This window comes from Diadema antillarum, unplaced genomic scaffold (genome assembly GCF_040938485.1).
Source record: "Diadema antillarum isolate AM-2024a unplaced genomic scaffold, OU_Dant_1.0 seq00001023_RagTag, whole genome shotgun sequence".
NCBI lineage: Eukaryota > Metazoa > Echinodermata > Echinoidea > Diadematoida > Diadematidae > Diadema > Diadema antillarum.
Window position 1 is genome coordinate 8,886 of NW_027271858.1, and position 72,089 is coordinate 80,974.

A 72,089-nucleotide genomic window follows, 5' to 3' on the forward strand; every position below is an offset into this window, starting at 1 on the left:
TAGAACGTGCATCTCTTATGAAAGTGAATACTGGTCTCGCATGGCAAACGCTTACACAAGCACCGAACTTGAAATGAAGAAAATGATAATCCCTGCTGGCTAGTGTTAGTCAATAGGGAAAAAGCACATAATCGCTAACACAGACGGCGGAGCTCGGTTCAGCAGACAACATTCATCACCGAGCCCAGCACCAGCAACTGGAAATAAAGCAAGTGGCCCTTGATTCGACATCTTACGTTGTGGAATCAAAATAGCGTGCATAATCTGAACGCTTGTGCTGGGACCATCGTTCGACAGCCTGTGGTTATTGTTTGGCACCGGGTGACCGTAGTTCGACATTCGTGAGGTACGGCCCTGTGCGCTCGCCCTGCCTATGTGATATTAGTGCGCGTGCCACGTGTGGGCATTTAACTGTATACATAGTACATCACACGATATCTTTACTTTACTTACTTTACTTTAATCCATCGATGCTAGTAGGTCTGGGCCTGTTCATCGATCGATTGGTGGTCATTTGAATCAATCGAGATTTCAATTATGAGTGGTTCTATGGCAAGGTGTGTGTGTGTGGAGAGAGAGGATTCAAGACATCTGTTAGTATCCTTCAGGGTCATATACAGATGGTAATTCTTTCCAGTAGTTGTCTAGTCTGTTTTTGAAGGAGTTCACAGATGGGGCACTGACTACATCTTCTGGTAGCTTATTCCACGAATCCACCACTCTATTTGAAAAGAAGAATTTTCTAACATCAAGGTGCGCGAATGTCTTCTTTGGTTTCAGAGTGTGACCACGTGTTCTGTCTTCATTGATAAGGTGTAGCAGGTCAGTGTCAGTGTTCTAAGCCATGGAGATACTTGTAAACATCAATCATATCACCTCTCCTTCTGCGATGGATAAGTGTTGGTAATTTGAGGCGTCTTAACCGGCTTTTGTAGGGTATGATCTTCAAACTTGGTACCATCTTTGTGGCCGTACGTGGGACATTTTCAAGTCTCCTCTGTTCACTAATCCTGTACGGTGACCATGCTTCTTGACAATACTCTAAGACAGGCGTCACAAGTCCTACAGAAGTTTGAAGGTGTCCTAATCAATGTTTATGAAAGCTCTTCGTATTACCCCTAGTAGTTTATTGGACTTGGACACAGCCTGGGAGATGTGATCTTTGAAGGAGAGCTTAGAATCTACAAGCACTCCGAGGTCTCTTTCCACTTCAGATTCTTTCAGGGTTACAGTTTCATTGCCACTTTTCATGCAATATTCATGACTTGACTAGGAGGGTGACCTGCCTATCTTCACCACCATACACTTGTCAGGATGGAATCTAAGCTGCCATTCCTCTGCCCATTTCTTCATCTTATTCAGATCAAGTTGCAATTTCTGAGAATCTTCGAAGGTGTTGCTTCTAGCATAATGTTTAGTGTCATCTGCAAAAAGCTTGATTCCAGACTCAATAGTATTGGGAAGGTTATTAATATGGATCAGGAACAACAGCGGCCCGAGTACGCACTAGTCCATGTGTACTCCACACGCTGTGCGAGAGATTTAACGCATACACAACACGTTGACAAACCATGGTGATACCGCAAATTCTGGCATGGATGGAATGCAAAATATGAATATCGCATACATGCTTGAGTTTTTGAAATCTCATAAACGGCTGCCATCATGCCTATAGGTATACACGCTGTACAGATTCATCGCAAATAAACGGACTACCAGATAGTAACTTCAAAACTTGGAATGAAACGAGTCTATATCTCTGCAACTTTAATTACCCATTGAACTGCTTTTGCGAGTTGAACAGGGAGGGTTGGGACAATGATTTTGGGGGTCCGGCGAGGTGGCCCACTGTTGTGCTCTTCGGAACACATGTGGAGGTAGTTGCATAGTTTGAATTTCGCACTTGATATGCGGCATTTTTAATTCATGAATTTCAGTGAATTTTTATTTGTAAGAGTGGTCTATTCATGGAACCCTGTCGAATCAAGGGCCACTTGCTTTATGTCATAATTTTTTAGGTCAACTCCCAACACCAACCCACTAGTCTACAGGAAGTTCTTTTGACTTTAGCATGCTTAGTCATCTCCAAAAGTCCATCAATATTCCCAGTTTTCACCAAAAAAAAAGCAAAATTGGCATCAACTTTTCTAACGCAAACAGGAATAACAAAATATGTAATGTTAAGTCCAGTGTTGAGAATCAGGTCCAGGGTCACCAAAAAAAGCGCTAAAATCGAAAAATATGCTGTTACAAGATTTCTTGCTTGTCGCAAACTCAGAGTGTGATGGTGTCTGCATAAATGCAAAAGAAAACAAAATCTCTGTATATTATGCTGATGATGCAGAGACTAAATGTAGTCTCTAGTTAAATGCAACAGTGCCAAGTTTACTTGCCAGAATTCAGCCATCAAAGGGTGCTGCAATGTCCCTGATGCAAGCTTGCACAAACAAGGTATGCTGCAGTGCATTTTTCAGCAGCCCTGAATAAGTGCATTGACATAATTGAACACGGCTGAATTTTGTCCGGGCCCGACAGATTCTGGTCACTTACCATTTTAAGTGATATATCGGGGGGGGGGGGGGGGGGGGGGGGGGGGCCTCATGAGGCGGGGCAGTGCTCTTGCAGGAGGCAGTCCTCGTGAGCAGGTTTACTGGACTCACATTTTGCACAGCAGTTTGCCTGTTTTATATCATGTACACAGATTGAATTAAGCAGCATGCAGCACTTTGCTCAAGGTATAATGCACAAGTGGAGATCTCAAGCATGAATAATTCATGTTGCACAGAACCCACTGAGAATGTCTGCCGCTCCACCACTCACTCCTGATTACTCAGAGAATGACATTTTTTACTATCACTGTGCAGTCGCAGCACGAAGAGAGTTAATGATATCTTGGACTCTCTCAAGCTCTCCTCTCTGTTGTGCGCTTACCAGGTCTTGCCTCATTGCTGATTGGCTGAGCCATTGCACTGCGTTGGTCATGTGTCTCTCTCATCTTCCTGACAGCACAGCATGCGTGCGTGGTCACTACTGCAGGCTAGCTTGCTCTTGTGACTCATTTATACCTTCACGGCCTCACTATGCACTTCTGAAATATTGGGTAGATGTAGGTTGGTTGTTATGGAAATCTAACATTGTGAACATTGATCTACACATATATGCATTTTAGACATCCTAGCACATGTTGCCAAAATTTATTTTATTTGATACAATGTATTGTAAAACCAGAAAACTTCACATGCATGTGATATGAATTTTGAAAATTTTGCAAGAGCCAAGCTTTACACACAAGAATGTTTACAAGTCTACACTATGTATAATGAATGCCAATGGCAATTTAAGAAAATTTCATGCAGTGGAAAAGGCCATCAGCTCCAATTCACAAAAATTCCATGTCGCAAATATTTCTGTTTTTGCAGTATGAACAAAACAGTAAGTCTTAGTAATATTATCTGTTGTGCAATGACTGTACTATTTCTTGTAGACCTTTGAGGGGTGAAAGACAATGGACATATCTCATCTTGGGTTTCCTGCATGGAACATGTCCAAGACATGTCTTCAGGTGTATGGGACTAAAAGAAAAAACAACACTCGATCATCAAGAGGAACTAGAAGGCCAGGTAAGAGCATCAAATACATGAAAGTTCCTGTTGGCCATGCATTTATTCTTGTCCGGGTAAAATTTTAAAAGTAACATTCCAGCAATATTTTTCTTGTTTTCGACAAGTAAGAAATAATAAAATAAATTTGCTTGTGACTGTGTGATGCATGTCCATTTTATGAGAAACTATTCATGTGCTAACATGAATCAGGTGACTTTTGGAAAACCCATTTGAGAACTTTTTGTGTGTATGTTTAATTGTTAGGTCATACAATTACATGTAATACAATTCATAACCAATGAACAAAGTTCAGGATCTCCCTTTGGGATCTTGAGTTATGGTGCCTTTGTGGGTTTTTTTCTTGAAAACGTGATATTTTCAACAGCATGATTTTTTTTTAAAATACATACATGTGTACAAGAATTTTGAATGCTAGTGAAAATTTAATGTCACAAAAAGGCCATCAGCATCAATTTACAAAAATGTGCTGTGGAAATACCTTACTTTACAATACTGGTTACACTTACTGGTCCAATACTGGTCTAACAATGACAGGTCAAATTAGTAGAAAAAATGGGTTATTGTGCATCCCTGCTATACACATATTGCACCTTCAATGACAAATTTAGTTATAACTTCTTTAGTACCTATAACAACACTGCAAGTATTGCTTATGTAGTTATGTAGCAAGTCTAATTTTTCGCAAATCATTGGTTAAATTCGCGATTGTGGAGCGCCATACGGAACAGAAAAATGTATGCGTGCACATGACATTTATGTCAGGATCTGAGTTACAATATTTTTGCATGTTTCATAGGTTTGCGAATAGCACTGTACTGGTGAAAGTAGCCAAAATAACCTTTCAAAATATTCATAGTGTGTAGTAGCATGGAGTAAAATGTCAGTTTTACCTGGTCATGTACATGTACAATTGTACAAGAGGGCTCTTTCTTTCAGGGATTCCATACAATAAGATTATGACTAAAGCTTTTGCTGCTTGGTGTTTTTGTTTATTTGATTGATTTTAGTTCTGTCCACCAGCCAAAAGAGCCTATTTGAAAGCCCAAGAAAGTTCGCCAATGGAGGAGATGCCATTCATGGCCATCACACAGCAACCAGCCATACAAGAAAAGACTGTTAGAAATCTTTCACCGTGCCATCAACATGACCAGCAAGTCCAGAAAACATCATCATCTTGGTTGTCATGGCAAGGTGGAAAGTTGAATGAGTGGAAGGAGGCACTGGAATCATGTGACAGTGTACAAGGAAGGGAGGAATCTTGTGAGGAGACGCAATCTACAAACATCCAAAGGCTAGAAGATGATGGTGTAGTAGGAAGTTCCTGTGTAGAGTTTGGAGGAGACAGGCGTTCACCAGACTGGCAGACATCAGAGAATCTCCACAAACAACTCATGGTATGAAACACTCGTATTCTGAATACCAAACCTTTATTCACATGTCAGGCTTTCTGATTAGCGTGGGAATAGGAATCTCCCCTTTCCTCTCTTCTGCCCATTCCCTCTAAAAGTAATGTTTTTTTGTGTTATCTGCTGCGGGTTGAAATTATAACACAATAGAAAACAGAAGATACCTCAAAGAACAAGGTATAGACACACTTGTTTAGGTTGCAACACTTGTTTTAATGTAACCTGATAAACTTCAATAAAATGAGATAAACGACACATATGAACACGTCAACTATATGAAGAAAGAACACCAACTGAAGCTGTGATGGAAGAAGGCCAAAACTTAAAATCATTAAAAAAAAAAAAATGGCCAAGATTCCTGGTGCACCAAATTTTGACAAACGGCATCGCCATAGCCAGTGGGAATGTAGTGTGAACCAAGCATTTGTGGTTACATGGGGCATGACTTGTACCCTTTTATCCCCTCAGTCCCTATTCAATTACTCTTAGTAATTGTATGTCTTCCATGAGCATCATGGCAAAGGAAATCGTGCACTGAGTACAAGTATTCAGTTTTGTGGTCCCAATCCAAATTGGTAAAAAGTAATGAATTTTAATAGATTGAATATAATAACCTACTTTTGGCACTAGTGTCATGTCACAACAGCCAACCAACTTTGTTTGGAAACATGCAGTTGCATTAGACTGAAGATGCTCACACACCTCTGAGGCAAAGACACGAGTGAGTTTCTTGAAGAATATTTTGACATTTCACCTCATTTTGTGTGAATGATTCATACCAAGATAACAATATTTCTTGAAATTCTTAAACAATGAATCCATCCCCGCTAGAAACAAAAAACCATAGTCATTGTTCTTGTTGTCACTTCAAAACGTTGTATGCACATATACTAGGTGTTTCAAAAAACATTTCCCAATTTTGATCATAAATATTTCAAAAACCATTCATTCGATAAAACTGTCATTAATATGAGTAATAGCTGGATAGTGTACAATTTGGTTGCAGGTAATTTGCACGTGAAAGCATAAATCAGTTTCATTAAATCTAAGATTGATTTTGAAGTAAGGTTTCAGATTTTGGTCAGATTTTAACCCTCTGTACAAAAATTGAACTTCACACAGGAACCAATGATGTGTATGTGAGTGTGTGCTGACAATGGCCCTGAACAATGGATATGCCTGAACCACATGTTGACTAGGTGTTAGTCTCGCGCTCCCTGGCACATGAATGCTTAATCAATAATTCATGTGGATTGCCCTGGGCACTGCTAGTCTGAATTCATGCACGGTAAAGTGCTTGCAAACACCACATTTCATTCCAGCTGGCAATCATTTTCAAATTTTGCTTCTGACATATCACTAAATTTGGGATATAAATAAGCATGAATGATCTGAAGTTCCTCATTTTAATACAACTGTCTACTAATTAAATAGTCTGACAAATTTTTCGCTTTTTCGATAAAAAGAGATATTTTTTGGTAAAGAGTTCAGCAGCATTTATCATTGGGGCGATTTGTTTCAGAGTAGATTTATTTAAGGCTCCGTATACACAAGTGTATTATACTCTAATTGATTTTCTTTACTTCCTGTTACCACGTTTACGATAGAACAGAAGGTATTCATCGTAATTTTGTTTTTCAGAAGTAGGGAGAGCACTGACGCGACTCAACGACAGTATCGACAGGCGTTTGACTTTACACAGATACTGCCAGAGGCTGAATAAAGACTAGCTGTGATAGTGGAATTTCTCATGAATGAATAATGAAGCATTCAAACCCTGGCCATTGTTCAGGATCATTGTCAGAGTGTTAACCACACACTCACATACACACCCATTGACCCCTGTGCAAAGGGAAATTTTGTACAGAGGGTTGAAAATAGAGCAAAGTCTGGAACCTAACTTTGAAATTAATCATGGATTTCATGAAACTTATTTATGCTTTCATATTTAAACTACCTTCAACCAAATTGTACACTATTCAGCTATCACTCATATCAATGACAGTGTTATCTGATATATAGTTTTTGAATTATTAAGAATCAAAAGTGGGAAATGTTTTTTGAAACACCTAGTACTTTGTGTTCAGCACAGACTCTGCAGAACGGGAAAGAGGAAACATGGATAGCGTGAATTTGGTTTTCAATGTTTTATTTGTCATGTGTTTTTGAAAGCAGCATGTCAAGAAATGGAGCCTTGTTGTATCCGATCAGGTAAATGTTTTTCTTTCTCATGATGTGCTTAAAGTGTCCTCATTATACACGTGTAACTGGATTCTTGGTATATCAAGCCCATTGTAACCTATTCGTTCTGCCATAGGTTTACATGCAAAGGAAAATGGGACCGACTCGATCATCTCATTCAAAGCAGTTACTCATTATGACTGAACTTGTTATAACAGGGAATTCTGTATTGACAATTGGCTACACCATCTGAGGGGCTGGTGCTCTTCCAGCTATGGGAGTCTCTGCATGTCAGTCAGTACATGGGATTACTAGGCAAAGTGAGAAAATCCTCCTTTACCTCACCTTGGTTTCTTATGAATTTGGGGGCATCCTACATATATTCCTCCTGGCCCAGCAGCTAGTACAACAAGCATTCCTGGTTCACCCTAAAAGTTGTGGTAGCAACTTTAGGACCATCTGGCCAGTTTCACAGACCTGGTGGTAAATTGTTGTAGCTTTATGCGGTCACTCACTGCAGCTGCGTTAACTCAGTTTTTCGTATAGTTTCACCCCTAGGGGGACCACTCTCTAAACTCATCCCCATGTCCCTGCTGGTCAGATCCCTGTGTTTGATGTGGGCATCATGAGAATTCCCGCTTCAAGGGAAGCTCCTTTGAACCCCTCTCCCTCTCCCTCAGTGAATGGATGCTTAGTGATTGTGATGGGGGCCTACCTGCTTCCCATCACACCTCCAGCACTTGGCCACCCTTCAAATCTTGTCATCATATCAACTGCTTATATGCAACTGCTGGTTATCAAGAACATGGTCCAACATCATGTGCTACTTTTACAGATGAACAATTTCACAGTATAACTTGCATGTTCCCTTGCCATGTCTTTTATTAGTCACATTAATATCACAGAAACATGCAAGTTATGCTGAGTCGAGGGGAAGGTGCATTCCATTGTCTTTTGTTAAACATTTCAGTACTTTAGCAATGATTGACAGATGAGGTCATCTGAGGAATATTGGTTTGGAAGGATTTTTTGTGGGCATTCCCAAATAAGAAAAATAGAAGAAAAAGATATTAAAAATATACGTGTATGGAATGTTTCTAGATATTCGTTTCACCACAAACGTGATGTTGAGGGTATCATAAATCAACACAAATCAACATGCATTTGGATTTCAGGGGCCCAAAATGTTGTGGTATACCCACACCATTTTGAACATCAATAAAGCAGTCTGCTGAACAAGCCGAGGCAAATTTGACATAAGTGGACCCAAAAGTTTTCTTCAGTCTGACTGATCGGAGATAAACAAGATTGACTGTAAATTTTTTAGAGTGGGTCTCAATATGTGCAAATACTCCCATATCATGCCCTTCCATGTTTTCTCTGTTTCACCTGATGATCAGAAACAGGTGGAGAGTCCAGACCTGCAGCAGGTGAGGCAGGAGACACTCAGAGCCAAGGCTGAGAAGCTACAGGCACAGCTCCACTACATGAGGGTCAGTACAAAGTATACTTCATTTGGTGTGTTTAGGGAATTGCACCCATTTATTTCTGTGGAAAATTTGACCCATCATATTATGAAATCAGGAAAAGTGTCAGCAAAATTATTTGAATTCCAGAGTAAGCATCATTAGAGGGATGTCTTCCTCTCAGGCTTGAAATGAAATTCCACACTATCCTTACACTGACTTACAAATAAAGAAAAGTCTGCGAAACTGAAGGGTAGAATATTCATCAACAGCAGACTTAAAGTAAAGATTGTTACATTGCCTTGTGCTTTCACTGAATATTGATATTGCTCATGAATGCAAATTAACTGAGGTGATGATGTGAACTCTCATCATTACCATTGGTTTGTTCACAAAGATCTCACTACAAGATAATTTTTGACTGATAATTCATTCAGAAGCTTTGACTCCTTCCCCTAATAGTCATACAGTCAGGCCTCAATCATGCGGCCATCTCTTAACCAAACTTCTTTATCATCAGGATATGTTAGGACTCGAAGAAAGTGATTTCAAACTCAGTTAAAACTCCTTCCAAACTCTTCCGATTCACCCATAACATTTCCAACAGAAACATTTTATAGATTTTATGTTGAAGTGTTTCAATTTCCTTTGAAAATAAACTAGAATTTCAAGTTGGCTAAGTCAGATCATAATACTGTAGTATTCGCTTCCTATCTAACTACCACTTGGTCCACAGCGACATGTTTGTACAGTGCACTCCTGTTACAACGAACACGGTTGTAACGAAATTTCGTTAGAACGAAGTAAATCTTCTGGTCCCAAAATTATCACCATTAAAGTCTATGGTACAAAATTTGCTTATAACGAACACAGTTACAGCGAAATTTCCGTTATAACGAAGTCTTTTCCGAGCGCCACAGACAAAGAAAAACAAAAGAAATGTGCTCCATTATAACAAAATGCGAATTGCTTTCGAAAATACGTAGCGGAACAAGCATTTATAGCGTCTCTGCATGGGTGAACGCTTCACACCACTGTGTGTTCGCTCCTTGTGTCACACACAGTTTCTGAGGGGAACTTGCGTTTATTATTGTAATACAGTTATTCCATCACATTTCACATAGCTTTGCAGTGTATGATGAATATTCAGCAAACATAATATACGTGGTTCCTTGTTTTTGTTATATATTGTATTTGTTGGGTTATAACGAAATTTCGTTATAACGAAAGAAAACTGCCGGTCCCGAGCATTTTGTTATAACAGGAGTGCACTGTACATTGTTTCTCCCATATCTGGCCAAACCACGTATCTGAAAAGGCGCCACTCCAGACATAGCTGGATAACAGAGGTCTTACTGTGCCTGGCTTTTTGTAACACAATGTTCAACATGTGATGCAAGGGATACAAGTGTCCAATTTCACTTCATATCAGTAACAACAAAATAATATATTATGAATGAATAAGGATTTGTGTGTAGATCAGTTGGAGAGTTGCAAATAAATGGCAGCACCACATCAGCTGATTGTCTGTCTGAATATATGTAAATTTCTCCATAGCAACAAAATATAAAGTCTCTGTGATTCTGATCTTTGGCCTAATAAGATGTGTCTTCCTGATTACTCTTTACACTCTCCCTGATTTGGATACAGGAACCCTAATACGCTGTCATTGCAACTTATACCACTATGATATACATGTAGCGGAAGCATATCAATCTTTAAGATTTTTAAACATTCATTTGACATCACATTTTGATGAAACTGCTACCATTTAAATCACATTTTGATTTTTTGTTAGGGTGTATACCTTTTTGCATTTTCATCTTTCTTTTGTTTTGTAAATGAAATGCCCATGGTTCAATCTTGCATGCGTAAGCAGTTATGGTAGTTGGGTAGTTGGGCTTATGCATAGGTGACAGTGAGGCTCAACAGGGTCAAAAGAGAGTAAGTCTTTTCTTTTTTAATCTTTCCATACCTAGAAGTAATATAGTTGTGTTATATTTAATTTAGATAAAGGAAGTGGTAGACAATGTTAGTTGTTTATAACAGTGACAGTAGTAACCAGACTAGCCATTTGAAGGGGACGGCTATTCGGGGCAAGGGACCAAAGGAATGAAGTTGACATTTTCATCGCCTCTTCTCCCATGATGACATTTTCACCAAACTTGGCAGAAATCATTCTGTGTACAGTGGGCAGGGGTGCAGAGTTGCTCTAAAATTATTCATGTGCCTCCAGTCTCATGGGCCAAGGACTTTGTTTATAGTTTCCTCTATGCTCTGAATACAGGGATGTAAATAGAGATGAATTAGATGACATGACAAGGCGGTACAGTCAAGTACTATCCTTCATTTTGCCAGCCTTGTGTGTGCTCTGCTGAGATGACCCTTCATCCGTACTGCTTGTTTGGGACATTTTCCACCACCCCTTCCCCTTAGTTTTTATTATACACTGTACCCCCACCCACACATGGTGTGTATGTGGGTATAAGAATCACTCTGAGGTCGGGTGGCCGGTCGGGCGGGCGGTCAGTCTGTTGCAAAATTTTGTGGATCGAACTCCTCTCTCAGTTTTTGAGCATTTGTGACCCGCTGCAATAAAAGGATCCGAAAGTCGGGGTGGACAATTTTCTGAAAATGACCTGATATTATTCCTTACTCTTCCACTTTAATGACATAAATAACATGGCTCATAAAAGTACTCGGATGCGGAGATATCGATGATTTCATTGGCACATCTCGAGTGGTTTGGGAAATCAGTGTTTCAAGAAAACCGCCTTCAAAGTTTTCGTTCCGACGCTATCGTGATACAGGGGAAGCAAGACAGTTCTCACTGTTTGACAAAAGAAGGTACACTCCTAGCAACCTCCGCGATGTTCATTCAAGCTTAGCGCCAGCGATCTACGCATGACCAATCAGTAACCAGGATGCCACGCACTGACCAATGAGATCACTCCCTCCTTGCGAGGGGTGGAGTCTAGCTGTGGCGCTAAATCCAAATCTTCGGACACGTTTCTGTTCCGTTGAAAGTCAGAAAATCATGGCCCAGAACAGCACTATTTTCTTGCCTTTCCATTGATCATTTAGCTTCGAAATTTCGGCAGATGATAGAAGATACATTAGACTCCAAACCCTGTCAAAGACAGAAATCTGAACATTTTGACGGATTTTGATGATCTGACTTCAAACTCGATTTTCTAGACTCACCCGTCAGCGACTGCAGGATTCTTTTGTTGCAGCGGGTCACATTTGACCACAAATTTGGCATACGTGTGAGTCATGTGACTGCTATCAAAGGTAGATATGCAAGACACCTTTTTCGCTAGTATCACATAATGCATTGCCATGGCAATGGCATATTTTCATTTTAAAGATTGTGGATCGAACTACTCTCATTTTTTTAGCAAGTCACTCCAAATTGGCATGTGTGACCGCTATCAAAGGTAGATGAAAGGCACCTTTTTTGTTAGCATCGCATAATGCGTTGCCATGGCACCGGCATATTTTCATTAAAAATTGTGGATCAAATTACTTTGTCAGTTTTTGAGCAAATCACCCCAAATTTGGCATGTGTGACCGCTATCAAAGGAAGATGTGCAAGGCACCTTTTTCGTTAGTATTCCATAATGCGTTGCCATGGCAATGGCAAATTCTTAAAAAAATCTTACAAAATGTTGTGGATCGAACTACTCTCTCATCTTTTGAGCAATTGACCCCAAATTTTGCATATGTGACCGCTATCAAAGGTAGATGAAAGGCACCTTTTTTGTTAGCATCGCATAATGTGTTGCCATGGCACCGGCATATTTTCATAAAAATTTGTGGATCAAACTACTCTTTCATTTTTTGAGCAATTGACCCCAAATTTGGCATTTGTGACCGCTATCAAAGGTAGATATGCAAGACACCTTTTTTGTTCGTATTGCATGATGTATTGCCATGGCAACAGCAATTTTTTTTTAAATCTTACGAAATGTTGTGGATCGAACTAACTCTCAGTTTTAGAGCAATTTGATTGAAATTTGGGATATATGATCAAGGTAATGTGTAGGACGCCTTTTTTGTTCATGAATAAATCTGTTGCCATGGCACCAGCATTTTTTTATACCAATCTTACAAAAATATGTGGATCAACCTAGCTCCCTGAGTTTTTGAGTATTTGACTTGAATTTTGGCACAATATGTGACCACTACAGTATGTAGATGTGCAGAACACATCTTCTATCGATGTTCAACTGTGCATTTCCATGGTAACAGCATTTTTTCACTAAAAAGAATACAAAGATATTGTGGATTCTGCAAACTCCCTCAGTCTGAGCATTTGGCTTGAAATTTGGCACATGTGACTGCTATAGTACTTAGATGTGCGAACTTAATCTTCTGTCATTGTTGAACAATGTGTTGCCATGGTAACAACATTTCTTCACTAAAAAGCATACAGAAATATTGTGGACTCAGCTTGCACCCTCAGTCTTTAAGCTTTTAGCGCGCACACAGCTGAAGGTTTATCACGTAACAAAGGCTTCTACCAGTATATTGAGAAATCGGGCGATTTTTCAGCTTGTATACCCATGAATGGAAATTACTGATCTCTATGGAAGAGCCCAAAGAGCTTTTTCACAGTGGTGGAGAGGAGAAAAATCTCTTTGGGAAGAGCAAGATCATCGGTGGAAAGTAACTGCTTGGCGGAGGTCTGCGCTCTCAGAGTGCTTTTCTAGAGTCTTACTGATTCAGTGCTGAAGCGAAAAATTGCTGGTGTTGATACCTGCATATAATTTTGGAGTACCAACCGATGTATTCTTAGCTCTTTTAGCACTTGATGAAGAGGACTTATCTTCACGTAGGTCAGGGTTAAAATGTGCACCTCCCTGTTTGAAGTTGGGTTTTGCTTTGTCCGCAGTTTTATCTGATATAATGTGAGTAGCACTTATCACATTATTTGTATTACATTGACCAAGCATTTCTGGTGATTCACTCTCAGGGTTGACTGAACAATATAGCCTTGAGAAATTTAAAGTGCTAGAGAACTGCACTACACATGCAATCCTATACTGCCCAACCCACCTCAAAATGCTTTAGTATACCGGTACTTAATGTGCATCTGTACTTTCAGGAAGGCTACAGTGGCATTATGACCTGTCAAAGCATTAGCTCTGCTGTTACGTGTAGTGTGATGCTGAGATTTGATGCAGAGCAGTAATTTTGCTTGTTTGAGAACAAACAATAAAAAGCCACTTCCTCATTAAGGTCCAGCTGCAAAGACTGCTTCTTAGTGTCGTTTTGTTTTATTTTTTGTCTCACCCACATAGCGGAAGCAAGACATTGTCATCATTTTTCTGTCAGCATCATGGCATCTTCAACAATTTGGTATGCTCTCTCTAACTTTCCACAGCTTTGAGCTCTGACCACCAAACTCACACCACAGGTACATAACCTAATGATGCTGGTCAAGTTTATGTGAGTGAAGTCTGACAAGCTTAAAGGTCAACATGTCAATGAACTTTACCTTATGATTATTGTGGTGTACTTTCAATAACTTTCCACAGCTTTGAGCTGTGATCACCAACTTCACACCATAGATGCATCACCTAGAGATGCCGGTCAAGTTCAAAATGTTGAATTCCAACAAGGTCAAAATATCAATGAAGTTCCTGTGATTTAAGAACTGTAGTATTTGCTCTCAATAACTTTCCACAGCTTTGAGTTATGACCTCAAAACTCACACCACAGGTACAAGATCACCTAAAGATGGCAGTCAAGTTTGAATTTATATTGGTTATGTTGGATAAGGTCAATAGATCAATTGAAAAACACTAGAATCACAAATTGCAATATACTGACAGGTAAGACATCACTTTGCATATCAATATGCCTTGTTTATTAATTGTTCTGAGGAAAGTTCTAGTGTTTTAGAGTGGTTTTGAGCCACGAAAGTGAGGGGGATGGATTAATATGTGGCAGAGATAGGCTGAGGAGGAGCTTGGAAGGGTTTGCCAGAGGAAGGATGATACCAGTGTAACGTGCGATATTCTCTTTGATATACTGGCAAAATATTCTGCATTTTAACTTAAAAATCAATATTGCACAAAAATCAAAACATATGATCTCAGCAGTTGGTCAATTCAGTATGCACAAATCTCATGGCTGGATCACAGTGTACAAGATTGGCACACACAACAGCACTGCACAATTTGTTGCATAGGGAAAGAATAACGATTGTTTGTGGTTGTCCCAAGGAAAGCTTCAGTTTGCCCCAGATGAAGACATTATCCTTTTCCTCATTTTCTTCCAAATGACTGATCAGGGGCATGTTGCATAAAGAGCTACAATTGGTTGCAACTTGTGAAATCAAATAAAATTCCTCCATTTGTTGCATGAACAAGTTACACTTGATATCAAATATGACTTATGATTGACATCAAATGTAACTTCACAGATGATCCAAGAGCTTGTGTAAAAAGTTCTGTGAGATTATTCTGTCAACGTTACTGCCCTCTAGAGCCAGAAGGGTACAGGTCCTGCTGGCAGTACGGTAAACCAGTTCACAGTTCCAATCTGTGCATGTGCAGTTAAAGGTCATTGCAGACCCTCTGTTGAAATGGATTTGCAACTGAGGTATTCAATACCTAGATAGGGCTTTATGACAACTACATTATAAATGATCCAGGTGCAGATTGGTATTTACAGGTGAATGTGATTCTTTTCAGCAACATTGACAAAAGCCATTCATGCAGCACTGACATGTAAATTACCACTTCCTGCATGGCTGTTTTTAACTGCCCTTCTTGAAGACTATTCCATGATTTGCAAAGTGTGTGGTTGGAGAGGTCATTGCAAACTAGTGCTACATGTAACTGTGAACTGGCTTATTGCAAATCAAATCACTTACGAGTGCAGTAAAAATAGAAAAAATCAAAGATATTTTAAAGGAGATAAGTCATACAGTGGTATGGAACCCCCACTTCAGGAATCAACTGTACTGCTTGCCCTGCAGGTTACTGCACTCTGATTCTATGATAATGATAACATTATCATAGCTTTAACGGGCTTTAACTTAATACTACTGTATACGCTATAATTTTCGCGTACATAAATTTTCGCGAATTGCCGCTGTCACACATTTTCGCGAGTGGTTAAATTCGCGATTGGGGGACCAGAGAAAATATGAAGTGGCAAAGAAAGTGTGAATTTTCAACTTACTAGCAAATAAGAATGATACTAGTTATACACTGTGCACATGAAAAAAACTTACCAAACTCTGCGATCTAGTAAGTTAGAATTCACCATTTTTGAAGTGGTTAAGTCCATCGCGCTAGATTTCTGACGAGTGGTCCCCTTGCGATAATGGATTGGCTCTCTACAGTATTCGTAAGTAGACGTCGACGTGCGTAAACAAGCTTAGCCAGTATGGTCTGTTCGGTAAGCCGTGACATGGTATACTATAGTACTGAAAATGTTCGTATCATCAAGGCAAGGGATTCATTTTGGAAGGTAATATTTTCGCGTGTTGTTAATTTCGCGAATAGCTCCCGACTCGCGAAATTCACGAAAATAAAACCCCCGCGAAATATATAGCGTATACAGTATCATTATTTGCCACCATTATCTATTAAAGTAGGTGAATGATAAAATCATATTTGCTCTAGATATCAAAGGTACTCACCATCACAGAAAAAAGATGAGTCTAACTCTTTTTAATCATTCTGCTTGAGATAACCAGGTCTATCACTAACATTGACTATCAAGGGAAATGGTAATAGAAATATGCTTTACCTCATTACTAGCAAGATTATACCAAGGCTGATGTCGGATGTACCCTGAAAGGGCTGAGCATGCTAGAAATGTAAGTTTATATAATACTCATTAAATCTTGTAAGAATGATTACTGGGACCCGTAGCTATCAGCCAAGTATGAGTCCTACAGTTTGTGTTAGATTGTCCGTAAAAACCAATGAAATGGCCATGTAGGTAGTGAATCTTGTCACATTCACATTTTACACCATTGTTGTTCTTTCCATATAGATGTTGGGCCTTTTGGGTGGGCAACCTACACGGCTCTCGTGAAGATAGCCCTGCTTAACCCGTTCAGGACGAGTCCCGAGTATACTTGGGCAAGGCTCTATGGGAAAATGCGTGTTGTAGCGAATTCAGTCCATCCTCAATGGGTTAATGTTAGTCATATTTGTCATCACAACTGTCAAAGTTGTTGCTGCAGTAATTATAAAAGATCAACTTGGTCCAATAAGAAGAGCACAAGTGCGAACTCTTCTACACATATTCATAGAAATGCATACCACAGGTTGTGAAAATCATGACTGTACAGTGCCAATAACCCCCCCCAAAAAAAAACAAAAAAAACAAAAAAAACAAAAAAAACAAAACATTACTTCAGCTCTAGCTGACCATAGTAGTCTCACTTTACAATTTCTATGTCATGTTAGCACCCAAGGTTTTAGTGATTGAAAGTCAGGAAGGTGGATCAATTTATGGATGACAGTAAATTTGGAGAATTATGAGGTAGCATCTATAGGCTTCTTAACTGTCAATCATAGCACTAGAAAAACTCACTCGCCCACAAGTTCCTCACAGATGTCGCATATTTGTAATTACATCCCTCACAAATGATTCCTTGTCCAATGATTGGTCGAGAGCACTGAAAATGACAAAACATATTTCTACCATGAAAATCCTTGTTCCATAAGAGTCTTACTATATTCCCTAAGAAAATAGTAAATATAAAATAGAAAATAGTATAGAAAATAGTAAAAAAAGTAAAATAAACTACATCACACTGGTGATCTCGGTCATGATGTTTTTGCTTCGCAAGAGATTTCATGTACGAATGAATGGGTATCGTACCATCTTCGCTTTTGATATGGAGAAGACAAGGTCAATTTTCACATACAAATGAATGAGTATCTCACGCTGCAGACATGCTTATCCTCAATGCATGTAAAAAAAAAGTGTGTGGGAGAAAATAAATACTATGTCTATTAGAGAGACTCTTATAAAGCACTCATTCTACCTAAAAGGATACCCATGGCATTGTGGAACAGAATGTTACATTACAATGCAGAGTATCATATGTGACCCTGCATCACAAAACAAACAGAAAGTCGCCAGACATGAAATTTTAGTTAAGAGTATACTCTGAAAGAGCAGACTTTAAGCTTTAAAATGACGTATGACTCAAATCAAATGGACTCTCCTAACCTACAGAGATGCCAAGTTCCAAAAAACTTTTATGAGTGAGATTTTCATGACTCGGCGTTTCGGCGCTCACGCGCATGCGCATGCGAACGAGGAGGGTGTCACCCCTCCCATGGTAGGGAGCTTTTTTGAATGATTAGCTCTTAATGATGCGATCTGGTGCATACTTAAGTGACTATTTTTTACTAATTTTGACAGACAAAAGGGCAATATACCTTCAATTGCAACTATCACTTGAATCCTTTGAGCTATGCTCCTTATTTTTGACACAAATTGCAGACTTCACCCGATGCGTGAGAAAAATGGGTGCCCTGCGTGAGATCGTGAGACAGGCCCTAAATGCTTGAGTCTCACGCAGAATGCGTGAGACTTGGTAGCTCTGAACCTAACAAAACATTGGAAAGAAAACGCACACTCTCGAAAAGTGTGAAACTGAGAAAAGAGGCTCTTAAGTACAGTGTCTATTCAAGCGCTTTAATCTTTACCAAGCCGTGCTGGCTGTGTGATAAATGGGGCAAAAACAGGATGTAAACCACCAGAGTAACAACAATGAAGGGATTATCAAATTAAACTGAAATTGAGCATGCCTTCTTAAGGCCCCGTCACACTACAGCGTATATATCAGCGAATGCCTAGCGGATGGGCAAAATTTGGCAAAGTCCAGATACGCTCTAATCCGCTCGAATTCGCAAGCAAAATGTGGTTTTCAAACGTTCGCCTAACGAATGATGAGCATATGCTAACTGTGTAACGAGCGGATAAAGTAACGAATGAAAGCGAATGCGTACAGTCCGTCCAACGGATGCTGAGCGAACAAAGCGAATGAGCAGCGAATGCCCAACATATGCAGAGCGATACTGCGGCAATCACGTGACGGATCTCGGATGACGCACACTTTACCAAATCATTTTGAGCAGTGACAGTGTCAAGTAATGTTGTCTCTCTAAAAAAAGAAGAGTGAAAATGTTCACTCATGAAGGAGTAAATATAACAGAAAAGAATGATTTTCGAGTGACATTGGAGTGACTTTGGAGTGAAATGTTCATTTTCACTAATTTTGGAGTGACCTCAGGGATCACTCGAAGATTTTGGAGTGATCCCTGAGGTCACTCCAAAATCAGTGAAAAATGAACATTTTTACTCCAAAGTCACTCCAAAGTTACTTCAATTTCACTCGAAACTCACTCTTTTCTGTTATTCACTCCTTCAAGATTGAACATTTTCACTCTTCTTTTTTTAGATAGTTGTGACTGTGAAATGGCCCCAAAAAGAAGGAAGCACAAGTAACCACTAAGTACTCCTGATGTCACTCATTCAAGATTCCCCTAAAAGTGTACTTCCTTCTGATGATCACGTGATGATGATGTTGGCAGTCCAACATCCTCCATTGCGTCTGGTGCCTCCAACTGGAGTCGAACTTTCACAATTCCCAATTTCCATTCAGAGATTCCCATTTACTACAGGTTGACTTTTATAGCAGTGGTTTAGAATAATGTTCTCTTATTACTTAATGCCAGACTATGTATAATGAAATGTCATATGGGGGGGGGGGGGGGGGGGGGCTGTGGCATAGTGGATCCGACTCCCGAACCGAGGACCCGGGTTCGAATCCTGCCCAGTGCTTACATCCTTGGATAAGATTTTTTTTTACCCACGATGTCCTTCTCGACCCAGGTGTATAAATGGGTACCTGGCAACGCTGGGGTAATAATGATGGCAGGGCCCTCTGGTAGAGCAGTGGCAACACTGAAGAGGCTACCCTGGGCAAACATCTACGTTTGGTTAACGTGTGTTGCTGTGCAGATTTGCTGGGCGAATTTGGACGAATGGCGGACGATTGAGAAACGAATGCAGAGCGACCAAAACTTTCAATCAGCGGATGCTAAGCGAACACAGAGCGGATTGTCATTCCGTTCGTCATCCGCTCAAGATTTTGGACATGTCCAAAATCAAAATTTGGCTCCGGCGGATCTCTGCGAATCTCTCCGAACAGCTAGCGGATACAACGAACGTCAAGCGGGTCACGAACGACGAGCAACGGATGTGAGCGTATCTCCAAATTTTCGGATCAGCTGGGCATTCGTTGGCTCGATCCGCTCTAGTGTGACGGGGGCTTTAACACATTCTGTCCATAATTAATGCCAACTTTCAAAGCAGTAGCATCATCCTTTCAAAAGTTTTTAGGGTTGAAAGTGAAGAGTGTGTACAAGGTTTTTATGCCTCCGCCCACGAAGTGGTGCCAGAGGCATTATGTTTTCAGGTTGTCCGTCCGTCCGTCCGTCCGTCCGTCCGTCCGTCCTTCCGTCCGTCCATAATAAATTTTGTGGACAGGGTAACTATCAAAACCTTTTGAGGTATCCTAATGAAACTTGGCATGTATGTGTATTAGGGGGTGAAGTTGTGCCTATTAACTTTTAGGTGCACATGGTCAAGGTCAAAGGTCAAAAGGTCAAGGTCAAATACGTAAAATTTCACTATTTCCTCCATATCTATGCAATGCCTGAAGATATTTTCTTGAAACTTACTGTATACATGTATTACCCAATTAAGATTCCCATTCAAATTGCTTCAGTGGTCTCAGAGAAATGAAGAATTTTGTAGAGCATGTCAGGAATCTCTTCCCTCCAAGTTCTGTCTAGAGTGTTCACACACAAGAGCATCCAAGTGCTAAACTTGGAAGAATCAGAATCATGACATGCTTCACAAAAACCACATTTCTCTCTGACCGCTTAACAAGATTACAGGGGGTTTTCTGCAAAATAGAGCTAAGATGTAATATTATAAGACCCTGAAGTAGCACTTAGACAATTTGATCATATTGGGTGTTAGAAATGCAAAAATTTGATTGTAATTTTTTTGGGGATATACTGTACAGTATGTCCCCCAAAAATTATAATCAGATTTTCACAAGATGTGGGCAATGAGTTATAGTTTCATACCCTGGATTTGTATTTGGATTGATTCACTATTTTTAAAGATATTGTTGCGGAGGGTTCCGTTGTATTTTTTTTTTTTTTTTTTTGGGGGGGGGGGACATTATGGTATAGGGCAAGTCCAAGATAATGTCCCCTCAGATGCTCAAAATTCATCGTGATTTTATCAAAAAGTTATTGATATCATGTTGTAGCCAAAGAGTTAAATCATATATTTCCAGCAAAGAAAATATTGAATTATGCAAATTTATGCAAGAAATATGGCCTTGATTTGCATAAATCAAAAACAAACCTTACGTATGGGACAAATGATAAATATTCATCTAAAATCAGTTGAATTTGTCCTTGACCTAGTTCCTTTATGGACATGACCCCTGTATGAGTTAGTATAATCTGCAATTGGTAAGACAAGGTCAGCACATTAATTATGCAAATTATGCACTTTCCCAGAACATAGTGTCCCATACGTAAGGATTTGAGTATGTTTTTTTAAGTTTTTTCTAAAGATTTGTAACATTGACCAATCATACTTTAGGAAGTTCTAATTTATTCATTTCAACTCCAGATTAGCAAAACTAAATGAGGAAATTTAATTAGTCCTTCATCTTATAACTAATTAAAGTTTGCTTACGTATGGGACAAATGCCTTACGTATGGGACATTACATGCAAAGTGAATGGGAAAACCGCCTTTTGACATGGATGCTATATGTCCTTACATTTGTTTGGTTCATGGTTATCTTTGCACCTACTCTGAAGGATATGTCTATATATCTGCCTCTCCTACTCAGTTGACCTCAGGGAGAGTGTAAGAACAGCATTATTGAGTCATTCTATGATTAAGAAAGGGATATAAAGAATATTCATTTATACTTGTATTTTCTTATTTTCATTACAGGCTGTGCAGCTGGTCTTAAATTAACATTCCCCATTAACATTTTGATATTGGACATTTTCTTAATTCAGTTATCATTTTCAACTTTACCTCTCTACAAAATGACTTTGTCCAAGAATGGGATTCTCTGAGTGTCATTTTAGGTGCAGTACACTGTTCAGCATGTACCACAGGTTGTACAGCCTCAAAAGCGAAATCAAAACAATTGTGCTTATGGCGCGCATCAATGACAACATTATAGGTCTTACTGAAAAGAAAAATCACTAAAGGTGTGAGCAGGTAACTTTGTCATTACTAGAGTTGATAGCAAAGGAAAAACCCTATGAGAATACTTTTTATTTTGATATGATTGTTAATATTTCAACTGCTCACCCTCAGAATATGTCATGACTTATCAAGGTCATGAACATGATTTCTGAAAATCCTGTAAAATGAAGACTATAGTTTACATTTGCTATAAACCACAATATCAATACTGGTTCTGTGGTTGGAGTGCTAAAAACACAAATTACACAAACAAATAGGGAATTCAATTTTCTTTTCTATTTTGTATTTGAAGAGACAGATGTGCTCTGAGACACCTTCATCAACTCATACTTACTTTGTGCCCCACATCTACACAATTATCAACATACATTGCAATCTGGTAGTGTATGATCAAATGAGGTTATTAGAATTTATTCAAAATTGTAATTTGCAGATCAGTGAGTTACTTAAGTGTTTCAAATCTAGATTTGAATGTGCAAATGATAATCTTTCCTGGATCACTACACAAGCATGTACACTTTGTATGTATGTACAAAGTAACACAAATTTTGTCGTCTTTGGTTTCATAGACACGAAGCCAAGCAATTTGAAAAAAAAAACACACAGCATTGGTACATACAGACTGTACATTCTTCTATCTCCTTAAAATCTAAAACTTTCATTAAAATTTGATTGATTTTGCAGTTCAGCTAAAATTCACATGGCAAAACATGATGATTACAGAGCAAAATGAAGTACTCTTGTTGTTGTTGTGTTTTGTGCTGCATTTCAAACAATTATAAAGCTTTATAAAAACTTACACAACTTGCAAGGTAAGCCTAGAGCTACTGAAAGTACCCACTTCAAACTGTATTTGCAAATTACATTGTACATGACATTTGATTCTAAAGTTGAAATTATCAAGACTACAAATTAGTTATTGTACATGTACAAATGTATGCTATATCAAGGTCACAAGCTAGAATTTGCTCATTTTTTTTTTAATTTGATGAAAAAATATTGACTAGAGTAATTACAAATGGGCTAGAAATAGAGTGTCAGTATACTATATCTGTATGTGTAGACATCATGAGGACAGTGTTAATGCATGACGGAATCCAAACTAAGACATTTAATTGTAAATTGGTAATTACTTTTATTTGTTTTATTTTAGCTTTTGCCAGGTACCTGAACCGGGAAAGTACCCACTTAGAAGTCTATTTCATTTGTTACATGTTGTAGCATGATTTGTGGAACTGAATATGACACTATGGGGAAATTTAAAGTCATTCCCATGAATGCATTTGTGCACTAAAGACAAATGTCCCATACGTAAGTTGAGCCATGTCCCATACGTAAGGTGTACTTTCGTTAATTACACCAACGTCATGAAAATATGCTTTATTCTTTTGCAGTGAAACTTTGCTGAAAGATACTTCAGTATTGTACCTTTCTTCACTTCCAAACAGAACTTGATCAGTAAGGTACTTTCAGAGAATTTTCAGTTCAAACTTTATTTTGAAAAATCCAGTTTTTCTCTGGTCCCATACGTAAGTTGGCATATTTTTCTTAATAAAACCATTAACCCAAGGTCAAATGACATCAAACTTAAACACAATATTCTTCTCAGGGCTACCAGTCCTCCTGATGATAAACAATAAAATCCAAGTGCTCCTTCATTACTTTTCAGAGGTTTGAAATCTCTGAATGTCCCATACGTAAGGTGCGCGATATCTTGGACTTGCCCTATAGTGCACAGTACTTGGTGGCTTAGTAAGCACTCAGTTGTTTCTTGATTGTACACACTGCCCTCCTGCTTTCCCAACTGAAGCATGATTCACTGTGAATCCTGTCAAAAAAAAGTGAAGCAAGGAGGATGCTCTGAATGGTAAATTACAGAATCCTGGCAGCTAATTTATCTGAACTTTATTAGGAGGGATATAAAACAAATATGCAAGGCCATTGTTTGAGGCACCGGTTGAAACTATGTGCATTCATTGACTTTAGTAACACTATTTTCTCTAGAGCTGTTTCCCTCAGAAAATAATTTAGTTCTATTAAAGTCACCTCATGCATGTAGTTTCAAACAGAATCTCTCAAGCCTGGTATACTTACGAAGTATAGTATACCAGCACAACATGCAGATGACACACTATCCCAATGATTTTGTCTATTCGTAGATTCAGCCTCATCCCCCTTTTTTTTTTCTTTAATCGGGTAAAGAGAAAGAAAAAGCAAAATTTGCAAAAAGCATTCACTCACAACTTTTCAATGCAACAGACCTTGCAATCAAATAAAAAAATTCGTTTGATATTTGCACTTGATTTGAGTCGCACATGATTAGATATCAAACTTTTATGTAGTAGGCCCCATCTTTGTTGAAAAGCCATCCTTACATACAGTAGTGGAAGGAAATGAAGACTTATTCAAAAAGTATTTTTGATGTCTGTAGGGTCCTTCTTTTTTTTTGACTCCTCCAATTTGTTGGCTTTTTGCATTGTCTGCTGTGATTTGTGAGTTTGTGAGTGCTTCTAGTTGACCAGTTTGATACCTGGATCCTCCGTGAAATTGACAAACTGGATCACTTCAAAGCCTCACTCAAGACTCACATTTTTCACCAGACATTTAATTGCTAACTGTCTTGGAGGAGTCTGCGCCTTTGAATGTTTCTGTGACAGATATATGGCGCCATACAAATGCTGTGGATCATCATCATCATCCTTGGGCAAAGCTCGTGAGGGCCAAAACATAAATTCGTAAACATTGTCTCCTCTTTAATCAGTACTACAGGTATGTTGTAAGATGTACATTATGAATTGTGTGAAGATGCCATTGTAGGTATTCAAATGAAAAGTGATTGCTTAAGAGGCCCTCTAGTGGTAGTTTTGACATAGTTCATCACACACACTTGCACAAAACACTAATAGGGCATTTTATCTTAATTCATCCAATGAGAGGTGTATACTTCAATCAGCACCTAAGAATAGAGAGTTGTCACTTTCTGTGTTGTCATGATGACATGTGCCTTGAAGTGAGACTTCTAACAGCAGTATTATTACAAGGACTTCATCTGCTCTGCGTGCTATTGTTATCACAGTCCATGGAGGTTGAGAGCAATGATTACTGGTAGAGGTGGGCTATAGAGGGTCAATTTTAGGTCATATTTTCAGAACATGCTCATCACACCTTAGTTTGATGACTTTTTGCCTACTGACACCATTTTTGAAAAAAAGAACGAAAAAAATGCAAAATCCGGGGTGCCCCGGCCGAAATCGTAAAAAATCCAAAATGGCCGCCGTTTCGGCTTTAAAAAGACATTTTTGGCCATAACTCGGCTATTTTTTGGTCTATTATGATGGTTTTGGTGTCTAACCCCATGTTTTAGGGGTCAAGGAAATGGATTATCATGATGATTTTAGTGGAAAACCTAAGCTTCTACATGAAACTAACCTTTTTCCCATATTTAGGGTTGAATTTCCTTTTCCTTTACCCCCTACCCCAACCGCCATTTTTTGCCTTTTTTTTTCGCATTTTTTTCAAGTCATGTTAACCGCCATCCTTTTGATAACAAGTTCTAGCAGTTTGTTGTTTTTTTCTACAGACAATACAGCAAGAAATATACAAATAACTTACAGTATACATGTATGTGTCGTGCCAATACTGGTATGTGGCTGGTGCATTCAGAATGCACGGTAACTGTGGAACCAGTATTAAATACTGTATCTGCTTTATAGTGTCCATTAACATTTTGGTCCTAAGACCTTTAACAATATAAATAGATAAATATAATAATAAATAATAACAAATAGCGTACATTATACATGGTTTACATATATGTGTCATGCACATTGTATATTGGTATAGTGTGGCTTTTCAGGATGCATGGTACATGTACATTGTGACAGTAAGCCAGTGCTTATACTGTATCTGCTTTGTAGTGCTGATAAACATTTGGTATTCAGACCTGTAGTGCATGACACATATGTAAACCATGTATAATGTAAGTTATTTGTATATTTCTTGCTGTATTCTTGCAAGAAAACACCACATTGATAGCTAGAACTTGTTGTATGGTAGTTAACATGACTTGAAAAAAATACAGAAAAAAGTGCAAAAAATGGCGGTTGGGGTAGGGGTAAAGAAGAAGGAATATTTATTATTATATAGATCTATTTATTCATATTGTTAAAGGTCTTACTGTGTAGGACCAAAATGTTAATGGACACTATAAAGCAGATACAGTACAATACTGGTTCCACAGTTACCGTGCATTCTGAATGCACCAGCCACATGACCAGTATTGGCATGACACATACATGTATACTGTAAGTTATTTGTATATTTCTTGCTGTATTGTCAGTAGGAAAAAAAAGATTGCTAGAACTTGTTATTAAGAGTATGGTATGTAGTTAACATGACTTGAAAAAAAAAATATGGAAAAAAGTGCAAAAAATGGCGGTTGGGGTAGGGGGTAAAGGAGAAGGAAATTTAACCCTAAATATGGGGAAAAGGTTAGTTTCATGCAGAAGCCTAGGTTTTTCACTAAAATTATCATGATAATCCATTTCCTTGACCCCTAAAACATGGGGTAAGACACCAAAATCATCACAATAGACCCCAAAATAGCCGAGTTTATGGCCAAAAATGTCTTTTGAAAGCCGAAACGGCGGCCATCTTGGATTTTTTACGATTTCGGCCGGGGCACCCCGGGTTTTGCATTTTTTTCATTCTTTTTTTCAAAAATGGTGTCAGTAGGCAAAAAGTCATCAAACTAAGGTGTGATGAGCATGTTCTGAAAATGTCACCCTCTATAGCCCACCTCTATTACTGGGCTCATACTGTTTTCTGATTGTAATTCACAGTCCATGGAGGTTGAGAGCAATGACTACTGGGCTCATACTGTTTTCTGATTGTAATTCACAGTCCATGGAGGTTGAGAGCAATGACTACTGGGCTCATACTGTTTTCTGATTGTAATTCACAGTCCATGGAGGTTGAGAGCAATGATTACTGGGCTCATACTGTTTTCTGATTGTAATTCACAGTCCATGGAGGTTGAGAGCAATGACTACTGGGCTCTTCCTCAGGAGAATCATCTCAGGATGGAAGATGAATTGGAGCAGGCACGCATCGCCATGGAAACAGACTATGTTCCGGACCCCTATCAGTATTATTGCAGTGATATACCAGTACCTTTAGCAGGGTGAGTTTCTGTACATGTACTATGCAGGTGCTGCGGAACCGGGGGGGGGGGGGGGGGGTAGGTAGGGCTGGTAACCCCCACACTTTTGGTTCGTGAAAAAAAAAAACGAAAAAAAAATGAAGGAAAAATTGGGGAAAAATTGGGGGAAAAATTACAACGCCCACTTAAATTTGAATTTCCTAAGATTCCGCCCTGACATAAAGTTCCTGTTTAAAGATAATGAAAAGTTTTGGCACCTCAAAAGATTCCCTGAATTTCCTTGTCTTAGTTTGTGTTTCAGGTTAAAGTATGTTGTCTGTGAGACTTACTTGCCCCAAAGTGCTCTCATGTCTTAGTAATCATGCAATAATGGTTTCGTACCAGAGCCGCCGCCGTATGGCGGCAAGGTAGTATTGTACATGTACGAAACCACTGACTGCGACCAGCAGCGTGCAGCCCCATACGCATAGCGTAATGGGGCTTCGCATTGTAGCATTCAGGATCATGACAGATTTAGTATCGTGGGTAAATGTCGACTTAAAATCCAAAAATTTCTTCAATTTGAAGACTTACCAATTAATTTGAAGTATTGAAAACAGGCTTCGGACAACGTTTGGTTCTGCCAGTAGTCCCTTTCTGTTCGAATTGATGACTGAATGTGACTCGGTCGAGAGGACCTTGGGAGAGCTACATACACTGAATACTACGGCCAGCGCATGCGCACACAAACATCTTATCCGTTCATGGATTTGAAATTTGTGCGCATGTGATTGTGTTCGCATGCACTGGCTGTAGTATTCAGTGTATGTAGCTCTCCCAAGGTCCTCTCGACCGAGTCACATTCAGCCATCAATTCGAACAGAAAGGGACTATTGGCAGAACCAAGCGTTGCCCGAAGCCTGTTTTCAATACTTCATCTTAATTGGTAAGTCTTCAAAATGAAGAATTTTTTTGGATTTTAAGTTAATATTTACCCGCGATACTAAATCTGTCATGATCCTGAATGCTACAATGCGAAGCCCCATTACGCTTTGCATATGGGGCTGCTGGTCGCAGTTACTTGCATAATTACTAAGAAATGAGAGCACTTTTGGGTGAGTAAGTCTCATAGTGTTAGTTATATGAAAGGTACTTTAACCTGAAACACGGAAATTCAGGGAAACTTTTGAGGTACCAAAACTTTTTATTATCTTTAAGCACCACTTACATTCCGAAAAATCAATAGTTCCCTCATGTATAAGAAAAATATCCCTGTTTAATCAACCTTTTCCTCTCTCAGATCCCCGATCATTTTAGGGGGATCATTTTCCAAATATTTAATCAAATATGCGTATGGGCAATTCCACGGTAACTAGGACACAGGTGCCAAAAATTCAAAATGAATGGCTGCCAAAATATGCCTATAACTCAATGGTGAAAAGAGTGTATTGTCGCATAACTTACTCTCTGTATATCCACTTTATTAGTACTCTAAACAACATTCTTTCATATATATGCAGTTACCAGAGAAGTCTTTTACCACACGATAGAAAAAAAAAGCTGGTAGCTTTAAAGAATTTGATAAAAACTGTTAATTACTTTGATAATGATGGATGTAACGTCAGTTACCAAAAACAAGGAATTTTTAAGTTTATTCATCAAAGGAAGTGAGCTGTATGATGTAACTTGGAATTTCTAATGTATGCCCATATGCCTTTATTTTAATACCAGACATAAGGATACTTGGCATACTGGAGAGTCAAAATGAACACTACAAAATGTGTAACGTCAGTTACCGAAACGTCATACACGAGTATGTAACGTCAGTTACCATGACAGTAATTATAACTGAGGCAAATTTTTGACTTTTGGCCATTTCAATATATCTGGGAAGTCAACTTACAACAAAGAGCAGCAATCCCTTTCATAGGAAATGATGTCATTACCATGGTATGTCCATGGATATTTTTTTTTAATTTTATTTTATTTCTAAATTCATTTATTTATTCATTCATTTACCATGATAATCTTTTTTTTTTGGGGGGGGGGGGCTTGAGCTTTCGACTTTTGATTCAGCACAAGTTTAAGGTTAAATCATCTGGAAGTTTAGTTTGCCACATGCAGTATATGCACTCAAATTAGTACATTCCCAGTCCTACGGAATGATAAAGCTACCAAAGTTTGTAGGCCTAATCAGTGACATGATTGCATGTTAACCACATTTTCTATAAAAAAAAAAACAACTTCTGCACAGCTGTATACCAACAGTTTAACAATCTTCGCCAATGTCTGCTTCTGCTGGCATTTTTCTTTTTTTTTCAGGAAGCTTAGTCCAGTTTCTACCTCAAGGCAAATGCACAAACAGATATTTCTTCTCTTGCACTTAGATGTGTGGTGTAGTTAACATGGCTCATCTTGTATTATGGTACGTAAGGCATGTACTCATTATTGTTTGAAACTTAACACTGATGTTGCTCAAAGTGAGAGAGGATTCTATAGGGTTTAAAAAAAAAATTGTTCATACAGTGTGTATTTGTTGATTACTTTATTCTATTCATGCAGGGACATTTTGTAATACAACACATGATAATTATGAACAGGAAGAGTTTTTTATATTGATTTTAGTATTCTTTCGTTGCAAAGTCCGATTTCTTGGTATCTCGAATGTATTTGCAAGCCGTGATATATCAGTGAATAGGAAAAGAAAAACAGTTAAATTACTTCAAGCTAGGAATAAAACAATAATGCTCTTTTGACCAAAAAAGCATTTATTTTTCTTCTTCACAGAGAAATATTAAAAGTGCGACACTTTTCATTTAAATCAATTGATGATGGAGATCATCAGGAGTAAAATAAAGAAAAGAAGGAGAAATATATCACAATAGATTTCATACATATTTATGCATATTTATGAGTTGATACATGTTTTTTCCCCATGACCTGGAAGATATTTTGATATTTTTTTCAAGCACAAAAGTATCCATGTTTTGTGTAGTACTACAAGGTATTATGGGTGGAGCACTCTATGTAGATAAAAACTTTCCTGTTCATTAAAAACAAACAAACAAACAAACAAAAAAGCCCTTAGTCATGTCAATATATTTATACTTGGAACTGCTTAATCTATTAATGGCTCTGTGTAATCATAAATGTTGAATAAAAATTAAATCTTCAGACAAATGTCAAGAAATATCCTCTTGTGCATTTACATTATTTTTGCCCAACTGTGCTATGGCATGGGGGGGGGGGGGGTGCCCCCTAAGGGCCCACCCAATATTATTTGTGTCTTCAGATTTTGATTTAATTTGTTGCTGTAGTTGCCTGGGATTGTCACTGGTACATTGCAGCAGTATAATAACCTGTTAAATAAATTAGTTCTCTGTAAACCCCACGGCAAAGTATGTGTAACGTCAGTTACGTAACGTCAGTTACTGACATGTTTACCTTTAAGTTTTAATAGAACACAAAGAAAATGGACTACTGTTTCATTTCATTGTGTATTTATGACTGATGAACCAAGGTATGACTCCATATCAACCAAATCATTCTGAATGGTCAGAATTATGAAATATCACATAGCTATTCCCAATCATGATTTTGCATGTGTAAACCCTATGGCAAATGTAAGCGTAACGTCAGTTACGTAACGTCAGTTACCGTCATGCCTTCACTGAAATTGGCATGGTGGTAAAAGGAGACAACTAAAGTGCACATTATTTTGCACACCTGTTCCTAAGAACCTAGGTGTATTGCCATATTAAACACGTAAAGGCTAAAAGTCAGGGACATGAGATATTTCCATTTACATCTACACCATAATTTCCCATGTCCTTTTTCCGTAACGTCAGTTACCGACACATTTTCACTTGCTATGTGATAAGAAATGCAGTTTGAGAGAAAATCTTTCCACCTATTTCTTCATTCTCATGAACTTATTCATCAATGGTAATTGCAAGCCCAAGGTGCTTTCATTCACAAAACTACAAGGTAAACAATTTCAAGAAAATCCTTACGTGTAACGTCAGTTACCGTGGAATTGCCCACATATAAACGAGATATCTCAATTTCAACTATGAAAAGGCAAAAGCTCTCTCATACAGGAAGGATAGCACTCTCCCACGCTTTCTCCCAGTTTGCCCTGCCCTGTGCATACAAGTAGACTATGGCTACACTTTGAGTTGTCCAAATATATGCCACAAAATGTGTGCACCAAAACGTTTAACTGCAATCAGAAAATACAGAATCTCCCTCATAAAGGAGGAGGAGGCGCCCTCCCACATCCTCCTGCTATGTCTCCTTCCACAGACTTGAACTTCTCTAATTGACAAATTTCCAGATATTCCAACAGAAATGTGCCAAAGTTGAATTTCAGTTCTAAATGGAAAAAAAAAAGCTCCCTCGAATATGGGAGGGGTAACTTGCCACCCTCCCATTGATTGGTCTCCTCTGTAGACTTAGTATACTTTGGGGAATGACAATTTCCGAATTTCCCACCAAAAAAAGGGTGCTTCAAATCGCTTTATTTCAATTTTAAAAACGCAAAAGCTCCGTCGATAGGGAGGGGCAACCCTTCCCACACCCGCCTCTAAGCTCTACCTCACTAGACTTTGTACGTACACAGAGATGATGCACACTGGGAATAAGAGCTGAATTCTGTTATTCTTCCAAGGAATTTTGGGGTCATGGGTCAAAGGTCAAGGTCAACTCCTCAAAATGTCACTATTTCCCTTATCCATGCAATGCCTGCAGGATTTTTCTTGAAACTTCAGATATAAATGTATTAACCAATAGAGATTCTCTTGGAGGTTTCTTGCAAAAGGTCAAAGGTCAAAGCTCAAGTGACAGTGCTATGTTTCACTTCTTCCTCCATGTCTCGAAATTGACTCAAGGTGTCATCATGAAACTTAGTACATATCTATGCATGTTCTACCTGACAGTGGTTCTCTTGGGAATTTTAGGGTCATCATAGGGTCAAAGGCCAGGCTAAAATGCAAATATTTTTTTATTCAATACTGAAATTACCTTTTTTCCTCCGTACCTTGAAAATTCGAGAGATGGAGTTACAACTGACTATAATTATTCAATCTGCTGTCAGTTTTCTATGGATGGACAAAAGAATTCCACAGGTGCATTTGTGCCTTTGATGTTCGATGCTTAAAGCCGCCATCTTTCTGAGCAATCTGAAGATTCATTTTAACGCTAACATAATATCGGGTATACAGACTGTATGCTTCTCATTTATATATCAAATGCAATGAAATTTCACCTCATGATAAAGCATATAAAACAAAAGTCAATTCCGTTTCAAAATATGTGCAAAAGTGTAAATCTGAGCTGTATTTTGTGAAAGTGTTTGAAATTTTACCCTCATGGAAAACCGGTTTTATCACTTTTCTCCTTATTTCCGCAAAATGAAACTTATATGGTATCATATTGAAGTATAGTTCTTTATAAATTGATATGTCAGATTAGCATACAATCACGTACATTTGAGTAATTTTGATATCTATTTCAGCAATATTTGAGCAATTTCTATTCGCGTACCCCCGTGCCTTTACCATTGTCTACCGCCCATCGTCTGTAAGTGGGGATAGTGAAAAGCAATTACCATCACAAAGACATATCTTCCTTGGAAAATGGCTGGTGATTATGCAATGAGACACGAGTCAATTGTCTTCGCATCTGAGCAGCAGATCCAGTTTGATACATACTTCAAATATTTTTGAGTGGCGGCTTCGAGCATGGGATCAAAACGAATAAGACTGTAGTGACTCCATTTCTCGAACCTCCTTGCTTAAACTTATGAAAGGGTCAGAAGTCAAGAAAAAATCCTCAAATCCCCAACTGCACTTTTAGACAGTAATAGTAAATCTAGTTCAAGGAAAGTGAACATTCAGCACATTTGTGACAAACCATCCAGTTTTGAGTTTTGAGCCATTTTCAAATGCTGAAGAAAATAAGTGCAGCCGTTTTTTTATTATTTTCAGTGAGGTATATCCTAATTTCATTGTAGCTTAAAAGAATCTTTTCCCCTTGTTGAATATCCTTGGTTTTTTAGCGATGAATTGTACATATGTAGTAATCTATTGTGTGAAAATTTTAGCAAATTTGAGCAATAAGAACTTATTTTTTCATATTTTTACAAATTGCTGAGGAAAAATAAGACTGATCCATGCCCATGTTCTACTATACATGAAGGTCATATGATAAGTGTTCTTATTTCAATGCTTTTTCAATTTTTAAAGACATCATTTGATAAGCAAAAACATAGTATTTTGGCTTAATATGTCATTGTTTGAGTGTCACAGCTTGGATATCAACTCAAATCATCATAAATCTCATATTCATTCTTCTATCTGTGTTTATAAATATGAGAATGGTTCAAAACATTATACGCACATTCAAGGTCAAACTGTTTGGATAATTCTTTGATGAAAAATATCATATCTTCCAAAATACCCGCCCTAATTTCATAAAACTTTGTAATAACGGCTAGTAAATGTCTGTTACCTATTCCTGAAAGTTTCACCTCTTCACTCTTTGGCAAATTAAAAGTGAAATATTATAAAATATATAAAATATAAAAAATATGAATTCAAAGTAATGCCTACAAAATTGATCATCCATTCTGAGTAGTGAAAATATGACATTAATTAATGTTTTGTGATATGTCATCATGGCTCTGGCTAGTGGTGAATGGAAGGGGTAATTATCAGGAATATCTACAAGCGATTTCAGATGAAAAAAGACATTCTCCCTTTTTTAAAAGAATTTTTCCAATATATTAGTCATTTCAATGTAATTTGACACCCCTAATTAAAATGCTAATTTATGCGCAGTTAAATGCAAAATTTTGACTCTTTCTCCACTTATTCACATGAAATGAAAATTTGAACACTCGGCTACAACAAACAGCAAAAAACACATTTTCACCAAATTTTCTCATTTTTCCCCTGTTACACATACCCTGATTGTGCTATTGACCTGGAGAAAGAATACATTGTATGTGTGCCTGCTCAATACCACTTTATCAAAAGATTAGAACAAGCAACAAAGGAAGAATGTACTGGCGAGCACCTATGCGGTCTTATCTCCCTAGGGTAATAACAAGGTGATTGTGATGGTCCATTTTCCTTCTTGTGTGAACCTAACAGTGTAATGTAAAACAAGGAATGTTCGCGAATTTCGCTAGAGCCAAGATTCGCGAAATAAAAATGCACACAAAAGTTCTTGTGTCCACTATATGCATTGAATGTTTGAGGCAACTCACGAAAAAGACTGTCAGCTCCAATTCACGAAAATTTCATGCCTCAAAAATATCTTGTTTTACATTATGGTACAACTTGGTTATGACAAGATTCCAGTTTATAACAAAAACATTTTCTATACATCATGATAAAAAAAAAAAGATAAAACATATTATGCTATCTGATCAGATACAACTAGGTTCCATTTCTTGGCCTTCCACTTTCAAATTCAAACACACGATAAACAAAACATTAAAGAAATGAATTCACGCTATCCATCTGTCCTGTACCGTTCTGGAGCTGTACTGAATGATTTGTGTGTGTGTTATGTTCAACTATGCATTTAATATGATCTTATTGTGTTCATTATCATTTTATACTGTATTTCACAAATTAATATTTTCATTCTGTTAGAATGGTTAAACACATGAGGAATAGATATTAAGAGGTGTAAACACCTAATATACAACATTTTCAGAAAGAAAATAAATCATTTTCAAACCCTTAGAACTTTCTTTTCTTTTTCATACATCAATGTACCAATGATTCCTTTATTTCTCAAAAGATATTCATATGTATACTGGGTAATTACAACCTTAAGACTGCTCATATGTTTGATCAATTTGTAAATGAGCTAGTGCTTATGTTTTTTTTGGGGGGGGGTTGGGGTTTTTTTTTTTTTGGTTTTTTGGTTTTTTGGTTTTTTTGGGGGTTTTTTGTGTGTTGTTTTTTTTTTTTTTTTTTTTTTTTTTTGGGGGGGGGGGGGGGGGGTTACGGTTATGATGATGTTATATAGATGGTTCCAAGGATCAACCAGGGTGTACAGCAGAGTGTACAGTGAAAAAAGGATTTCAGTGTACAGTGAAAAAAGGATTTCACTGTACATCCAATCAGTCCCAGTGAATCTAATCTGCATTCTGTATTGTTTGTTCATGTTCAAAGAAGTGCCAATTTTGATAGTGGATATGACTTGCTAGCCTTAGCAATCCAGTTGTTTTATGTCTAAAGTGTTATTTGTCCCTTCGTGCTCAAATTGAAGTGATGCAATGCCTGTGTTTCTCTTTGGCTTTAGACAAAATGTTTCACGCGCTAATTGCCTAGATCACTAATGAATTCAATTTGTTGATATTGTTTCTCATTTTCTTTGTGACAGCCATGACTCAGGATCCTCAGATCAAGTGCGATGTTACTGTAAACCAAACTGGGAAGGCATGCTGGACCCTATAGGCTACATATGACCATCAGCAGGAATATGCAACAGCACCAGTATAATGCCATCACTGCTCCAACTGTTTAAAGGAAAGTCTGCTTTCATCAATTGTGGACTCCTATTTGTAGACACAAGAAGATACTACGAGAGCCTATATACACACACACACACTAGAATGCTAGAATGCTTGGACACTAGTTATCAGCAGTCTAGGCTGCCCTCACCTACTGATGTGTTCCTTCCCTGTGGTCTGTGAAATATGTCAGTTAAGTACACTCTGTCGTGCAAGGTTTTATTGTGTCCATGTGCACTGACAATCAGTGAATCTTAGCGTGGTGCTAAAGACTGAGATGTTCAGACATTTCTAACCATATTGATACATGCATGTATCTCTATCTGTGTGTGTAAACTCACATGCTGAAAAGTGTCTTATGTACTGTTATGAGAGATATCGTGCATTCCATCATCATGGCCTGCCTAAGTATAAAAATGCACTCTGTAGGAACTATGCTACAAAATTCTCTGGTATTCAGGAGGAAGTAAAATTGTGCAACATTTTCACATTTCCTGCTATTCTTTAAATTTCTACAGTACATGAAAATCATCAGTGTGCAAAGGAATCTGCCTAGACTGCCTAGACTACCTTGGTGGGGTAGTGGTGCAGGTAGCCATGTGCTACTGTTGATGTCAGACTGCACTGACCTTTGACCTGCTGGCTGTCACTGTACCAATCACTGACCTCTATACAAATGGAAGGGAGGCGGCGTGTGTGAAAAATGATGCCACAAATGCAAGAATGTTAATTACAACTTGTATGTATTCACCAGAATGCTTTCTCTCATTAAAATTTGATCTCATTGATTAAGCAATAAACTGCATTACATATGTGACCGTGCGTCACAAAACAACAAAAAGTCACACACACTGATTTTGTGTCAGGACTCAACCTAGGCAATCTGAGATTTTTCATACTTTCTGAAAGAGCAAAACTTCATCTACATTATGGTACAGTTTTAGGATCTTAAAACAAATGGGAAATTGTGTTTTTAGCAGTTTTTCTAGAACACTTTACTGTAGAATAGTGTGATTAGGTGTGTCTCAGAGTCCCGTTTTCATTTCTTAGAAACCCTTTATACACTCTCCACTTTCAACTCTAATAACGTTTGAAAGGATAATGCTAATGCGTTGATCAGTTATGGATAGAATATGTTGATAGAACACAATCAATTTCAGCTTTCTTACGTAAACTCCGAACAACAGAAGTTTGTGCATGCAATTGCGCAATGCCAGACTCGGTGCTATACGTAAACGTGTGGGACAATGCTACCACTGAGACACGTTTGTGTGTGTGCATGTGTGTGTACGCATCATACACAAACATTGTCACCGCGAGCTGCGGTGATTGGAGGAGAGAGGCCAGAAGACGCGTGGCTCTTTTTGCCTCTCTTCATGCGAATGCGCTCTGAGAGTGTGCGTCCATTCAGAAGCTCTCGTGGCTCGCTTGGACAGCCATTTTGAGATTTATAGCACAGAGCTCTTGTAGTCTAGAGTGTTGTTCGCTGACCCATTCAGCCAGCGCTATTCTCATTCGGTGTCTCTACATTTGATACAGAATGGGGGAGGCAGTGTGTTGCGTTCGTCTCCATGCCGCACAAACCACTCGCCATGATTGTATGCCTTTAAATAAGACTAGAGAAGCACTCTGACAGCGCAGACCTCCGCCAAGCATGCAGCTCATTTCCACCACTGAGCTTGTTCTTCCATACAGATATCAGTGATTTCCACCCATATGTACTTACAACATTGTGTGCTGAAAGTCGCCCGATTCCCCAATATTGAAGCCTTTGTTACGTCATAAACCCATCAGCTGCATGGCGTGCCTCGCCCTAGTAGAAACTAGAGCATGCACTTTAGTGCGTGCATGCAAACCTCAAATACGCGCAGCCTGAACTCCCAAGTTCATTGAACCTACCTGCCAAAATATCAAAAAATCCTTCATAAACTCCCTCAAAATTCTCAGATCACTTCCAAAAGTTAATCGTTTGTTACTTGTGTCATTCTCAACCTTTCCTGTAAGTTTCATCCTAATCCGTTAACTACTTTTTGAGTTATTTTGCACACAAACAAACTAACTAACTAACTAACAAACAAATGGTAATGAAAACATAACCTCCTCCCTTGATGGAGGTAATTAAGCGTTTGAAAAGACCCTGCAATGTATATGTTAGAGGCTCTTTTCTAATTAAAAACTTTTCATGATTATGTGTTTTCTTTTCAATATTTAGAAAGGTAAGGAAAGTCCATTTGACCTGAGTTATACATCATTCTGAAGCTCAAAGTCTGCTCTTTGAGAATCTACCTTAAACTAAAAATCCTTGTCTGGCAACTTTTTGTTGGTTTTGTGGTGCATGGTCACATATAATATTTCATCCAAAACATTTTAACCCTAAAAGAGCAGGGGGGGTTGCAAAAACTGCCCTCCTCGACGTTTCGCGCAATACTTCTGCAACACAGAAGACCTTGTCACAACGTTTCTTGCCTTTTTTTTTTTCAAGTCTTGTGCAACTTTTTTACAAAGCAACAGCAGGTTGGTCATTGTGCCCTGGCTGACCAATGCAATGTTCAGCTTAAAAGAGGCAAATCGTGCCCAGCTTGTAAGTATTGTGTGGCTGCTGTGATGTTACATTCAACATACATGACTTAAAGCTGCACAACAACAGTCATCACACAATGAAGGGAACTTGTTTTTGTGGCTAGATATAGTCTTGAGAGATGGATTGCTATTGCTATCTGTAGTATGATGGGTAGTACAGTCAACCTCGCGTAAGTTGACATAATCGGGACTGAGCAAAACACGTTGACTTACGCGTAAGTCTACATTTTGTTAACTTATAAATTCAAACTAATTTCCCCTGTACAGAGTAAGATTTGGATTACGATGCGGATCGCTACCCAAATCTTACTAATTTTGCCACTAAAACATGCCTATTGACATTAGCAACAATAATGTTTTAGTTCATGCATAAATCTTGCACGGATTTGTAATGACAAAGCAAAATTCCCAAATCTTTAGAGAGATTTTGAGAGAGCGGGATTGGAAACCTGGGCCCGTTTCTAGACACTTTACGTTTTAAACTTGAATTAAAAAATCAAATGCAAATTCCCCAAATTGCATGCAACTTTGCGATTTAAATTCAAGTGCGTTGCTGCGAAGATATGCGTGTGAATTCATATGATTCTGTCGAGATAATTTTTCAGTGCCGACTGAGTTGAAATATGTGTGATTTTCCTTCCCTACGTTGCCATGTTAAGCGTTTTGCTTAAATTTCTATTGCCATACTCTGAAAATAAATTGTTCTCACGCTCCGATTCGCAACATTACCGCTTTGTACGGCACGGGCCCATCTAAAATAAAAAGAAGAAGAAAAGTTTGTTAATCCGAAAACGACATCTTTTGGATTAGTAACCCTCGTAAAAACAAACCTCTTTCCATTGTTGGACTAATTTTACTTTGGACTGAGATTTAAACCTTCGGAATAGCGAACCGTAACAATAATTTGCTACCATGTTTTCATTGACATTTCGTGAAGCAGCATGTGTTTCGGTAGTTTGAAACGTGTAAATGTTGCGATGTCTTTGCCCTGCTAGTGCAGACTAAGTTCGGTCATGGCGAAAGTTCCCTAACAAAATACCAAATAAGCAAGTCTTTTCAACAATAACGCACTTCCGCAAAGATTTTCAAGCGTTTAAACGCAGTTTCTAGTTTTGCAAGTTTCTTTCTGCAACGCTCTTGCGTTTTTATGCCTCCGCCAACGAAATGGCCGGAGGCATTATGTTTTCGGGTCGTCCGTCCGTCCGTCCATCCGTACGTCGGTACATCCGTCCCGTGTTGTTTTTGTCGATATCCATGACGCAAATCTCTCGTTTGAAGAGGCTACACCCCCGTAAATAATGCCAGTGTATATCTTGGCAATCAATGACTTAAAAACCAAAGATATAAAACACCTGTTTCTTGACCCTGGCCTAATCTAAGCATCAGTCATCGCCACAGCGCCACAGGGGGGGGGGGGGGGGGGGGGGGGCACAGCGAGAGGAGGAGATCGTTTTGGTTTTGGCATGGGTGGATGTAGCTCCATGTTTCGTGTGTGTGTACGTGTGTGTATGTGTGCATTGCACATTGTCAGCACCGGCAAACTGGCAATGCTCTCCTTCTTATTCCTGTATTTTTGTTATTTATGGGTCAATTTTTTTCATTCAAAATGTAAAATGGTTGACCATAGAATTTCTCAATAGAATATAAAATTGAAAACTTTAGAAAGGATAGAGAAAATTGAGTTCACTTTGAATGGTCTGCCACAGGCAGATATCCTTATCATGCTCTTATGTAATACGACAGCTGCTGTAGTCATTAAACCCTGGCTTGGCCTCCAGGTTTGTCACGCCTGAGCAGAAAGTTAATTTGCAATGGACAAATACTTCGACTCCCAACTCCCAAACGAAAAATCTTTAGCGAGGTATAGCACCCCATCAGCTTCATGGAAGTGGGGTCTCGCCTCAAACGAGGGATTGACGGCATGCTCAAGATCCGTGAGGTGGTTTTGCATCAAACTTGGTATGAGGGTATATCCTGGGGGGATAATACTTTGTTTGGATTTTAGGGTCACGGGGTCAAAGGTCACAGGTTATTTTGTGAAAAAAAGATTGAAATTTCATGTTTTTCTCCATATCTCGCAAATGGTTCAAGGTATCTTCATGGAACTTAGTATATATGCATGTACCGATGGGCAGTGAGTATCTAGGGAAGTTGGGGGTCATGGGTCAAAGGTCAAGGTCAGCTCCTCAAAATATCACTGCTTTCCTTATGTTTATGCAATGCCTGAAGGATTTCTTTTTAACTTGATGTATGCATGTATAACCCAATATATATTCTGTGGGAAGTTTCTTGCCCAAAGGTCAAAAGGTCAAAGGTCAAGTGAAAGTGCTAAATTGCACTTCTTCCTCCATATCTCAAAAGTAACTTAAGGTATTATCATGAAACTTACATATTTATGCATGTTCTACCTAACAGTGATTCTCTTTGGAACTGTGAGGTCAAAGATCAAAGGCCAGGTTTAGATAATACTATTTTACCATTTGATACTGAAATTATACTTTTTCTCAATACCTTGAAAATTACTCAATACATAAACTTATAAAAGGGTCAAAAGTCAAGTAAAAATCATCAGTTCCCCCAAATACCTGCACTCTGACATTTTAATCATTCATCCAATTGAACCAAGTTCTAGGAAAGTGAACATTCAGCACATTTGTGGCAAACCTGCCATTTTAATATTTTGCCAATTGTGTGAAACTTTCATCACACATTGTCAAGACATTGTACTATAGACCTATTAGGAGAACCATGCATTATGGCGGAGGCATACACCAGTCGCCGTAGCGACATTTCTAGTTTAATACAGCGTTGCTTGTGATTTGATGGACTTGCATTTGATTTTTAGAGTTGCATTTAAATGCAGTTGAGTTGAAGTTTCCTACAATTTTCTAGTTGTGTATGATTATGAAACGCAAGTCTTTTTAGCTTTCCATGTGATTTGATGGACTTGCATTTGATTTTCAGAGCCAGTGCGTTTGATTTTTTATTTTTGCATACGAAATAAAAAAATAATGCAAGTCTTTTCAACAATAACACACTTCCGTAGATGTTTATGCTTTTAAACGCAGTTTCTTATAGTTTCGTACAAAAACCGCAAGTCTTCTCTGCAACGCTCTTGCGTTTAAATACAGCATTGCGTGTGATTTGATGGACTTGCATTTGATTTTTAGAGATGCATTTAATCGCAATTGAGTTTCAGTGGTTCGTACAATTATTTTCAAGTTTTATATGATTATCGAACGCAAATTTTTTCAGCAACACACTTGCGTTTAAATGCGAAGTTGCATGTCATGTCATACACCTGCTTTTTTTTTATTGCATTTGATGACAATGTAGTTGCATTTTAATTAATTTCTAGAAACGGGCCCAGGTTTCTAATAATGCTTCAGAATAATTAACGTTAGAATATTCGGATTAACGAAAACACCTATTTCCTGTTCAGATAATGAATCTCTACTAGTACAAAATGTGTGCGTTTTGAGAATAACGAGAGGGAGAAAAGGGGGAGAGTGAACTGCCTTGGGTACTACATCTAATACTCCAGTGTAAATGAGTGAATGCCATTTCTATTCTGGCGTACAAGACAATGGATTCATGGCGTGAACGCTACCTCTCCATACACTAGGGAATTAGCGAGTAGAAATGCTGTGAATCGGAGCGGGAAAAGGATTCTTTTCAGAGGATGGCGATAAGATTTTGAGCGAAAAAAAATTATGTCGACTTAGAGGAGGGAATTAACACGTATTTCAGCTCAGTTGGCACTGAAAATCAGGTCGACTTACGCGAGTTGTCGACTTATGAATGTCGACTTAGATGAGGAAATTTTCAAAGAATAGCAAAGGCAAAAATGAGGACTTTTTTATCGTGTCGACTTCTGCAATGTCGACTTAGGCGAGGTTTACTGTATAATGTTGGTCAGACAATTTTTAAACAGATTTCATTTAATGAGATTACATTCTATAGAGTGTTTGTTGGAGAATCAGGAGGGGAAGTAGAGAGAAAATGAAGCGTGTGATCTTCCTATGATCACCGTATATACATGCATGGAAGCATGAAATGTACACTTGTACAGTGTTTGATGTCTGCATTAAAACCTATCCACTGTTATTAGAGGACAAGTCCACCTTCATATACATAAGGATTGAGAGAATGCAGGAATATTAGTAGAACACATCAGTGAAAGTTTGAGGAAAATTGAACAATGTGTTCAAAAGTTATGAATATTTCAAGTATCTGCACAGTCACTGCTGGAAGAGAAGACTACTACAGTGTATGATGTCATATGCGTACAACTATATAAGGAAAATAAAAAGAGAATTTCACAAAACTTTACTTTTTGAATAAAGTGCACATTTCTTCGACTTACTACTGACGTATGTTAAGGGTAATATTATTCCCCCTGCCTTCTGAAAGAGAGAAGTCAAGTGCCTTCTGAAAGAGAGAAGTCAAGTGTTCTTTTGTTATGCGAGAAAAATGGAAATATGTTGAATTTTCTTTATTCTTTCTTTATATCGTTGTACTCATATGACATCACAAGCTATAGCAGTCTTTTCATCCAGCTGTGACTGAGCAGAAACTTCAAAAATTCATAACTTTTGAATGAATTGTCCGATTTTGCTCAAACTCTCACTGATGTGTTCTACTAATATTGCTGCATTCACTCAACCCACACGTCTATGAAGGTGAACTTGTCCTTTAATGGTAACATGGTTCGTGTGTTTTGTATTGTAGACTAGATTGTTTAACCAAGGTACAATGAATTAAGCAGTGTTGTGGTTGTATTTCTCACTTCTTGACTTCAATACAAATGTACATGTCACTTTGTCAGGGTATTATGAATTTGGACTTTGATTGTCTGTTTCAGTCAAGAGACCATATTAGTAATAGCTGGACTTTGATTGTCTGTTTCAGTCAAGAGACCATATTAGTAATAGCTGGATTTGATTGTCTGTTTCAGTTAAGAGACCATATTAGTAATAGCTGGACTTTGATTGTCTGTTTCAGTCAAGAGACCATATTAGTAATAGCTTATTTGCTTTTTGTATAGATTTTAGGAAAGTTTATTAATAATGCGTATATTTTGACAGTCTGGTTCTTTTTATTGCCTCCGCCAACGAAGTGGCCGGAGGCATTATGTTTTCGGATCGTCCGTCCGTCCGTCCGTCCCGTTTTGTTTTTGTCAATATCTCAAGAACCATGTGGTGGTTTTACATCAAACTTGGTATGAGGGTATATCCTGGGGGGATAATACTTTGTTTGTATTTTAGGGTCACGAGGTCAAAGGTCACAGGTTATTTTGTGAAAAAAAAGGTTGAAAATTCATGTTTTCTCCATATCTCGCAAATGGTTCAAGGTATCTTCATGGAACTTAGTATATATGCTTGTTCCAATGGGCAGTGATTATATAGGGAAGTTGGGGGTCAGGGATCAAAGTTCAAGGTCAACTCCTCAAAATATCACTACTTTCCCTATATTTATGCAATGCCTGAAGGTTGTTTTTTTTAACTTGCTGTATACATGTATTACCCAATATATATTCTGTGGGAAGTTTCTTGCCAAAAGGTCAGTGCTGAAAGTGCTGAATTGCACTTTTTCCTCCATATCTCAAAAGTAACTCAAGGTATCATCATGAAACTTACATATTTATGCATGTTCAACCTAAAAGTGCTTCTCTTTGGAACTGTGAGGTCAAAGGTCAAAGGCCAGGTTTAGATAATGCTATTTTCCCATTTGATACTGAAATTATACTTTTTCTCAATACCTTGAAAATTACTCAATGTATAAACTTATAAAATGGTCAAAAGTCAAGTAAAAATCATCAGTTCCCCAAATACCTGCACTCTGACATTTTAATCATTCATCCAATTGAACCTAGTTCTAGGAAAGTGAACATTCAGCACATTTGTGTCAAACCTGTCATTTTAATATTTTGCCAATTGTGTGAAACTGTCATCACACACTGTCAAGACATTGTACTATAGACCTATTAGGAGAACCATGCATTATGGCGGAGGCATATCAGTAGCCGTAGTGATATATCTAGTTTAGATAAAACATAAATCTCAGAAGGGCCCAAAATCCATGTACCACCATTTAAAATCTGTTTGCCAAATTTCAAAAGGCTCTACCAAGAAACTTGTCTGTATAGATTTGAGGAAATTTTACCAAAATGCTTATATTTTGACAATCAAGTTCTTTTTAAGATAAAACATAGTTTTCAGAAGGCCTCAAAATCCATCTACCACTATTCAGAATTTGTTTGTCATGTGTCAAAAGGCTCTACCAAGAAACTTGTGTGTATAGATTTTAGGAAATTTTACTAAAATGCTTTTAGTTTGACAATCAGGTTCTTTTTAAAGGGGATGGCTAGTAACCGATCAGTGGGAATGCTGAGGGATGATTGTTCCAATCCTTGTGGGATTCATTTAAGAGTACATTATATATCTACTGTTGTGTGAAAATTATTTGCTTCAGGATGGTCTCATTTTCAAGTAATGTGCAGATTAATGTTCCGTCACTGACCAGGCATGCTAACCTGGAAACGTTCAAATGCACAGTAATTGAATATGAGACCATTCTGAAGCAAATAATTTTCACCCAACAACACATATATAATGTACTCTTAAAGATAATATAAAGTTTTGGTACCTCAAAAGTTTCCCTGAATTTCCTTGTCTTAGTTTGTGTTTCAGGTTAAAGTACCTTTCATATAACTAACACTGTGAGACTTCTCGCCCCAAAGTGCTCTCATGTCTTAGTAATCATGCAATAATGGTTTCGTACCGGAGTTGTTTACTAGTATGCGCCGCTGTACGGCTGCAAGGTAGTACACGTATTGTACGACGCCATTATTGCATGATAATTGTGACCAGCAGCCCCATACACATACCACACAGACATCTTATCCGTTCATGGATTTGAAATTTGTGCGCATGTGATGTGTGCGCATGCGCTGCCTGTAGTATTCAGTGTATGTAGCTCTCCCAAGGTCCTCTCGACCGAGTCACATTCAGTCATCAATTCGAACAGAAAGGGACTATTGGCAGAACCAAACGTTGCCCGAAGACTGTTTTCGATACTTCATCTTAATTGGTAAGTCTTCAAATTGAAGAAATTTTTGGATTTTAAGTTGATATTTACCCACGATACTAAATATGTCATGATCCTGAATGCTACAATGTGAAGCCCCATTACGCTATGCGTATGGGGCTGCTGGTCGCAGTTAATTGCATGTTTACTAAGACATGAGAGCACTGTGGGCGAGTAAGTCTCACAGTGTTAGTTATATGAAAGGTACTTTAACCTGAAATACAAACTAAGACAAGGAAATTCAGGGGAACTTTTGAGGTACCAAAACTTTGTATTATCTTTAAATGAATCCCACAAGGATTGGAACAATCAACCTCCAGCATTCCCACTGATTCCCACTGATCAGTTACTAGCCATCCTCGTTAAGGTAAAACGTAGTTCTCAGAAGGGTGCAAAATCCATCTAACACCATTTGGAATTTGTTTGCCATACATGTATGTCAAAAGGCTCTACCAAGAACTTGACAGGCTGATGCGATATGCTAGGATAATGAGGTATTTGGAGTATTTTCTGGCATACCTGTTTGGATGGTACATGTGTTTCACGTTTTTGCCATTACCTATCTGGAATTGTGTTTTCATTGCATTATTTCACACATTTATTTCATATAGGTCTCCAGTTTGGAGCAAAAATAGGTTTCTGCAGTCTTATGGAAACCACATGTATGTTTTACTTTAGACATTAATATTCAATAAAAGATTACTGATGTGATTGTAGCAACACAAAATGTGGCAATGGCACACTGGGCAAGTGTCTTCATTTTGCTTTCTTGGTCCTTCTCTGTATTTAACTTCTTATTTATATTGGTGCATTTGATATTTGCTCATTGTTGGGAGGGTCAGTTACGTAGAAGATTTCAGAAAGTAACAACAAAGCTGCTGATTGTGGAGAATGTACTTAAATGCAACCTGTTCTAATTAGTGGAATCAGTTCTGTCTAGTTTTATGTGGATGTGTCGCACCCCCTTCACACATCAGTTTTGGATAATTCGAACAATTGTGACTGTGCATTTACATGTAGCTTAAAGGAAACCAAAACCCAAAGAGAAATGTGGATTGAGTGAAAGCAGCAACATTAGTAAAACACATCAGTGAAAGTTTGAGGAAAATCGGACAACTGATGCAAAAGTTATGAAGTTTTAAAGTTTTGGTGTTGGAACTGCTGGATGAGGAGACTACTAGAGGTTATGACGTCATGTATGGACAACAATATGAAGAATATACAAGGGGAATTCCACAAAAATTCATTGTTCATGAAAATTACATATTCCATCAACTTGATAATGACATATAGCAATTTTCCCCCTGCTTTCTGAAAGCGGTTAGTCAAGTGCTCTTTCATTATGCTAGAAAAGTGAATGTTTGTGGAATTCCATTTATATTTTCTTTATACTGTTGTCCACACATGACATCATAACCTCTAGTAGTCTCCTCATCCAGCAGTTCCAACACCAAAGCTTTAAAAATTCATAACTTTTGCACCGATTGTCCAATTTTCTTCAAACTTTCACTGATGTGTTCTACTAATGTTGCTGCTTTCACTCAATCCATGTTTCTCCTGGGTTTTGGTTTCCCTTTAAATGGCCAAATTTCATTTTGTTTCAACCAGTGACCATTACTCTAGTACATGTATGAATAAAGACAATTTGCATTAATTTTACACCTGGCAAATTCTCATTTGACTTGTTAGATGTAACAAGTTTGACAGACACTAAGGTGAGCTAAGTGGCTATCACTGCCAACTACAAACACATATGCTCGTATATGTTAAATTTCTGGTAAATGCACAAGTACATGAATTATATTCATGTATCATTACTTTGTATGTGTAAATGATATGAAAGTCATTCTTTGTTGTTTTTTTATTATGTGATCCTGCATTATGTGATCCTGTATAATTGCAGATTTTGTGGATCCATTAAGATCATAGAACCACTTTCCTGTATTTCATCTGCATTGTTTGAATGGCATTGATTCAGGAAGTGTGTACATGTATCGTGATAAGTGATTTTAAAATGCCATTCATGTTTGGTCTCAGTTTTCTAGAGAGCCTTTTATGCTGATATTTTCAGACTTTAAGCTTGTGATCTGTGCCTTCATTTCCCAAAGTAATGTATGATGTGATAATTCAACCATTTTATCAAACTGGCGTATGTTTAACATGTCATTCATGAGTGGAGTTTTGAGTGAAACACTGTGAGGTACATTTGTAGATGTCTATAATGGATGTAAGCTAATGATGTACAGTATATATGCACTGCACTGTAAAACTTAAGCCCATGATGTTAGGTGCCTCAGGATTGTGAGACAAAATGTTGAATTTGTTTCATGGTGATTAATCTGCAGAGACCATAACAATGTATTGCTAATATTATTGTTCTGAAGTCTGTAGAGATACACTATCATGACATGTACTAAAAGAAGGATGATATGTTTCTCTGCGATTTCTTTGCACTGATTAAGTTGGATGACTTTATGTAGAGCAGAGCTGCTAGGTCTTTGTGATTCTACCAATAGGCTTCCTAAAAAATCAAATATTCATCCCAAAATATAAACAGGAATCTCAGAGACATGTGAATTCTTTTCGCCCATTGAGATGCATGAAACGCTGATTACTGAATGGAATCTTCCTGATTTTGACAGATGAATGTTGGCAGCAAAAGTTGTTAAAGAAATTTCAGCCTTTCTTAATGTCAGTCAGTTTTATCATCCTAATTCCCTACTATAGGACTCATTGGTTCTCTTTTGTGTTATCTTCTTTTTGTCTTTCAGTAGACTGGTAGGAATTTGAACATTCCAGGTGTAATTAGCATTTGACAACATTTCTTGCCCATTGGAAGATTATCTAATGTAACATTTTAGTGAAACAAGCATTGTTGCCGAATATGTCAAATTGAAGAAAATAATGATAAAAAAAAAAAGATTTGATTTTATCACATACAGTTTGACCTCAATTATCCGGTCATGTCGGGACCGGCGCTCATCCGGATAAGCGAATTGGCCGGATATGTATGGGAGACGCAATGTTAATGTACATGTATATAGCTGCCGTCCAAGCTGCCGTCCCAGTGCACTGGCAGCTCTGCAGGTAGCGTACCCCGCAACAGTGGTGTAATCTATGCTAGCCTGCTTTACGATGATAATGTGGTGTGAATTTATGTTAGTTCTGTCAGGAATATTGTAAGTAAATCATGTGAGTTTTGTAGAAATTTTGATTGAGTTTAAAGTCATTGTTTTTTCTCAAGTTTTGGATGGAAAAAAAGTCTTTCACTGGGTGAATGCGTCCGGATAATAGAGATTTCTGGATAAAAGGAGGCCGGATAATTGAGGTTGAACTGTATTGTTTTTAATGGCCTGATTCACAAAGTTTAAATTACACTCAGGCTTTTAGATTCAATGAACATGAAATAGCAGAAATACATGTAGCTCTATATGGCTTCTTCGTCCAACTTTTGTATATTGTTTGTAATTTGTATGCACAGTCCCTCTATAACTCGACGCCCTTACTGAAAGGGCTACACTGTGAAATCAGAGCATTCATTCAATAACTGAATAAACTTTTACTGATCACTTTGCATTGTAGTGGGCATTGTGTGATACTATCCATGTACTTCTCATTAGATCCAACAATGGTATTGCCAAGGTAATCAGCTTGTTCAAATTTCTTTAGTCTTAGAATCTACTTTGCAGGGACAGATCCAGGAATTCAGTAAAGTTGGAGTGCAAAGCAGTACATGTATATTTTTCTAGTGCCACTTTGGGGTTTAATCAATCAGCTGACAAGCAAAAAACAAAAAAGGCTGAAGCAGAATTTTCTGGTGCCACTACAATCGGCTTCCAAGAGAGATGTCTCTCCTTGGGGAGATTTTTCTTTTTATGTTAATCTTGGTCATCATGTGATTTCATGCATACTTTTATTTTAAAAGTTTATTTTAAAAACAAAAGATATTAAAGGGGTTCCCCCTTTGTGTTTTTTTCTTTTTATTTCTTTTTGTATTTAACAAAAAAGGGGGGTCTGCACCCGATGCGAACTCACATGGAAAGATCATGTTAGTGTTATCTGTAAAACAATTTCACAAATTTAACAAAGGTGTAATTGACATATTTAGATATTTTTGTCGTCTTCCACATTTATTATGCTTTACTCCAGTTTGATATTACCATATTTGAATTTTGGAATTTTAGTGTGGGGCAATATGCATCAACTTATTTTAGAAAAATGTATTACTAAAAAAAAAAAGTCATTGAGGGTAACCGCGTGCTCATACTGATTGATACTGATAAAATCTTGTGGATCGAACTACTCTCTTATTTTTTGAGTGATTGACCCCAAATTTGGCATGTGTGACTGCTATCAATGGTAATGTGCAAGACACCTTTATCGTCAGTATCAAATAATGCATTGCCATGGCAACAGCAAATTTCCACAAAAACTTGTGGATGGAATTACTCTTTTTTTGAGTAATTAACCCCAAATTTGGCATGTAATGCAATCAAAGTGAAATGTGCAAGATACCTCTTGTTAGTATTGCATAATGCATTGCCATGGTACATGTAATGGCAAATAAAAAAAAAACACCAAATGTTTTTGATCAAACTTTCTTTTTTCATTTTTTGAGCAATTGACCCCAAATTCAACATGTGTGGTCACCATCAAAGGAAGTATGTGCTAGACACCTTTTTTTTGTTAATATTGAATAATGTGTTGCCTTGGCAATGGCAAATTTTCCTGAAAACTTGTCAATCAAACCACTCTCATTTTTTTGGCAAATCACCCCAAATGTGGCATTCGTGACCTCTATCAAAGCAAGACATGCAAGATATCTGTTTTGCTGGTATTGTATGATTCATTGCCATGGTAAGGGCACATTTTATGTTCTGGATCAAACTACTCATTTTTTAGCAATTCAGTTGAAATTAGAGATATACAATCAATGTAATGTTTAGTTGTGGAAGACACCTTTTTTGTGTGTGAATAAATCTGCAACAGCAGCTTTTTTTTTTATACCAATCATACAGAAATATGTGGTTTGACCTAACTCCCTAATTTATGAGCACTAGGTGTTACAAAACATTTCCCACTTTTGATCCTGAATAGTTCAAAAACTATACATCAGATACCACTGACATTAATATGAGTAATGGCTGAATAGTGTACAATTTTGTTGCATGCAGGCAATTTTAAAATGGCAGCATAATTCAGTTTCATGAAATTAAACATTAATTTTTCAGTTAGGTTTCAGATTTTGCTCTTTTTTCAACCCTCTGTAACAAACTTTGACTTTGCACGGAAGTCAATTGCTGTGTATGGGAGTGTGTAGTTGACACCCAGAAAATGGTCCTGGACAATAACCAGGATTGAATGCTAAAATGTGGTGTATGCAAGCACATGGAAACATGCGTTTACTTTTTTCATGTATATGCATTTCATTCTTTGCTTGGAATTCAGACTAACAGTGCCCGGGGCAATCCATCATGAATAATTAATAAGCATTCATGTGCCTTGGAGCAGAGCTCTGAACAAGTGGTATCCAGGTCAATTGTTCAGGGTCATTGTAAGTACACATTCACATACACATCATTAGTTCCTGTGTAAAGTTTACATTTTGTACAGAGGGTTCAAATTTGACCAAAATCTGGAACCTAACTTTCAATTTGATCATGGATTTCATGAAACTGGTAATTCTTTTCATATACAAATCACCTAAATTGTACACTATTCAGCTACTACTAATATCAATGATAGTTTTATCTGATAGTTTTTGAGCTATTAAGCATCAAAAGTGGGATATGCTTTTTGTAACACCTAGTATTTGTCTTGAATTGTGGCACATGTGACCACTGAAGTATGTAGATGAGCAGAACTCATCTGTTTATGTTTTGGGGTTTTTTGTGTGTGAATCAATCTGTTACCATGGCAACATCAGTTTTTTAATACCAATCATACAAAAATAATCACACTTAACAGGTTTTTATTTCTGTCGTCTGAACAAAGGGTAAAAGCGAAAGTCTGTTGTTAGCTAGTAATCTAATCAAGAGAAAATGTTCAGCGTTACTTGACGCTAAGTGTATTGCTTTCTGAATGGAAAAAAAAAAGTATATATTCTCCAGACATCTATGAGTTGAAATCGCTGAGCAACTTCTGAAACCATTTCACTTGTTTATATGCATAATATGCTTACTTCACGCGTATCAAGCCAAGGGTTCTGTAAGTGCTTCCAGTCTCCTGATATCAATATGTCGTTTTTACGTTTCACCTCCCGTAGTCATTTTGACAATTTTCAATGAAACTGTACGTTTGGTGAGTGCCTAAACACTCAACAGAATCCACTATTATTCAGTTTTGAACTGAAAATAGAGGGGGGCCAAGTGAACCCCCTCCCCTGCATCGACTACAAATGTCAAAACTCATTGCTTGCATTACAGGGGCGGATCCAGGAATCCCGTAAAGGGGAGGCGCTCTTTACAAAATTGAAGCCTGGCACACAGCCCCTCCCACATTTTGTTTTCATTTCTTTTGTTTTAACAATAAATAAAGAGGGGCAAAAGAAGATAAAAAATAAGAATACGACAAGAATGAAGGATTAGGAAGAAATTAGGATGAATTAAGAATTGACAAGAAATGAGGAGGAAGAAGAAAGCCAGAAGACGCATCGGAGCCCCCTTCTTTATATTTTCTTAAAATAAAAGATATAAAAAAGAATTGCGGGAGAGGGCCTTAAATTTTGAAAGGCGCCCGCCGACTCCACTTTGTAGGAAATCCCTGTAATGCAGCGCAAATGAATTTTGACATTTGTGGTTGACTCAGAAGCGGATCCAGAGGGGGGTGCACCCCCAGCCCCTCCCTCTCTCTCTCTCTCTCTTTCTCTCTCTTTTACCAAGACAAAAGAAAACAAGCAAGGCGCGCCAGGCTTTAATTTTGTAAAGGCACCTCCCTTTTACGAAATTCCTGGATCTACCAATGTAATGCAAGCAATGAGTATTAACATTTGTGGTTGATGCAGTCACAGATGCAGAGGGGTGTACTTGGCGCCCGCTATTTTGGTTAAAACAAAAGAAGTTAAAAGAAAAAAAAAATGGGGGTGCGCCAGGCTTTAATTTTGTAAAGGCGCCTCCCCTTCATAGAATTATTGGATCCCCCTGTAATGCAAGCAATGGGTTTTGACATTAACTTTGTGGTTGACGGGGGCGCACTTAGCGCCCCCGTCTCTCTCTCTCTCTCTCTCTCTCTCTCTCTCTCTCTTTTAGACCTATCACTCAATATGATTAAAACCTTTACCTAACACTGAGGCAGTTACAATGTAGCTCAACCAACAATTACTTTGCTTGCTTTTTTATTTAGGAAAAAAAAGTTACCATGCCAATATATTGTTTAACATAGAATAAATATATATTTTACTCACTGATAGTCACAGCATGTGACATATCTCAAGTCAAGTGCTCAAAACGTGAAGGAGTGGGATTTTGAAAATTGACAATTTTTAAATGATTTTCAAAAGAAAGCTGTTACCATGACAACACAATGTTTGACATTAACAAAAAATGAAGTTTGCAGAACTATATATCATAGCCATCACATGTGCCAAATGTCAACAGCTCAGCCAGTAAGCTGAATTCGCATTATCAGATGATTTTCATTCAAAATATGCTGTTATAATGGCAACACATTTTTCAACAATAACGAAAGATAAGATTTGTACATCTCGGTAATATAGTGATCACATGTGCCAAATTTGAAGCCTAATGCTAAAAAAACCCCAGAAAGTTAGCTGAACCCAAATGTTTACAAATGCTAATTTCATTTTAAATATTCTGTTACCATGGCAACACATTGTTCAACAATGACAGGAGAATAAATTTGCACATAAGTTGTACTAAAGCTGTCGCATGTGACAAATTTCAAGCCAAATACTAAAAACCCAGACAATTAGCTAAATCCAGTGTTTTGCATTGAGTTTTTAGTCAAAATACTGTTACCATGGCAATGCATTGTTCAACAATGGAGAAAGATTAAGTTTACACATCTATGTACTATACCAGTCACATGTGCCAAATTTCTAGCCAAATGCTCAAAGACTGAGGGAGATAACTGAATCCACAGTATTTGTGTTCGATTTTCATTCAAAATATGCTGTAGCCATGGCAACACATTGTTCAATTATGACGAAAGACTTAGTTTGCACATCTATGTGCCATAGTGGTCACATGTGCCAAAATTAAAGCCAAATCTTAAAAGACTGAGGGAATAAGCCGAGTTCACAATGTTTCTGTATTTGCTTTATACTGAAAAAGAGGCTGTTATCATGGCAGCGCATTGTTCAACAATTAAGTATTAAGTTTAGTTATTAAGATTATATATTAAGATTAAGTTTGCACATCTATATACTATAGGCCTACAGACCGGGGCCCCAGAAGATGTATTCAGCTGAAAAGGGTCACCGGTTTGATGGTTTCATCATGTTAGAATGTGACCAAGGGTCAATAAAATGCATTGCTGGCAAGTCACATCCTGTACCGTAAGCCTAGGGGCCACAAAAAGGGGCCCCGAAAATTCGTTTATTCAGCCGAAGAGGGTCACAAAAGATACAGCTTTCATATTGGGAGCGTGCGCGCACACACACACGCAGACACACACACACACACACACACACTGTTTTTTTCCTGGCCCGCTCCAAATGTGAAAGCTGTATCTTTTGTAGACATGGATCAACGGGCTTGGAACAAGTGGAACCCAACTTCTTCGCTCATACGTCGCAAAACCTAGCCAAATTTGAAAATGACTGCATTTACTGAATTGGGCGTAAAATAAAAAGTTCTGAACCAAATTTAATGATATTTGGTATCATTGTCTTTTGCGGAATGATGTCAAAATATATGTCACTTTTAGAACACAATATACTGAAAAAGCACCGTTCCGTTTGTTTTGTTTTGTTTTTTGGTTTTGTTGTGGGTTTTTTTAGACACCCGGTATAAAACTACCTTACGTAAGTATGACTCGTACACATCTCTGGGAGAAAACGCTTTGACCTGGCGCATTGAAAAGAAATGCCCTTAAGGCAAATTGTACGAGTTGTTGTTCTGGTCTGAATAGACTTATAGGTACGTCTATCAACTCTTTTTCTCGGCAGAAACAGGTTTTCCAAACAGCTTTCAAGGAATTTATACGAGTTGATAAACGCAAAGCTGTTTTGAAAGCCCTTTCGGAAAGCCTTTTCAAAAGCCGCAAATTTGTGGCTTTCGAAACAGGTTTCCTATTTGAAACGGGTTTTCAGAAACCTGTTTCTGGAAGCCTTTTGAAGCGAGATAAACGCAAAGCTGTTTGGAAAAGGCTTTGTACTGCAGTTACGAACCATGCACGCCTTAGACCCCGTTTACAGTGGGAAGCCGAGCCGCGGCCGAGCCTTCCACTACGACAAAATATTGAAAGGTTTGAATTAAAAGCGCGGCCGAGCCCTGCAGTGTAAACGGACAAAATTGCGGGGCTCGGCCTCGCAATCGAGGCTGGGCTCGGCTGCGGCTCGGCCGCGTCTCGGCCCAGCCCCGCACTGTAAACGGGGTCTTATATTACCTCTTCTCCTCGGGTCGAATTGCGCAATGCAGCTGTGCAGTGACAGGCCAGTCATCGTGTTCGCGATGAGTTGATAAACGCAACTGTTTTGGAAGCCGTTTCTAAAGGGCTTTGGAAACGGCTTTTGAAAGCCATTTAAACAGGGGAAAGTTGATAAACGCAGCCTTTTGAAAGCCGTTTAAACAGAGGGAAGTTGATAAACACAGCCTTGGTCACCTTTGCCGCGTTTTGCGACAAAACGTTGATCGTCATATTTCTTCTTCTTTTTCTTCTGATTAAGTCTGCCTCGTGCAAGAGGCTGAAGATTCTTGCAGACTGTGCTATTTACATTATACAGTTTATTTACAGATATTTACAAACACATAGCAAATTCGAAGAAAATAACTAGGCACTGTGATCAACCGTTAGTCGGTTACGGATTTATCCCTCAGATGGCGCTGAAACAATTTCTGACGACAGGGAATTCCAGCTCTTCTTGGAAAGAACTCATGGCGATACGATTCAGTTCTCGAATATGGTACCTGATAGGGATGTGGTTGCCTGGCTCTCGTCAACTGAGTAACGTGTTTGATACTATAGTCCTGTACTGAAAGATGAGTAAGATTATTGTGCATTTTGTACATCATAATTAGCCTGTTATTTTCTCTGCGCTGTTCCAGAGTGGTCCAGTCAAGGAGGTTCGAGAGATGGAGTTACAACTGACTATGATTATTCAATCAGCCGCCAATTTTCTATGGATGGACAAAAGAATTCCACAGATGCATTTGTGCCTTTGATGTTCGATGCTTGAAGCCGCCATCTTTCTGAGCAATCTGAAGATTCATTTTTAACGCTAGCATAGTATCGGGAATATGCTGCAGGCTCGTTTACTGTATATCAAATGCAATGAAATTTCACCTAATGACAAAGCATATGAAACAAAAGTCAATTCCGTTCGAAAATATGTGCAAAGTGTAAATCTGAGCTGTAATTTGTGAAAGTGTTTGAAATTTTACCCTCATGGAAAGCCGATTTTATCACTTTTCTCATTATTTCCGAATGAAACTAATATGGTATCATCTTTGAATATAGTTCTTTATGAATTAATATGTCAGATTAGCGTACAGACACGTACAGTCGAGTAATTTTGATATCTATTTCAGCAATGTTTGAGCATTTTCTACTCGCGCACCGCCATGCTTTTACCATTGTCTACCGCCCATTGTTTGTAAGTAGGGGTAGCGAAAAGCAATTACAATAAAAAGACAAATCTTATCTTTTTCGCTTTGATCCCATGCTCGAAGCCGCCACTCAAAAATATAAAAAAAAATAAGACCAAAGAGGTCGCCACGAAGGCCGCCAAGCTGATAATGCTCCATCATGGGACCGGTATGAGACAGACTTCCCTCCTGCCAAAAAACATCCGCATTGTCAACTGACCCATCGAAGAAGCAACAGCCTCCCCCGGAGAACACGGAGTAGCAGCAGAGCATCATCTTCTACGTCTCCATACCGACACCATGCTGGTCCACGGAGAGATCACGAGAACAGCAACAACATGCGCTCTACGGATGCAGCGAACCCCCATCAGCTGGAATCCCCCGCTGCGTTTCGTCTAGTCTATTGGGCGACGTACATGTATTTTTAGCCTGAATCAGTCCTTGATTGGCAGTCAATAGAGGGCGCGACGATGTGGAAGTCAAGCTGACTAAAAATACGTCTAGTAAGAAACCTCCGAATAGAGGCGTGGAACCGGGTGTGGCAAGACAGTTGTCAGTCGTCAACTCTCGAAGTTTTATTGGCTGAGCACCGGATGTCAATCAAAACACGTCGCAGAGCCCGAGGAAATGCTAGTCTACTCTCCTAGGTATACTACTGTACAGATAATCTTTCAATAAAAGTAGAGTTTGCCTGTCTCTTTCAGCTTTATAATACTACAGTATTTTGTTCACTCTTCTCCGTTCTCTTTTAGGTGTATTACATCTTACCTTGCTTCAAATAGAAAAGAATGATGGTAATCAATGCAACTGACTTCAATTGTAAATCTATGAGGGTTTTGCACGTGGAAACTACGCCCAAATTACTGCCGAATGCAAACCTTCAATTATTGGAGTAAAGTCTACTTGATATTCACTTTAATCGTACGTTTCGGAAATGTTTCTGACACCACCACTCCCCTTTACTATTTTTCACCTTCAGTTACCATATATTTTTGTATTAAACTTTGTAAGATATTTTCTTAACATCAATAAAGCTGCCGTCAAGACATCAAACTCTATATCGGAGCACCACAGATGTAAAACGCATTTTCTGTCGTGTTCACGCGTGATCACACTGTCACTGGAGAATTAGTCCGCTTTCCATCGGCGTTCAAGGGGAAAACAAAGAGGAGCTGCGACACAAAAAGAATCCTGCAAATCTAAAGGCCCAGGGAAAATATGGTGCATTCTCTCAATCATGAAATTACGAGATGACATCTATTTGGTCCTGGCAACAAGTAAGGAGAAACCGATTCAATCTGATTCACATTTCTTTACAAATGCAAATGATGACATCTTTCTGACCATTTCGAGTGCATGCCAATGCAGCAAATTAAGCTAACCAATGTGGCTGATGCATATTCTGTACACACACACGCAAAGGAAGAAAAAAAAAAGCACGACCTAAATTACGAAACTGAAGCATAACACGCACGATATGTGACCATGGCCAAAGCACCGGAAAAGACAAGTGACGGTCATTTTTTATCCAATTTCACGGTTGTCAAATCAAACACCCACGAATAATTTTACACAAGCTTATATAGTTGGTAGCTCATGGTAATTCCTATACCTTATTTTCCTGGTTTTCATATCTCAGAAAGTGCTTCGAAGGACGTTATACATTGGTTGAAAAGTTAAAGTTATACTTGCAGGTGTACAACAGGTCAACGTGGCACCACAAAGTATAGACATTAGGTAAATGTTTGGAAATGCGCGAGTGCCAGCGGTATTTTTTTGAAATATTTTTGTTGAAAGTGTGAAATATGACTAGAAAGTATAGGCGTAAATGGGTAAAGCATACTCTTTAAATGTGGATGCACCTCGAGTGAGCATGAGGACATCTGAATTTGAATTTTCAAAATTGTTGCTCTGAATGCAGTGACGAACGATTTCAGATAGAAGCTTCGCTTGCATATGGAGATTCACCATTCTCACTCCGTAGAAGATGTTAAACACGAGGCGGCTTTTACGCTTCGTGAAAGACCCTGTTATCTCTTTTATCAGCACACTGTTATAGTTTTCTTATCAAGCTTTATCCACCATGATTTTCTGCATCTTTTCAACCAAATATCTGTATAAATAACTTGCGTTAGACTGGTCAGCGCACGAAAGCCAGCATTTTCATTGCTTTGATATACGTTTGCCTGAAAAAAAAAGACACTTTTCACAATGTCCAATTCAGCTGACAAAGAAAGTGACTTTGTTCGAATGGCGAAACATGGAAATGCGATCCTTTTTAAAGCTATAGATTCTGTCCAGCGACACATACATCACCAGTCATGATGGAAGTGCCTCAATAGAGTAATAACTTATCGAGTAATAGATATGAAGTGAAACCTTGCATTCTATATGTGTGCAAATAGGCCGACAACTTATCTCAACTACTGTAAAGCATGCTGTCATAAAACGCCAAGAGTCGTTTTATGACTATGGAGAAATAGCATCAACGATTTATATGATCATGGTGAAAATGACTTAAATCTATGATAATCATTATAACATATCAATTTGGGAGATGAATATATTTGTAATTTATGAATAAATGATGGAAATTTGTGACAGAGGCGCTGAAACGCTTTCTGTATTGCCCTTCTTTTGAGAAAATAAGGTTGCCTGTGTGCCTGTGGTTAAAGTGCTTTTACCACATAACGTGCAAGACGAATGGGTCAGTATAATAAACATAGGACTACAGTTTAATAATCCATACAACAAATATTTTATTTCAAATGACCATGATATAGTCGAGATAGCATTTATATTAGAAAGCAAAGGGGATTAAAGCTATGTTAGCTATGAGAAAAGCAATAGGGTTGTTCAATCTTGCCATTTTTGCTCTTATTTTCTAAACTGGAAATTTATGCCAATAGGCCTACATTTTCAAATAGGCCTATATTGTGTAAAACATGTTCACTCACGTGAACCCAATTCGGTTTGCAGGTCAGTCATAGTACACATAATATGATTAGTTAGTTTTAATTCTACCAGTGGGTTGCAGTTTGCTGCAGTGCGCTGGCCTTGTGTATTGAAGTGCATTGATCATAATTCATAATATTGTTGCTTATATTCCCTTCAAAAACAGGAAGAACGATCAAACACGATTTTTATTAAGATGCAAGCGAACCTTGACGATAAGAGCAGAGGATTTGAAAGGAGTCCTAGAAACTATAGAAAATGTTATCGAAATGCTGTGTATCTAACACAAAGAGATGGATGTTGTGCACAAGACGAAATACCTATTAGTAGCAGTAAAAAGCATTTAACGAGGCAATGTAGATTATTAAAGGCATTGTTTACCTTTGGGAGTAGTAATTTAAAAATTTTCGAATTATCATGTCAATTTTGATGCATTGTATAAAAAAGCCCTAACCAATAAAGCCTTTCTCAATAAACTATAATTTAATACGGTTTAGTCTAGCTAAATTTTTTATCATAACTATTGTACCCAATTTGTACATTCAACAATACATAGTACTTAATTTTTACTTTTGTCGTTTCTATCCCTAATCCAAATTTTAGAACTATTTTGAAGCACTTAAGCTGGGTTTTTGTTTCATCTGCACATGGTAAATAATGCCTTCAATTCAGTAAAGTTTCTTGAACTTGATCTACTCCCGTATCTAATCATCATCACTGTCACTATTCCTTTCTTGTGCATCAGCATAATCGTTCATAGGTCAAACATCTGAGCCATCTTCAGACGTGAGATCATCAAGTTCAATGTACTCTGTTGATAAAAGCTTAGTTTCACTTCTTCCCAGACAAGTGTAATGAAGTGTCCATGTATACTTCGCTATATCAGCACATGAAAAGTGATACCTCCTGAGAAATCAATTCTTGGTCATATGTACATTGCATTCAGTGATAATTTTGTCTATGGTGGCCTGGGGCAAGTATGAGGATTTGTCGTCAGTGCTCATTACTTGGCATTTGTCACCATTGAGCCTCATTCCCTAGTCGGATGCCCATTTTTTTCAGTTGAAATAAATCTTGTAACTTGAGATAATCGCGCTTGCCATGGGCAAGAAAAAGATCATACATTGTTGTGAGGAGCTGGGCAATTGTTCAATCACTAGTCTAAAACTCTCCAAATGTTGCAAGAATGCTTACATTATCATCTGCTCATGTTTTCAACACATCACGGATGTCAGGGAGACAGGTCTGTAATTTCCTGGTTGGTGTGTATCTCCTTTCCTCGACACTGGTGTGACATGAGCAGACCTCCCGTTAGATAACAAGTTGCCTGTATCTACTGACAACTGAAGAGAAAGATATTCCCCAGCACTGGAGCCAGTTCCTTTGCAATTTTTTTTTGCACTGTGTTAGGTAATGGGTCGGGACCTGTGGCTTCGAAACCTCTATTCTCCCGAACAGGGTTTCACACCGTTGTAGCGGTGTGCTGTTCATGGAGGGTGGAGTAACTGTATCTGCTATCAGATAAGACACTCTCGTGAAGGACTTGAACTCTTTAAGTAACATCTGAACCTTGGTTTTGCTGTCATGAATTCGGTCTTCCTATTTGTTTGAATGGGGATGCTGGTTCTGTCTTGACGTTTCAATGAAATATATCTCCAAAAAGGGTTTGATGTTGTTTTATTTACCTCTGTATGATGTATTAGAGCCCTCAAATGCAAGCACATGTCTCTCCGAGAAACCTTCTTGATATAACAAATTGAGACGGATGTAACTCTTGGAAAAGTGGTATTTAATGATTTTATTTGTTATTGAGGCATATTGTTGAATGAATCGATTTCGTCATCGTGGCTGTCTTTTCTCTTCACTCTCTATTGACAACCTCATCGTGTATTTGAGCCGTCTAATCCAGTTAAAGCACCTATCTCTTTGAGAAAACGTCTTGATTGAGCATTGTAAGAAGTATGCAACACTCAGCAAAATTAAGTGGTACGAAGAGTTGACGTGTAACTTCAGCATATTGTGGGCCGAATAGATTTTGTCAATGTTGATGCTTTTTTTCGTCACCATGTATTTTATTTACAGCTGACTGATGAATTTGAGAACTCAAATGTAAAGTACATGTCTCTTTGAGAAAACTTTCTGCTAAAGCACACTGAGGAGCATGTTTCTTTAAGCAAAGTGGTATAACGATTTGATTTATTATTTAAGCATATTGTTGCCTCAATCGATTTCGTCAGCTCTGCTGCTTATTTTCGTCACCCTTTACTTGTACCTCATCATGTAGTATAGCATCTAGTCCACAGCACATGTTTCTTGGAGAAAACGTCTTGATATAGCGTATTGGAAAGCAGGCACCTCTCAGCAAAGTGATACAACGATTTGATGTATTACCCAAGTTCATTGATTCATTGATAAACACTGCAATTTCGTCACCGTTGCTGCGTTTTCGTAACCTTTTATGTACAACTGTCCTATGCCCTTGAGTCCTCTTATCTAAAGCACATGTCACTTTGAGAATAATTCTTGATACGCTCATTGAGATCCACGCACCTCTAAATACTGTGATATAATAATTCGATGCATGTAAGCATATCGTTTGCTGAATCGATTTCTTCACCATAGTTGCCTCTTTTATCACCCTTTATATACAACTTTCTCATGTTTTGGATCTCTCGAATGCAAAGCATGATATATATATCTGGGAGAAAACTTCTTGTAGCACATTGATAAGCATGTAGCTCTCCAAAAAGTTACATAGTGATTCGATGCTTTGTTTTTGCATAATGTTGGCTGAATCAATTCCGTCACCGTGCCGCCTTTTTTGGCCACCCTTTATTTACAACTATCTCATGCGTGTCCTTCAAATCCAAAGCATTTGTAATTTGGAGAAAACTTTTATACATAACAATTTAGTGGATCATTTAAGCATATTGTTGGCTGAATCGATTTTGTCACTGTTGCCTCTCATTTTCGTCACCCTATATGTACAACTGTTTCATGTATTTAAAGGACAAGTTCACCTTCATAGACATGTGGGTTAAGTGAATGCAGCAATATTAGCAGAGCACATTAGTGATAATTTGAGGAAAACCGGACAATCCGTTCAAAACTTGTGAATTTTTGAAGTTTCTGCTCAGTCACGGCTGGATGACAAGACTACTGTGGCTTGTGATGTCACATGTGTACAACAATATAAAAGCGTATAAAGAAAATCAAACATATTTCCACTTTTCTCGCGTAACAAAAAAACAATCGACTTCTCTATTTCAGAGACGAGGGGATAATGTTACTCATATAACATACGTCAGTAACAAGTCCAGAAAATATGCACTTTATTCAAGAAGCGAAGTTTTATGAAATTCTCTTATTATTTTCGTCATGATTATGGTTCTATGCATGTGACATCTTAGTCTTCTCATGTAGCAGTGATTGTGCAGATACTTTACAAATTCATAACTTTTAAACGGATTGTCGTTTTCCTCAAATTTTCACTGATGTGTTCTACTAATATTGTTGCATTCACTTAACCCTCATGTCTATGAAGGTGAACTTGTCCTTCAAATACATGAAACAGTTGTACATAGACCTATAGGGTGACGAAAATGAGAGGCAACAGTGACAAAATTGCAGTGTTTATCAATGAATCAATGAGGTTGGGTGATACATCAAATCGTTGTATCACTTTGCTGAGAGGTGCCTGGTTTCCAATACGCTATATCAAGACGTTTTCTCCAAGAGACACTGTACTACATGATGAGGTGCAAGTAAAGGGTGACGAAAATAAGCAGCAGAGGTGACAATATCGACTGAGGCAACAATATGCTTAAATGATATCATACGTAAATATAAATGCATTCACTCAATCCACATGTATAGTAAGGTGAACTTGTCCTTGAAGAACTCGAATGCAAAGCATATATCTCTGCGACAAAAACGTTTTGAAATAGTTCATTGAGAATCATGTCTGTCTAAACAAATTGGTGTAACGATTCGATGTAATATCTTAACATATTGTTGGTTTAATCCATTTCGTCAACGCTGTTGCCCTTTTTCGTCACCCTTTATTCACATCGTCATCATGTATTTGAGCCTATAATATAGAACACTTGTCTCTTGGAGAAAACATATTGATGTAGAGCATTTGGTAGCCTGCAACTCTCAGCAAAGTGGTATTACGAGTTGATGCATTACCTACACATCAGGGCTTGATTAAATTTCATCACCGTTACTGCCTTTTTTCGTCATCCTGTCTGGTTCTGGATGTAGTACGGTGCAGGACCTTGAGGTATAAGGCACCGGGTGAGAGAGGGCACGTTGGGAGCGTTAGTAGTCAAAGTGAAGAAGACTTTGCCCAATCTTTGCTTTGAAAACCTCCTTAATATACTGTTAACGACTTCAGCTGGAAGTTAATTCCAAACCAGGATCGGTTTCACACAAAAAACGAGTGAAACTCGGTCGGTATACTGATGTGTTACAGTGTCTTACTGCGTAACATCTAGTTTGATTTGAAACGTAATTTTCGACATTTTTTTTCTTACGTTACATTCTTTATATTTCTTTGCTTGGGTCTTACTTTAGTGAAAACAATTCCAGAATGTAGGACTGGGACCAACCCCTCTACCACTTTGAAGAATGATTTTAATCTCCGGACCTGGCGTCCCAAGGTAAGAGTTGGCAAGTTCAGTTTCTCCCTCATGCACGTTGTACAGTCTGGATCGCGGAAAATGTAGTCACTGCATATGAACCGTACAGCTCTTCGTTGTGGGGTTTTCCCCTGTCTGTCAACTCTTTGATGTACTTGAGTCATATATTCCAAAACACTTTTCTCTTTGATATAACGTCTTGATATCGCACGTTGAGAAGTATACAAGTCTCAGCAAAGCGGTATAACGAGTTGATGTACAAGTAATAAAGAATATTGTTGGCTGATTCTATTCCGTCACCGCTGCTGCCTGTTTTCGTCACCCGTTATTTACAACTATCTGATGCGTTTGAGCCCTCTAATCCAAGCCCACGTTTCTTGAATAAAATGTCTTCATAGAGCACAATAAGAAGCACACAGCTCTCAGTAGAGTGATATGACGAGTTGATTTATTACTTGAGCAAAATGTGGGCTGATTCGATTCCGTCACCACTGTTGCCTGTTTTCGTCACCCTTTATCTACAAATGACTGATGCATTTGAGCCCTCTAATCCAAAGCAAACGTCTCTTGGATAAAACGTATTGATTTAGCAAACTGAGAACCATGCAACTCCCAAGAAAGTGGCGTGACGAGTTGATATATCACGTGTCCACATTTTGATCTCATTTGATTTCGTCATAACTGGTGAATTTTTCGTCAACCTTTACGTACAACTTTCTTGATGCATTTCAGTTGTCTAATCCAAAGCTCATGCCACTTGAAAAAAGATAATGATAAAGTACATTGTGATATACAAATGTAAAAAATGGTATAACAATTTGATGAATTAGCTAATCATATACTGGACTAAATCGATTTCGTCGCCGTTGTCGCCTTTTTCGTAATCCTTCGTGTACAACGGCATCATGTATTTAAGACCTCGAATGCAAAGAGCATGTCTCTGGGAGAAAATGTCTTGATGTAGCACATTGAGAAGCATGGAACACTAAGTAATTTGGTATAACAATTTGAAGCATCATTTAGACTCATTGTTTGCTTCCGTCACCCTGATTGCCTTTTTCGTCACCCTTTATTTACAACCTCATCATGTATTTTCGACCCCTCTAATATAAACACGTCTCTTTTACAAATTTCTTGATATAGCACATTGAGAAGCATGCAGCCCTGTAATCCAAAGTACACTCTTCTTGGATAAGAACGCCTTGATAAAGCATGATACGAACCATTCGGCTCTCTGTAGAAAGGTATAAAGAGTGGAGTAGTACTTGAGTAAATTTTGGTCCAGATCGATTTCGTCACCGTTGCTGTCTGTTTTCGTCACTCTTTATTTTCATCTTCCTGATACAATTGAGCCCTCTAATCTATTCAAGCATAATCCTCTTGGAGAAAATGTCTTACTGTAGCACAATGAGAACCATGCAACTCTCAGCAAAATGGTATGACGAGTTGATATATTGCCTACCCACATTTAGGATTAGTTAAAATTTCCTCACAGTTGCTGCCTTTATCTTCATCCTTTATGTACAGCTTTCTGATGCATTTGAGTCCCCATATCAAAAGCTTATTGGGATACATACAACTCTGAACAAAATGAACAATTCGACGTATTAGCTAATCATATCGTGGACTGAATGGATTTAGACACCGTTGCTACCTTATTTCACCACCCTTCATGTACAATTAGTTTCATGTATTTGAGCCCTAGAATGCAAAGCACACGTCACTGGGGGAAAACTTCTTGATGCAGTGTAAAGCACACTGAGAAGCATGCAACTCCGATCATAGTCGTAAAACGATTTGATGTATTATTCAAGCGTATTGTTGTCTGAATCGACTTCGTCAGCGTTCTCCTTTTCTTTTTTCTTCGTCCTTTATTTACAACCTCATCATGTATATTAGCCCTCTCATCCAAATCACATGTAGCCTGAAAAAAAATGTTTCTGATATAGTACATTGAGAGGCATGTAACCCTTAGCAAATAGGTATGATACTGTATTACCACAGCACATTGTAGGTTGAATCGATTTTGTCACCGTTGCTGCCTTTTTTCGTCACCCTTTCTGTACATTTGTCTGATGCCTTTCAGCCCTCTAATTCAAAGCTCATGCCACTTGGAGAGAAATTCTTGATACAGCACATTGAGAAGCATACAATTCTAAACAAAGTGGCAGAATGATTTGATGTCTTCGCTAAGCATATTGTTGGCTGAATCGACTTTGTCACCCTGCTGCCATATTTTGTCATCCTGTATTTACAACGTCTTCAAGTATTTCAGCCTCTTATCCAAAGGGCACGTCTCTTGGATAAAATGTCTTGATTTGGCTCGTTGAAAAGCATGCAATTCTCAGCAATGTTGAATTACGAGTTGATGGATTAGTTAAGAATATTGTGGCTGAATCGATTTCGTTACCGTTGCCGCCTTCTTTCGTCAACCCTTATTTATAACTGTCTGAAGGTATTTGACCCCTGCAATCCAAAGCACGTGTGTCTTAGACAAACGTCTTGATAAAGCATATTCAGAAGCGTGCTTCTCCACGCAAAGTGGAAAATAAGTTGAGGTATTAGCTAAGCACATTGTGGACTGATCTAATTTCGTCACCTTTGCTGCCTTTTTCTGTCATCCTTGGTTTACAACTGCATGTCTGATGCATTGGAGCTATGAGAGTGGGAAGGGGCTGATCTATGATTTGGGCCGTATTTCAAAGGGGATTATCAGCACATACACGAGTGCTTTATTTTTGACCTTTTTAGTTTGTGTATGTTTGTCATTATACTTGTCTTTGTGTGTGTCAATGCGTGTGTGTGCACGTGTGTAGGCATGAATGCGTGTGTGTGCACGTGTGTAGGCATGAATACGTGTGCGTGTTTTCATTCAGTTTTTACTGCATAATATTCAACCTTTTTATTATTGCTGTCACATCAACGTATTTTGTAACTAAAAGAAGAATATTATTCGTTTTCGGAATAACGAACCTGATTCTATTATCAGATTAACGATCCTTGGAATGATGAATCCCAGAAAGGACATGAAGGAACATAATCATTTCTGAAATCTTGTCAGAAAATACGAGTGTAATTCATTTCTGGCAGGTCGAATCAAGTGAATGTTATTGTGATTTTTAACCACCACGCCTAACCTCTTAACGAGAGGTTCCAGGTGAAAATGGTACAAGACTATTTAGCAGAGCCACACGTGTCACTTCCACAGAACTCTTAAGAGTTCTGTGGTCACTTCTAGCGATTTGGACATGGACACAACTCTTGCGTGTTGTGCCTCAGTTGCGTAATACGTCTTGTGTGTGTGTGTGTGTGTGCGTGTTTGTATGTGCATTTTACTACAGTTGTTAGCTTGTTGATGACACTCAATTTAGCCATACATATGCATACAGAATGGTCACAAAGATGTCCTCATATGCATTTCTAATGAAATGTGAATCAGATTGAATCGGTTTCTCATTACTTGTTGCCAGGACCACATAGATGTCATCTCGTAATTTTATGATTGCAAAGAATGCACCATATTTTCCCTGGGCCTTTGGATTTGCAGGATTCTTTTTGTGTCGCAGCTCCTCTTTGTTTTCCCCTTGTAGGCCATGGGGTGAAGCTGAAAAAGAGGCTTAGAAAATGGGTTTCGTTCCAGCAACACTGGCACTACTTTCTGAATGCGGAAATGTGATGTTTTGTACATCCTAAATATACTGTAAAAAGTTCTCCTCGAAATATCCTGCAGTTTTTGCGAAAATCCATATTTTATAAACTGCGACCAGCAGCCCAATACACACATCGTAATGGGGCTGCGGATTGTAGCATTTAGGATCATGACAGGGAAGTATCGCGGACAAATGTCAACCTTAAATCGAACAAAAATTCTTCAATTTGAAGACTTACAAGTAAGGTTGAAGTATTGACAACAGGGTTCGTGCAAGGTTTGGTTCTACATATAGTCATTTTCTGTTCGATTTGATGACTTAATATGACTAGGTCGAGAGGAATCTGGGAGAGCTACGCTGAATTGACGGTCAGCGCAGGCGCACACATCACTGCGCACAAATTTCGTATCCATTGACTGGATATTAGATGTCTGTGTGTGCATGCGCTGGCCGTCAATTCAGTGTAGCTCTCCCAGTTTCCTCTCGACCGAGTCACATTTAGTCATCAATTTGAACAGAAAGGAGCTATTTGCAGAAGCAAACCTTGCACGAACTCTGTTATCAATACTTCAAATTTATTAATAAGTCTTCAAATTGAATATTTTTTCCCGATATTAAGTTGATATTTGTCCGCGATAAAATATCCGTCATGATCCTGTATGCTACAGTTCACAGCCCCATGACGCTATGCGTATGGGGCTGCTGGCCGCAGTTATGCGTATGGGGCTGCTAGCCGCAGTATAGTACCCATAGTGTTTCTAAGCTGAAATGCATATACACATTTGTAAAGTACTGCTTTTAGCCATATACCTAGAAAAAAAAAGTGAAGTTTTGGTTTAATAGTTGCATTATATCTCATGTTTCAGCTTTTCCTGATGCTGGCTATGCAAAGGAGGACAAGAGCAAAGTGGTTCAAGACCATATGAGAGAGAGCACTGACTGACCGTCAGAGGTCAAGGCAAATGCCTTATATTCTGTTCAAAGACATGTTATTAATCAAATGACTAATCATTCAAGGCAAAAAAAAGAAAAAAAAATCAGTGTGTTTGTTTGTGTGTGTGTGTCCGCGTGCATGTGGGAGAATCTTATTGTACACACACACACACACCCACACACACCCTCACATGCACACACACATACGCACACACATAGTTATGAAGATTCAATATACCCAAGTGTATTAAAATATTATTCTACATGCCTTGGCCATTTATCACATCAGCATCATAAAAAAGATTATCATAAACATGAACACAAACAATGATATAATACATGTACTGATCAGTGCATTACACATACACAGGTGCATAAAAACGCTGACATATTATATACACTCACACGCACACATACAAACTCATTTACACACATGAGACATTACTATTAAACAGATCATATTGTTTATTAGTAAACATGTTTTTCTTTTCTTCTTCTTCTTAAGAAGCTTTAATATACTTAGATCACATAGCAATCACGTTGTTCATGAAATATTATACATTACTTTAGCACTAGAAAATTTAATCTTCATAAAATTTCTGAAGTTTTCATTGCTATCATTAGGTTACAACATGGTGGGACACTACCTCCTTTCATGTAAGATAGCTCAAAATAATAATCAGTCAAATTTTCTAGTTTTAATAAATTTCCTGGAACATTCCATGGTCCAAATATCCTTGAAAGGGTGTAAAAGTTTTGAAAAATGCCAATATATAAAATAAAGGCAAAATTATAGTTTACCCATTCATGAGTGAAAACTGTTGGATTCTGCATTGGAGGCAATGTGTACCTGAAAATCTTGGAGAGAATAAAACAGGTTTGGCATTAAAAATTATGATAACATTGCAATTAACATCCAATATCAGAGGATCTGTGCAAACCTGACTCAACTTATGTACAATTTTCATTTGGCTGGTGTGTATTAGTTTTAGCAAACTGATTTTGTACTCACACCTACATTGTACTGACCTTTCTACATGAACATTCTGTTTCAGTATTAATAATAGTTACATATTTTTTTTCCCCAGAGTGGGAGAAACAAATTTTAATCGTAGTCATTCAGTTTTATGAAAAAAAAACACACTTAGGAAAACATCTTTGTTCTTAGAATAATTCAACCCTAATCAAATCATAATAGTGGGCAGAAATGTTTGCTAAAGGGCGAACAATCACATACTGAGGCAAGGAGTCAAAACTTGTTGCATAAACATTGGCATTCAAAATACAGGAAGCAATCTGTATTACAAAGACATTTTATCATGCACAACTTTGGTAAGATGTCAATTCTTGAATATCAATCACATTGACCAAAGCATTGGTGCATATACAGTACATTCTGTTGTTTCTGAACTTTGCACTGAAGTTCTTTGTGTATGTGTGTGAATGTTTCAGTGGTGTATAGGCCTATATATTGCTCCATTTTATCAAGGACAACTTATAGTAACATGACAATGTTTTCATGCTTCAATATCAATCATATTAACCTATTTCCCTTGGCAAGTAATGAGCAGGTTGACTCTGTTGCAAATGATGCATTTCACAGGCAACACAGCAGAACCTGAAGAGCTTCCAGAAGAAAATCTTGATCTTGATGTGAGCGTCTTAGGGGAGGAAACAGATGCTCCTGCTGACGGACCAGGCTCCTCCTTCAGCTTTCGTTTCCTAGCGAGATTCAGGCGTTTGCTATCTATAAACCTCTTGTAGCACGTTTCATGGAATCCTATTTAATACGATGGAGAAATGAACAGCAATGATTAGCCGTTGGATTTTGTTAGGGGGGAAAAAGGCTAAATGCTAGAGGGAGGGGTTGAACATTACACTCAATATATCATTAAATGTACGGTAGACTATTGACTGCCAATATTTGAATCTTGCAATTACCAATACCCGGTACACAGGCCCTGGTACTATGTCAGGTAATCATTAACACCTCATGATCATTGTAATCATCAACTACTTCAACTTGTACTTGCAGTGCAATTACTGATTTTAAATTACATCTACAGCTTTCAGCACCTGATCACATGCAATATCAATTATCATAATTATGAATACAACTGCCTTATCATCATTAATACTAGTAATCCTTGGCCTTTCACTATCACCACCACCCACTGCTTTATAGTTTGGCACAACATAATGGTAATCATATGTTTTAGGGAGTTTAATTGTTGCAATTATGTTATTGTCATTGTTGGTCTTTTAGATCTATTTATATCAAATATTAATAAGTTAATTTAATGAGATGCTAAATGTGTGTTTTGAGGGAGGATTCGCCAATTTCGGGGTGAGAGAAACAGGATGGATTTTTAATATTAATACTCCATGGCCATGATTATGAAAATATAAATTTACATGCAGTTTAGATCTTTTTCAATCTAGTCCTGTGTGTCAAGACTTTTACAAAACAATATCACTGATCAGTTAGAGTGATCAGCTACATCAACCTAACCTGGGCTGTACATAGAACAACATGTAAAATTACATCTAGGCGACATTATAACGGCGCTATGCCATGCCAAGGTGAAATTCAAGATAATTTATCTAAGTAACAGACACGCTAACGGCTAAGCTACTGCATTAGCGCCCATTATAACATACACAAGCAACGTTCCTAACATAGCTATTACACGTTGTACAATTGTACTTGTAGTCATCATGGTCATTAACATTATGAGTGAGACTGCACTGCAGTGTCGACTGCTACGACTCGACTGTACGCACGTACACTAACCTGTAAATTATCCTACTAACATGTTACGTAGGTTGCAGTCAGTCCCCCTGAGCAGCTGAATCACTTCGTTCTGGTCTGCGATTTCACGGTCTCCCCCACTCAATTTGATCCACTCTTTGGCACACAAAATAGGTTTCGTCTATGTTAGGTTTGTCATAGCCGTGAAATTTTCAAACTTCATCGATGTTACATGCATAATAACGCATAATAAGTTTCGGCTGAGCAGACGACGTAGACGCGTCGACAGGCTCACAGGGGGCGGCCATTTTGACTCGTAAACAATAATTCTCGATTCGGATTGGATAACATACATCACATGATCGTTCGCGAATAAATATCGTACACGGCAAAGTGTACATATTCAGCTCCTCAGTGACAAAAAAGTTCACTGTTTCCCCCTAAATTACCAAAATACTGCAGGAGGGTTTGTGTCGAACTTTTTCCTGTAGCCTTTTTGGTTATTTGTTTACGCGTTGCTGTGGAGAAATTTTAGTGCCGCAGTTGTCGGAACGAAACAAGCGAAAAAACCAGCTCACCCCATGGCCTATTGGACGCCGATGTACCGCGGATGAGTTCTCCCATGACAGTGTGATCACGTGTGAACACGACAGAAAATGCGTTTTAAGTCTATGGTGCTCCGATATAGAGTTTGATGTCTTGACGGCAGCTTTATTGATGTTAAGAAAATATCTTACAAAGTTTAATACAAAAATATATGGTAACTGAAGGTGAAAAATAGTAAAGGGGAGTGGTGGTGTCAGAAACATTTCCGAAACGTACGATTAAAGTGAATATCAAGTAGACTTTACTCCAAAAATTGAAGTTTGCATTCGGCAGTAATTTGGGCGTAGTTTCCACGTGCAAAACCCTCATAGATTTACAACTGAAGTCAGTTGCATTGATTACCATCATTCTTTTCTATTTGAAGTAAGATAAGATGTAATACACCTAAAAGAGGATGGAGAAGAGTGAACAAAATACTGTAGTATTATAAAGCTGAAAGAGACAGGCAAACTCTGAAGAAGACGAGTC

The 72,089-nt window shown here is 38.2% G+C and overlaps 1 pseudogene; it reads left to right on the forward strand.

Annotated features, from left to right (window-relative positions):
* The first annotated feature begins 3,541 nt into the window (after positions 1-3,541).
* Positions 3,542-36,104, forward strand: LOC139742839 (uncharacterized; annotated as a pseudogene).
* Positions 36,105-72,089: the final 35,985 nt, after the last annotated feature.